Raw genomic sequence first — 72,089 nt, forward strand, 5'->3', positions numbered from 1 at the left:
TATTTGGCTACGATATAGTTTGCATAATCGGCATACCACGATGCACTATGTGACGTGCGGATGACATTTAATTGCTCATCACGAAAGCTATCATCAATAGGTAGTGGGTCATCAAGGACATTCTCTAGCCTAGACAAGTTATCTGTTACAGGGTTATCAACACCCTTTCGGTCAACGACATGCAAATCAAATTCCTGTAGCAGGAGAACCCATCTGATTAGCCTAGGCTTAGCGTCCTTCTTCTCCATAAGGTACTTAATAGCAGCATGATCAGAGTGAATAGTGACTTTAGAGTCAACTATGTAAGATCTGAACTTTTCACATGCGAACACGACTGCTAAAATTCCTTCTCCGTAGTGGCATAGTTTCTTTGGGCACTGTCTAGAGTTTTACTAGCGTAGTGAATAACATTCAACTTCTCGTCAACTCTTTGTCCTAGAACAGCACCAACAGCATAATCACTAGCGTCGCACATGATTTCAAAGGGCAAGTTCCAGTCAGGTGGTTGAACAATAGGTGCGGTTATCAAAGCCTTCTTAAGTATTTCGAAAGCTTCCTCACAATCCTCATCAAAAACAAAAGGAACATCCTTCTGCAAAAGGTTGGTAAGAGGCCTAGAAATCTTAGAGAAGTCTTTAATGAACCTTCTATAAAAACCGGCATGACCTAGGAAACTTCGTATACCTATGATATCTATGGGGCAAGGCATTTTCTCAATTGCATCAACCTTAGCCTTATCAAATTCAATGCCTCTCTCAGAAATTTTGTGTCCTAAGACGATGCCTTCATTAACCATAAAGTGGCACTTCTCCCAATTCAAGACAAGGTTGGTATCTTCGCATCTCTGTAAGAATCGATCAAGGTTGCCGAGGCAATCATCAAAGGAAGACTCGTAAACAAAGAAGTCATCCATGGAAACCTCGACAATCTTTTCACAAAAGTCACAGAATATAGCCATCATACATCTTTGAAAGGTGGCAGGTGCATTGCATAAGCCAAAAGGCATACGTCTATAGGCAAAGGTACCGAAGAGGCAGGTGAAAGTGGTTTTCTCCTGATCAGATTGTGCAACAAGTATTTGCGAGAAACCTGAATAACCGTCTAGAAAGCAGAAGTGTGCGTGTTTTGATAGCCTTTCTAGCATTTGGTCGATGAACGGCAAAGGATAATGATCTTTCCTGGTTGCCTTGTTCAGTTTCCGGAAGTCTATCACCATCCTATAGCCGGTAATAATCCTTTGTGGGATTAGTTCATCCTTATCATTAGGAACGACGGTGATACCTCCCTTCTTAGGTACGCAATGTACTGGACTTACCCAATCACTATGGGCAACAGGATAAATGATTCCTGCTTCCAGAAGCTTTAATATTTCTTTTCTAACGACCTCTTTCATCTTAGGATTTAATCTCCTTTGATGATCAACAACTGGTTTGAAGTCAGGATCAGTTTTAATCTTATGCTGACATAGAGTAGGACTAATACCCTTAAGATCATCGAGAGTATATCCAATAGAAGCATGGTGCTTCCTCAGAGTTCTTAGTAACTTCCTCTCTTCGTGCTCTGAGAGGAGGGCACTAATAATGACAGGATATATCTCCTTCTCATCAAGATAGGCATACTTAAGAGTATCATGCAACTGTTTAAGCTCGAACACAGGATCACCCTTTGGTGGGGGAGGATCCCCAAGCAGTTCAACACGCAGATTATTCTTGAGAATAGGATATTGTTCTAAGACAATTTTATCTATCTCATCTCTCTCCTCCATATGCGTATCATTTTCATGCTCAAGCAGATATTTCTCTAAAGGATCCGTAGGAGGTACAACAATAGAGGCAAGAGCAATGATTTCATCCCTACCAGACGACTCTCTTTCATGGGGTTGTCTTCCAAACTTGGAGAAGTTAAATTCATGAGACACACCCTTGAAACTAACAGCGACGGTATGCTTAGTGCAATCAATGTGAGCATTGACAGTGTTGAGAAAGGGTCTACCAAATATGATGGGACAAAAGCTATCTTGCGCAGTACCAAGGACGAGGAAATTAGTAGGATACTTCATCTTACCACACAGGACTTCTACGTCTCTCACAATTCCCAGAGGGCAGATAGTGTCTCTATTAGCTAGCGTAATAGTGACATCAATGGGTTCTAACTCACCAGGTGCAATCTCATCTTTAATTTCATCATATAGAGAACGGGGTATTGCGCTAACACTAGCTCCCATATCACATAAACCATGGTAACAGTGATCTCCTATCTTGACAGAAACAACGGGAAGGCCAACTACAGGTCCGTATTTGTCTTCCGCGTGAGGTTTAGCAATTCTAGCGGAGTCCTCACAGAATTTGATAACATGCCCATCTATGTCTTCGGCTAAGAGATCTTTGATAATAGCAACACTAGGTTCAACTCTAATCTCCTCAGGGGGTGCAAGTGGTCTAATGTAACCCCTACGTATCACAGTTGGAGCTTTAGAATAATCCTTTATCCTAGCAGGGTATGGTGGTTTCTCAGTGTAAGCACAAGGAACAACATGATCACTAAAAGCAATGACTTTCTCCTCAGCTAGATTGGTTTTGGCTATGTTGCTTTCTACAGGAGGATGATATTTAAACCACTTCTCTTCGGGAAGATCAACATGAGCAGCAAAAGATTCACATAGAGAAGCTACTATCTCAGAGTCAAGTCCATACTTAGCGCTAAAATCTCTAAAAGTGTTTGTCTCAACAAAAGATTTAACACAATCAAACTGGAAATTCATACGTGACTCCTTACCTTCCTCCAGCTCCCAATCTTCAGAGTTGCGTTTGATTCTTTCCAATAAATTCCACTTGTGATCAATATCCTTCTTCATAAAAGAACCGGTACAAGAAGTATCAAGCATAGTAGATCTTCATGAGAAAGCCGAGCATAAAAGTTTTGGGTGATGATTTATCTCGAGAGCTCATGATTGGGGCATGAATATATCATTGATTTAAGCTTCCCCCAAGCTTGAGCTATGCTTTCCCTGTCACGAGGCCAAAAGTTATAAATAAAGTTCCGATCACGATGTACTAAATGCATAGGATAGAACTTTTGATGAAATTCCAATTTCAACCGATTGTAGCCCCATGATCTAGTATCATCACATAGCCTATACCATGTCAACGCCTTATCCTTCAAACATAAAGGAAATAATTTCTTCTTTACCTCATCCTCGGGCAAACCTGCAAGCTAAAATAAACCATAAACTTCATCTACATAGATCAGATGCAAGTCTGGATGTGAAGATCCATCTCTTGTGAAAGGATTAGCCACCAGTTTCTCAAGCATACCCGAAGGAATTTCATAAAAGATATTTTCAGTAGGTACCTCAGGTTGAGGAACAACTCCCCGTGCTTCCGTTCGTGGTGAAGATACCCCGAACAAACTCCTCAAAGGGACAGTTTCCATAGTGACAAGTGACATTAAATTTCAGCACAGTATATAGATGTTTCCTTACCAATGTCCACTTACCAAAGGCGCTTCACTCCCCGGCAATGGCGCCAGAAAAGAGTCTTGATGACCCACAAGTATATGGGATCAATCGTAGTCCTTTCGATAAGTAAGAGTGTCGAACCCAACGAGGAGCAGAAGGCTCTGATAAACGGATTTCAGCAAGGTAATAACTGCAAGCACTGAAAGTAGCGGTAACAAGTGATTGTGTAGCGAGGTGAAACGTAGCAAGCAAAAAGTAACAAGTAACAAGTAGTAGCAACGGTGCAGCAAGTGTCCCAATCCCTTTTGTAACAAGGGACAAGCATGAACAAAGTCTTATAGGAGGAAAAACGCTCCCGAGGACACACGGGAATTTCTGTCATGCTAGTTTCATCATGTTCATATGATTCGCGTTCGTTACTTTGATAGATTGATATGTGGGTGGACCGACGCTTGGGTACTGCCCTTACTTGGACAAGCATCCCACTTATGATTAACCTCTCTCGCAAGCATCCGCAACTACAAAAGAAGAATTAAGACAACGTCTAACCATAACATTAAACTAGTGGATCCAAATCAGCCCCTCACGAAGCAACGCATAGACTAGGGTTTAAGCTTCTGTCACTCCAGCAACCCATCATCTACTTACTACTTCCCAATGCCTTCCTCTTGGCCCAAATATGGTGAAGTGTTATGTAGTCGACGTTCACATAACACCACTAGAGGAAAAACAACATACATCATATCAAAATACCAAACGAATATCAAATTCACATGACTATTATTAACATGACTTATCCCATGTCCTGAGGAACAAAAGTAACTACTCACAAAACATAATCATAATCATGATCAGAGGTGTAATGAATAGCATCAAGGATCTGAACATAAACTCTTCCACCAAGTAATCCAACTAGCATCAACTACAAAGAGTAATCAACACTACTAGCAACCTTACAAATACCAATCGGAGTTGCGAGACGAAGATTGGTTACAAGAGATGAACTAGGGATTGGAGAGGAGATGGCGCAGATGAAGATGTTGATGAAGATGCCTCCCCTCCGACGAGAGGAGTGTTGGTGATGACGATGGCGACGATCTCCCCCTCCAGGAGGGAAGTTTCCCCGGCAGGATCATCCTGCCGGAGCTCTAGATTGGATCTGCTCAAGTTCCGCCTCGTGGCGGCGTCGAAACCACGAAAAAGCTCCCGTATGATATTTTCTGGACCAAAACCCTTCATATAGCAAAAGAGGGGGGCTAGTGGGCCGTCAGGGAGCCCACAAGCCCCCACTCCGCCACTAGGGGGTGGTGGCGGTGGCAGGGCTTGTGGTGCCCTGGCAGCCCCCCTCCGGTACTTCTTTCGCCCAGTATTTTTTACATAATCCCAATACAAATCCACGTAACTTTTCAGGGCATTTGGAGATGTGCAGAATAGTGGACTAAGATTTGCTCCTTTTCCAGTCCAGAATTCCAGCTGCCTGAATTCTCCCTCTTCAAATAAACCTTGCAAAATAAGAGAGAAAATGCATAAATATGGTACCACAAGTAATATAACAGCCCATAAAGCAATAAACATCAACATGAAAGCATGATGCAAAATGGACGTATCACTTACCAATCTCTTGCAAAAGGATATTCCTTTTGTTTTTGACGATGATTGTGAGGAAGCCTTCGAAATACTTAAGAGGGCTTTGATAACTGCACCTATTGTTCAACCACCTGATTGAAACTTGCCATTTGAGATCATGTGTGACGCTAGTGATTATGCTGTTGGTGCTGTTCTAGGGCAAAGAGTTGATAAGAAGTTGAATGTTATTCACTATGCTAGTAAAACTCTAGACAGTGCCCAGAGAAACTATGCTACTACGGAGAAGGAATTTTTAGCTGTCGTGTTTGCATGTGAAAAGTTCAGGTCTTACATAGTTGATTCCAAAGTCACTATTCACACTGATCATGCTGCTATTAAGTACCTCATGGAGAAGAAGCACGGTAAACCTAGACTTATCAGATGGGTTCTCTTGCTACAAGAATTTGATTTGCACGTTGTCGACAGAAAGGGTGCTGATAACCCAGTAGCAGATAACTTGTCTAGGTTGGAGAACGTTCTTGATGACCCACAACCTATTGATGATAGCTTTCCCGATGAGCAACTGAATCTCATCAATGCTTCACATAGTGCACCGTGGTATGCTGATTATGCAAACTATATCGTTGCCAAATACATACCACCCAGTTTCACGTACCAGCAAAAGAAGAAGTTCTTCTTTGACTTGAGACACTACTTTTGGGATGATCCTCACCTTTATAAGGAAAGAGTAGATGGTGTTATTAGATGTTGTGTACCTGAACATGAACAGGGACAGATCCTACAGAAGTGTCACTCCGAGGCCTACGGAGGACACCATGCGGGAGATAGAACTGCACACAAGGCATTGCAATCAGGTTTCTATTGGCCCACTCTCTTCAAGGATGCCCATAAGTTTGTCTTGTCTTGTGACGAATGTCAAAGAATAGGTAATATTAGCAAACGTCAGGAAATGCCTATGAACTATTCACTTGTCATTGAACCATTTGATGTTTGGTTCTTTGATTATATGGGACCTTTTCCCAAATCCAATGGGTATACTCATATCGTAGTTGTTGTTGATTACGTCACTAAGTGGGTAGAAGCTATCCCCACTAGTAGTGCTAATCACAACGCCTCTATCAAGATGCTGAAAGAAGTTATCTTCCCAAGATTTGGAGTCCCTAGATATTTAATGACCGATGGTGGTTCACACTTCATTCATGGTGCTTTTCGTAAAACGCTTGCTAAGTACGATGTCAACCATAGAATTGCGTCTCGCTATCACCCTCAGTCCAGTGGTCAACTAGAGCTAAGTAATAGAGATATTAAACTGATTCTGCAAAAGACTGTCAACAGGTCTAGAAAGAATTGGTCTAAGAAGCTCGATGATGCACTGTGGGCTTATAGAACTGCCTATAAGAATCCCATGGGCATGTCTCCGTACAAAATGGTGTACGGTAAAGCATGTCATTTACCTCTTGAGCTAGAGCATAAAGCTTATTGGGCAATCAAGGAGCTCAACTTTGATTTCAAACTTGCCGGTGAGAAGAGGTTATTTGACATTAGCTCGCTTGATGAATGGAGAACTCAGGCATATGAGAATGCCGAGCTGTTCAAAGAGAAGGTTAAGAGGTGGCATGATAAGAGGATACAAAAGCGTGAGTTCAATGTAGGTGATTATGTCTTGCTATATAACTCTCGTTTAAGATTCTTTGCAGGCAAGATTCTCTCTAAATGGGAAGGTCCCTATGTTGTTGAGGAAGTATATCGTTCCGGTGCTATCAAAATCAACAACACGGAAGGTAATTGTCCGAGAGTGGTAAATGGGCAGAGAATCAAGCATTATATCTCAGGTACTCCCATAAATGTTGAAAGCAATATCATCAATACCATAACTCCGGAAGAATACCTAAGGGATATTTATCATCCTGTTTCAGACTCCGAAAACGAAGAGGTATGTAATTCGGTAAGAAAACAGAGTCCAAAACTTTTCCAGTAGGAAATTTTGTCCGTTTTGGAATATTTGAAAAAATACAAAAATTGGAAGTAGTCCGGAAAGTGCACGAGGAGGCGACAAGCCTGCACGGCGCAGGCCCACCCCTGGCCATGCCGTGAGGGCTTGTGGCCACCTCGTGCGCCACCCGGACTCCATTTTCGTGTAGGGTACTCCTTCTGGTCTGGAAAAAATCATTATATATACTCCCATTTGGTCTGACCTCTGCATCACGCAGATTTCCTCTGTTTTTCGTTTCGAGCCTGTTTTCTGCCGCAGATCTAGGTTAAGATGTCTTCTGAGGATTCAGAGGGGGAGAGCTATGTGGCTGGTTACCGTGCTAACCCCAAGGTCTATGGGGACTTTGATCCATATGGTTGGACCACTGATGAGGAAGAAGATTATGATCCCAAGGGGAAGGAAGAAACGAGTTCCGATGAAGAGCAGGCTCCTCTACCTCAACCTGGACGCACGCATGTGGAGTTCAAGAAGTCGAGCCTCCCTGACTCAAGGAAGAAGCCTAAGACCTTGTTTTTCCCTTCTCGTTTCTTGCAGGAGAGTAAGCAGGAATTATGCAAAAGGGTTTTGAAGCTTGAAGAGGAAAATGATGATCTGAGGGAGCAAAATTTTATGCTCAAGTGGAAATTAAATAAGCTCAAGACCTCTTCAACAACTCCACCACCATCATCACCAAAGGAAGACAACGGAGCATTGGTATGGGCAATCCCCTTGGCTTGTGCCAAGCTTGGGGGAGTTGCCCTGGTATCGTATCACCATCACATCTTTTGCCTTTACCTTTGTTTTAGTTTTCCTTTTTCAGTTTTCTCTTTTTCTAGTAGAGTAAAAGTCTTAGTGTTTTAGTTTTGAGTTTAGCTTTGTGTCACCCCTGATGTATTCTTGCTCGTGAGCCATATAATAAAGAGTTTCTTATTTGAAGGGCTTTTCCTCTTGCCATGATCGAAAGAGTGAGAATAGAACAAAAGCATGAAAGATCATGTAGTGATCTTATGGGAAGTGATGGCTTCACATATAAAAAGAATGAGGATTGAAACTTGTTGAGGGTAGGCAAACGTAGACCTTGGTCATGGTTGCAATTAATAGGAAGTGATAAAGAAGGAGAGGTTCACATATAAATATATCATCTCTGACACCATCTATGATTGTGAACACTCACTAAACTATTACATGCCTAGAAGTAGATGTTGGACAAGGAAGACAACATAATGAATTGTGTTTGCTTGGCTCTGAATAATGTTATATGATTAGAGATCCCTTAGCATGTGACGATTGCTTCCACCTCACATTAGCCAAACCTCCCGCACCAAGTAGAGATAGTACTTGTGCATCCATAAACCTTCAACCCAGGTTTGCCATGAGTGTCCACCATACCTACCTATGGATTGAATAAGATCCCTCAAGTAAGTTGTCATCAGTGCAAGCAATAAAAATTGCTCTCTAATATGTATGATCTATTAGTGTGTGGAAAATAAGATTTATACGAACCTGTGATGAGGAAGACATAAAAGCGACAGACTGCATAATAAAGTTCTTTATCACACGGGGCAATATAAAGTGACGTTCCTCCGCACTAAGAGGACACACAACCAAACCTCAAAAGCGCATGACAACCTCTGCTTCCCTCTGCGAAGGGCCTATCATGTACCTTTACTTTTTGCCCTTGAAAGAGTCATGGTGATCTTCACCAATTCCTTATTTCGCCTTTATCTTGGCTACCGTCATATGCTTGGGAAAGATCTATATTCATATGTCAACTTGGAGGTGAGCATTCATGAATTATTATTGTTGACATTACCCTTGAGGTAAGCAGTTGGGAGGCAAAACTATAAGCCCCTATCTTTCTTTGTGTCTAGCTGAAACTTTGATCTCATGAGTACCACGTGAGTTGTAGCAATTGTAGAGAATGAAAGAATGATTGAGTATGTGGATTTGCTTTACAAGCTCTTATTTGACTCTTTCTGATGTTGTGATAAATTGCAATTGCTTCAATGACTAAAGGCTATCGGTTGTTACTTCTCGGTAAGGTTCTTGATCCATGTTTTACTTTGTGAAGGAATTATCACTTTAGCATGAGAGATTATATGTTGGTATTGCTGTTCTGATCATGATCATGATGCATGCATGTTCGTATCTTGTTTTGTCGACACCTTGCTCCCTAAACATGTGGACATATTTATTGAGCTAGGCTTTCGCTTGAGGACAAGCGAGGTCTAAGCTTGGGGGAGTTGATACGTCCATTTTGCATCATGTTTTCATGTTGATATTTATCGCTTCTTGGGCTTGAGGACAATTCTTATGCCTTTTCTCTCTTATTTTGCAAGGTTTACATGAAGAGGGAGAATGCCGGCAACTGGAATTCTGGCCTGAAAGTGGAGCAAAGTTGAGATACCTATTCTGCGCAACTCCAAACGCCGTAAAAATCAACGAGGATTTTTCCCGATTTATCAAAAATACTAGGCCGAAGAAGCGCCAGAGGGGCACCAGGGGGTGCCCACAAGCCTGCACGGCGCGGCCACCCCCCAGGCCGCGCCATGAGGGCTTGTGGGCAGCCCACTGGCCCACTTGGTGCCCTCTTTTGCTATATGGAGGGTTTCGTCCAGGAAAAAAATCAGGGAGGAGCTTTTTCATGGTTTCGCTGCCGCCACGAGGCAGAACTTGAGCAGAACCAATCTAGAGCTCCGGCAGGACGATCCTGCCGGGGAAACTTCCCTCCCGGAGGGGGATATCGTCGCCATCATCATCACCAACACTCCTCTCATCGGAGGGGACTCGTCACCATCAACATCTTCATCAGCACCATCTCATCTCCAAACCCTAGTTCATCTCTTGTAACCAATCTCCGTCTCGCGACTCCGATTGGTACTTGTAAGGTTGCTAGTAGTGTTGATTACTCTTTGTAGTTGATGCTAGTTGGATTACTTGGTGGAAGAGTTTATGTTCAGATCCTTGATGCTACTCATTACCTCTCTAGTCATGAATATGATTATGATTTGTGAGTAGTTACTTTTGTTCCTGAAGACATGGGATAAGTCATGCTAATAGTAGTCATGTGAATTTGGTATTCGTTCGGTAATTTGATATGTTGTATGTTGTTTTTCCTCTAGTGGTGTTATGTGAACGTCGACTACATAACACTTCACCATTATTTGGGCCTAGAGGAAGGCATTGGGAAATAGTAAGTAGATGATGGGTTGCTAGAGTGACAGAAGCTTAAACCCTAGTTTATGCGTTACTTCGTAAGGGGCTGATTTGGATCCACTAGTTTAATGCTATGGTTAGACTTTGTCTTAATTCTTCTTTCATAGTTGCGGATGCTTGCGAGAGGGGTTAATAATAAGTGGGATGCTTGTCCAAGTAAGGGCAGTACCCAAGCGTCAGTCCACCCACATATCAAACTATCAAAGTAACGAATGCGAATCATATGAGCATGATGAAAACTAGCATGACAGAAATTCCCGTGTGTCCTCGGGAGCGTTTTTCCTCCTATAAGACTTTGTTCAGGCTTGTCCCTTGATACAAAAGGGATTGGGCCACTTTGCTGCACTGTTGCTACTTTTGTTACTTGTTGCTTGCTACGAATCATCTCACCACAGAATCACTTGTTACCAGCAATTTCAGTGCTTGCAGATATTTTCTTGCTGATAACCACTTGTCAGGTCCTTCTGCTCCTCGTTGGGTTCGACACTATTACTTATCGAAAGGACTACGATTGATCCCCTATACTTGTGGGTGATCAATGTGGTTGTTCCTTCTCCATCCCCTGTTGTTGGTATGAAAGTGACTGTTCGAGTGGTTTCTATCTGCCCCTCATCTCCAGTTTCTTCTTCGTCATCCATTTCTCACAGTCTTTTCTGTATCCTATCCAATTCTCCAAGTAGGTATTCATATTTCCTTTTCGTCTTTGATGCATTGGATGCAACGTGTACCAATTTCCTTGCAAGTACATTGTATCTCAATGTCGAGTTCTGAGCTGCCACTGCTGGTGTACGTCTTTGTCAATTCTTTTTTGTAGTCATTTTTTCTTTAGATGGATCATCACTCGTAGTATGTGTGAACATAATATCCCATCTTTTTGGAATGTACAACATATGCAAGAGTATTCTTCTTCATTTAGACATACTTGCACTAGATATTTTCTTTTCCTTAGCTCCTTTAAGGTGCAGCTCTCTGATTGGCACACGTTGTAGTACTTGTTTTTTTCATGTTCGTACACATTGAGTCTTGTAGTATCCGCCATCTTCTGTTGAAATTTCCTGAAGATGCCAAGGTTATATAGTTCATGAGCTTGCCTTTCTATGCCATATTTTGACCAAAATGCTTTCATGGCAACCTTTTTTGTCCTGAGTTGTGGTCACATTCTTCTTCCCTGTCATGAACCACATCAATTATCCTGTCGTACTCCCTTAAAAAGCTGGTAACATTGATCTTTGCTCCAACCCCGTTTTTGAATAGGGCATTAGTTCCTTCACTCCTTGCTGTTGTATGTATAAAGGGGTATAATTTGTCCTTGAAATAAACAGGAATATTTTTTTCCTGTTTTCCCACATGTCACTGAAGTATTTTGTGTGGTGGACTTGGTACTTCGCTATCATTTCTGTCCATTGTGTTTCAAATTCTTCCACAGTCGGTGAGTTGTCCAATATGTCCTGAAAATCTTCATATAATCCCTCGTTTGCTTGAAAACAGGGATCTACCTTCTCCTCTGCCTTTTTCTTTATGTGAAACAAGCAACCCCTGTGTGTGGCATTAGGGAAAACTCTTTCTATTGCTTGTTGCATAGCTTTGTCTTGATCAGTGATGATTGATATTGGATGCTTACCTCCCATGGCCATCAAGAACTGTTCAAACAACCAACTGAATGTATTTGCTGTTTCATTGATTATGAATCCACAACCAAACAAGTATGTGTTTCCATGTGGTGATATTCCAACAAATGGTGCGAAAGGTAGGTTGTATTTGTTTGTTAGGAATGTTGTGTCAAAACTTATGCAGTCACCACAAATTTCATACATGATTCTTGACCTCACATGTGTCCAGACTAAGCTTGTTACTTTATTGTCTCCATCAAGCTCCAACGAGTAGCAAAACCCAGGATTTTCTGCTTGCTTCTTGTTGAACATTTGCACTACTTCCATCATGTCAGAGTTTTTCATGTCTCTATTTATTGTTCTTGCATAATTTGTGACCTTCTTCTTCGTGTAGGGTAGGTTAGCCGTGCCTCCTCTCAAGTATGCTAGGACAACAACTATCCTTCTCATCTCTAGGTTAGTATGCTTCAAAACTCTAATCACACACTTCTCCTCATCTGACATGTATTTATGTGATCTGAAGAATCTACTGTTTGGCGTCATTTCATGGTTGTGTTCTACTTGTAGTCTTGTAACAACCCACGCGCCTTGTTTTTCAGTAATGATCATCACAACTTTGCAATCAGATTTTGCAATGGCAGTAGTCTTTCTTATATGCACTTCATTTTCCTTTTCCCCTTCTTTTGTCTTGCCATACTTGTTGCATTTCATAGTAATTCTTGTAAGTTCATTGTTCCTTTTCTTGCTCACTATTCTTGATGCTGCCACAGTTTCCACTGAGAACCCAACTATTTTTGAGTAAAAATTGAAGTACTCGTGTGCTTCTTCCTTTGCTTTGAATTGCACGCCAAGATGTGGTTTGAAATTGTTGATAGTGTTAATCAAATTTCCTTCTGATGCTGCATTCTCTTCATTTTACAGGAACAACTCAATGTCATCTTCATCAAGAAATGCATCTTCATCATCAAAGGAGGTACTGATTTCCCGTTGTTGGTGCAAGTCCTCTTGTTCCCCTCTTTCTTCTTGAATGTTTTAATTTGTGATAGTGTTGGTTGTTGTTGTATGAGCAGCATCTTCATTCATCTGTTTTTTCAGTGTCAATGTGTTAGATTTTAGTTTGTGACTTTTTTGTTTTTATGATATGTAGTTGAATCACTTGATTTTGTATCCTGTTACCTCATGTATGTTGATGTTCTCAATCAGGTCTGCCTCCCAAGGATTTTCTTCTGCTCGTGCCTCTTCGTGTGTCGACTCTTCCCATCCTCAGCTGTAGGTGGCATCTGCTTGTTTACTGGAGTGTCCCTCTTCTTGGTGATTGATGTTTGTTTGTCCTTTCCTGAGTGCACCTGCAAGTTACTTCTCCTTTTTTAGATCTTTTTCAGGTATTGTTCTCCTTGCCCTTCTGCATTGATTTGTGATTTTGTAGTTTACCTTGTATATGATGTCTAATTGTAGGAGTGTAGTAAACGAAAATGATCCATGCATTGTTTCATTATGTTTATTGTCAATATTGTCATTCAGAAATTGGTTACGACTTTTTGTATTTTTGGGCATTTGTTACTCACATTTAGTATGAGGTCTTCTTGTGACAGTGACAGTAGGTATTCTTCTGTATTCGTTGTTTCCTTTGTGTCTCCCTGCAAATAATTTTGAAATAATATCAGCTAACTAGGAAAATAATAGATAGTAATTCTGGAATTAACAGTGTGTCTCCGCTGTCATCTTTGCTCGTCATTTGACATATTTTGAGGACATACAGTGTTAGCATAAATGCGAAGTCCCTCTGTAAATAGATGGGATTTACTCTGTATTTTGCATTGTAGTTAACTAGGGGGGGGGGTATGCATTGTAATTTACGTGGGAGTTCCTGTGTAATTTTGCACTTTTTGACTGTAATTCGTGGGTGTTTGCGCTGTAATATTTTACATGGGATTTGTACCCTAATTTGCTAGGGGATATGCACTGTAATTTACATGGAATTACATTGTATTTACATGTGATTTACTATAATTTACATGGGATTTACTACGTAATTTACATGGGATTTACTGTGTATTTTTTTGGGATTTACTGTGTAATTTTGCACTGTATGAGATAAAGCAGGGAGAAGGGATGAAGCAGGGAAAAGGATTGTATGAGTTGCTGGCCCGTGATTTGTGTGGTGATTCTCCGTTGCTGACCCATGATTTGTGTGGTGATTCTCCTTGCTCTTGTCCAGGTACCATCCCCCCTCTCCCATGTCTTTGAGGTTATTGATCTGTTTTGTATTTGTTCTTTCTTCTTCTTCTTCCCCTTCTCCCATGGCTGGATCCATGTGTTTTTCTCCCATGGCTGCTTCCTTGGTTATGTGAGATCTGTTTTGGGGGAGATCTGTTCAGGGGGAGACGGGCTGGGTTATTTCTAGGGGTTTGGCTCGAACTGACAACTGTCAACAGTCATGTCGATCTAATTTGTTGATTTGTTTTTTTCCTGTCAGGTGGAACAAGGAAAGGAGGACAACTGGGAGGAATCGGGTTTGTTTGTTTGTTGGTTGACCCGTTTTCAACCCTACTCGTTTTGTACGGGAAAATGGCAGCTTAACTCTTTATTTTTAGTTTTGTTTAACAGAGAGCTGTCAACAGTCCATTGGAGGGAAAAATTGAATGACAACTAATTACAAATCAATCGATTTACAAATAGCCACTCTTTTTTTTGAAACAGAGGTATAAACTCTGGCTCATCAATTAGTTAAGAAGAGATATAGAGTTTGTTACAGACATCCAACAAAATGGCATGATGATTACTCGCATACAGTGAATGACCCTAGTTTTTTTGCCCCCGCAATGCTCCAGAGCTTTGACTTTTCTAGGACGATGTCGAGTAGAGCCGTCGGCGGATCACTCTTATTTTAGAAGACCTGGGAGTTTCGTTCGTTCCAGGTTGTCCATGGGACGAGCATTGTGAGGGAGGCCGTGGACTTTCGGTTTGGAACTGATATCCCGATCTAGTTATCCCTCCACTCCTTAACGGAGTCTTCCAAATGCCATGTTGAGGTGTTCATATAATGTAGCCCAAGCTTCTCGACGAATTTCATAACCTAATAGTAAAACAACACTCCTAGAATAGATGCCTTCCCGTACCATGGCATGGCACGTGGAATAGTTGATAGCTTGCTGTCGGAGACTGTAGTCGTTCAGCCTTTCAGGCGATGCAGATGCGATGTCGTCGGTGCAGGTAAGCTTTTGGTGTAGATGATCCTGGTGTCATGGAGCCTGCGTAAGATATATCGCTAGTACCCTAATGACGTGGACATGGCGATACAGCATGTAGTCGATGAGGTCGTGACGCGAGGCAGTGTGTAGTTGATGAAGTCATGACGCAAGTCTGGAGTAAAAGCTGCTTGTGTAGCCTGCGTGTTGTGCATGGAGCGGAGTGTCCGACTAGCCGATACGTGCCTAGTCAATGGAGTCGCGCGCCACGCTGTCGCCGGTGGAGTCGCGCGCCACGCTGTCGCCTGTATCAGGGCATGAGCACTGGGGGCAGTGGTAGGTGCCGCCCCCGATGCATCCAGCTAGACACGGGAAAATAATTTTTTCAGTCACACCATCAAAAGTTAATGTCTTCTATATTATGGGTCCCAATGTCATAATCTTGGACAACACTATGCAGCGGCGCCGCACCTGCGGCTTGCCGTGCGGCGGTCAGCTAATTACCATTCTAATAAAAAATAGAATTACTTTACTAATCAGATTACTTTCAAAAAGCATTGCATGCTTCGGTCAAATCCCTCTCTCTTCCTCATGCATGCATACATGCATGGAATGATGTTATCAAGATTCCTTTGATGTTTGAAATTTAAAAAAGTTTTATCTACAAAACTATTAATTCAATCGATGATCCGCTTTCATCATTGAATTTCTCGCGACGAGTTCTTCGAAACTAGATCCCATGTCGACATGTTCTGTTAACTATTTTTTCTGTTCATACTTGCCACATTTTTTGACCCACTTGCCATATTATTAACCACTTACTTGCCTGAGAAAAATAACTTAATTGTCACTTTATAATGTTGATTCGTACAAAAGCCTTGTAGCAATTTTCGTTATACATGATATAAAAGCATGTCATAGGTTGTGTTTTCCAATTTAAATATGCCAACTTGTCATATTTATATATAACTTTACCAGAAAACTATTTTGTGTGCTTGTTAGTTTAACTATGCCGAGTTGTCATATTTACAAACGATGATAAAAAAAGACTTTTTGTGGTCACCGGTTTTAAATATGTTGAGTTGTCATATTTTTGCGCGCAATCATCTAAAAAAAGTTGTTTGTGCTTGCCAGTTTGATTATGTCGAGATGTCATATTTATATACAATTTCAAAAAATATGACGATTAAGTTATTTTTTATCACACAAGTAAGTTCTTACTAATATGACAAGTAAGTGCAACAAATGTGGTAAGTACGAGCAAAAAAAAAGTTGTCGAAACAGGTCGACATGGGATCTAATTTTGAAGATTTCGTCGAAACAAAGTCAATGACGAAAACAGATCATCGATCGAATTAACGGTTTAAGAGATAAAAGTTTTTGAATTTCGGTCATTTAGAGAGAATCTGATGACATCATTGCATGCATGTATGATAAAGAGAGACGAGTTTGGCTTCACTGTAGCACTGTGTTGTTCCGGGATAAAAAAAATTACATCACTAATCACGCGTCAAGAAATCATGTATGGCTTTAAAAAAAAATCAAAAATGGGTGGAGAGCCGCCGCATGGGAAAGCAGTTGTGCACACGCTACTGATTAGATTTTCTCCATAATCTTTTGCTCTCACATTTTTTCATCTTATTCACTTTTTCTACCCAAGAGGCTGCCTCCTGTAAAAGACCCACTCACATGTTTGAAGCACCATCCGAACCTACCTGAACCACCCGAAGCTATGGGGCAGCATCCCTGGGGCTACCCGGTGTACATGGCCTCAAAGCCACGCGTGCTGCATACCCGAGCTTGTACATGCACGCATGCATGCTGCGGACATGACCATGTTCTTTGCAGATTTCAGAGATTTGTAACACTAAATCTTGCTTTCAATTAATCAACTTCTTCCGATCACATACATCAAAACATGCATACGACCTACGAGCAACTGCAGTAAAGTAGTGCTAGTTACAACTCCAGTATGCCGTGTTCGAGCCTTGACTAGAACCCTAAGGCCTAAGCCATGCGAAGCTGCATACTAAGCCATGTGAAGCTGCGTCCTGATCGAGATAGTTTTCTTGACCATGGAGCTGGTGCACCTCCTGATTGGCTGCATCTGAGACGCCGGCTGCATCATCTTGGGCGCCTGCACCAACTGCGTCCTGCGCCGCCGTTTCGCGTCCTCTGCTTCCTGGTAACCTTGGCGGAGCTTGCGCTTCGCGGCTTCCATCTTGTCCTCCCAGCTGAGCACAGCACGGTCACCGTCGACAAAGCCGGCGGCAGGATCGGACGCCTTCTTGGGAGGTCGCTTCGTCTCCGCGTTAGGGTTGACGGAGATGTCCTGATGCTGGCCGACGGCCGCCTTGGACTGCGGCAGCTTCTTGATGGGCATGGCTGGTGTGACCTTGGCGACGTTCTCCAGCTTGTTCATGGGCGTGGGTGGCGGGACCTCGGCGATGTCGTCCTGGACGGAGGCCTCCCATCCGCTCACGATGCCGCGCGCGAGGAGGCGGACGCGCTCCGAGTCGTGCTCCCGCAGCGCGCGCACAGCCTCGGCGAGTTCCTTGGAGATGGGCGCCTCCGGCACCAGCCTGAGCGTCTCGAGAGACTCTGCCATGACGTCGTCGAGAATCCCGCAGAGACGCTCCGCCTCGTCGTCGTCGTCGGCGCTGCAGAGCCGTCCCAACAGGTCTCCCCTCGCGCGCCGGAACACGTGGCGTGAAAACTGGCCTGGGTCGACGGCCTCGATGGCGTCGTCCACGGCGTCGAAGGCGACGTAGAATGTGTTCCACCGGCGAAGCATCTGCCCGGCCATGGCGATGGCTTTTCGGCGAGCTCCTGATCTCCTGTGAATCTGTGATCGATTTGGGAATAGATGGGGAAGTGGGGAGGATGGGATGGAGCATTGGGAAACGAAGAATTGATGAGCTTATATCTTCCGGTGACCGCACTCCAGTCGGACGCACGCGAGCATAGCACCGCTCCTGGTCGAATTCGGAAGCGCGTTTCGCTCCAGTCGGAAGGAATCCGATTTAACAGCGGCAAACGCGTATCATGCGTTGCGCGCGCATATGCACGGCCACTCCGCGCAACGGGAGCACCGACGACCACGAGCTGACGCGCGTGCTCGGGAAGGGTGGCTTCGGTGTTGTCGTCAAGGTGCGCCACCGCGCCACCGGCGTGGACGTCGCCCTGAAATGCCTCACCCGCTCTTCCGACGACGGCAGCGGCAAGAGGAGGCGCCGCGCCCACGTGCTCCACCGCGACCTGCCGCGTGAGGCGTGCTACCTCGCGGCCACCCCTTCGTTGTCGGCTTGCAGGGCAGTGCAGCCTCGTCCTGGGTGGCCTGCGTGGTCGCGTCCCCCCGAGCCTTGGTCGCGTCCTGCGTGGTCGCCGCCAGCCATTCGTTGAGGAGGAGACGCGCCGCGTCATGCGGCAGCTCCTGAGCGGGAACATCATCCAGCGAGACATCAAGCCCGGGAACATCCTTGTCGACGGCAAGGGCGTGGTGAAGATAAGAGACCTCGGGCTGGCCATTTCCACGGCGAGCGCGACGGCGTCGTGACTGCGGCCTGGCCGGCACGCTCTCGTACATGGCCCCCGAGATGCTCCTGGGGAAGCCGGACTACGATGAGCTCGTGGATGCCCGGTCGCTCGGTTGCGTCATGGCGGAGCTGCTCGCCGGCGAGCGACTGCTCCCTGACCACCGCGCGACCCACCAGTTACTCAGAATCTCCCGCGTGCTCGGGGTCCATGCCGCTCGCCGCCGTCGGACAGATGCCGTCGACCCGCCGAGAAGTCAGCCGACTGCGCGAGCTGTTCCGGGAGGAGCGCCTGTCGCACGACGGGTTCGAGGTCTTAGTGTTTTATACGCGTCCCCGGCGAGCGTCTGCCGGCGGCCATGGCGCTCCAATGCCCCTGGTTCGCTCGCACCACCAACGTTCTGGTTTCTGCTGCGTAGGATACGTGCTCTACCACATTAGGAAGACTAGTCGTCAACCCGTGCAACCTGTACGGGCTAGTGATTCTGCCTAAACACATAATATATTGTAATAATGATATGTCAATGCAATTTTGTATAGCTTTATCTTAATTAAAAGAACTTTAGGTTTGAAAATCCCCTTGTTTGGGCATCGGTATCAATTTCTTTCGAGTGGATTGGTGATGGTTGTATATTCCATGTTTATAGAATGTTCACGGTTCTGATTTCATTAACTTAGGTACCCAAGAAAAACGACAACAACAAATCATTAAGATGGTTATAAAAGATATTGTATTTCATGTTGACCTGGTTATTTTTAGATTCTCTCTTCTGACATGTATTGAAAATAAGTGAGATCCAGCTTTTAATTTATTGAAAGGAAAGTGTATGGCAACTAATGGATTAGTCCCCCTTGCAGATCACAAAGGGCCAGCGATGGTGAGTAGTGGCTTATAAGACCCATCATATATGCCAAAGGACAATCAATCCATTAGTTTCATGACGTTTTAGCTCATATTTTTTTAATATTAGAGAAATTAAACAGTTTAGTACCCTATATATGTTCTCCGAGCTAAGCATGTATGTAAAAAGAAAATTAATTCATCAGCTTGATGACGTTTCAGCTCATATGGTTTTTTTATATAACAGACATTATGCAGTTTAATAGAACACGACATGAATAACTATGAATTTCCTATCTTTAGGACTATATGTTTTGATTTTACAGCACATGAGGGAGCATTTATTCTCTTGTACAAAAACTCCGTGCCCGAAATAAATAATTTATATTGCCTCCATTGGATAACTTCTGACTATTCTGATTTTGATGTTATACCAACTCATTTAAAAAAAAATACGCGTTGAACTGGTTGGTAAAAGATCGTTATACATAGCACCTAGTGGAGTTTGCTTGTAAGTTCAGACACATGCAAGAATCGTGTTTATACTTTCCAAGATTTCATGATCAATCTTGATTCCACCTGACACTGAAGTATATAAAACGTCAAATTCAGCAAGGTACAATTAGTAATATGTTAGATTACTGCCATGTATTTATATAATTTATATTCTTAATGCAATCAAAATAAAATACCCATTATATGTATACCTTTTGAGTTGAAGCCTCGTATCATTGTCCTAATAAGTTAGGAGTATATGCTAATTTAGCATGAGCACAAAATTAATTTTCAGTTTACACACGTGATGCTTATGCCTGTCAGTGCATGTGCTCAAGCAGCAAAACCAACATCTTCAACCTAGTGTTAAAACATCTAGTGCAATCACGTGAAGGGTCAAATACAGTATGCCGCATTCAGTATTTGTAAATAAGTCACATGCACATGGAAATTGGGTTTGCTTCATGTCACTACATAGCTGTACTCCCTCCGGTCCTTTTTAGTTTGCATATTAGCTTTGTCCGAAGTCAAAGTATCTCTACTTTGACCAAATTTATAGAAACATGTATCAACATTCACAATGTCAAATTAATATTGTTAGATTCATTACGAAAGCTAGTTTCATGATATGTATATTTGGTATTGTAGATGTTGATATTTTTCAATATATATTTGGTCAAACTTTGTAAAGTTTGACTTGATCCAAATCTAATATGCGAAGTAAAAACGATCGGAGGGAGTACATTACATCAATATAGTGGCCAACGTACCAACTTAATACGGTATGTTTCTGCAAATGATTTGATAGACTAAAACCTATTTAAACGAAAACGACTGAACGTACGTTGTTATGGTCATGGTTGCCTCGATCAACCTCCTAGAAAAGTTGGAAAATTGAGCAGAAAAATGTTAGGTATAAGCCACGCCACCACGATGACCGACATGTACGTGTTGATCGAGCCAGCCGCCGGTCCGTGGCCGCGTCCATGGTCGTGATTAGTGTATGTGTGCGTCATGCACGTAGGCTAGTATACATCACGTTGTTAGATGCATGCAGCGAGTTGGTTGCTCCGACGCATGTTGTTGACCCTGGAGATATTTCAGGGGATGGAGATATTAGTACGTGGGCATGCATGTAGGAATCAGTTGTAGTTAGCTAGTTAGTGGCTGACGTGCGTGCGTGGTGGCCGTGACGTAGGAGCTAGCTATGTATGTGCGCTCCGGGTATAAAGATCCAACCCTGTGTATTGATGTAAAGAGCGCTGGTATGTGCGGAGCCAGAGTTCGAGCTCGAAGAAAAGAAACGCCGTTCGTGCGTCGCAAGCGTGTGTTGCCGGAAATTCTTGTGTCCAATGTGTCCCTCTCCTTCTTGCACCTACATGTATCGCGTTTCTATGCGTGAGAGAGGTTCATCCGACGTTCATGTCGCCGGAGGCTACTCGGCGTTCATCACCGGACCGGGTTTGACCCAACAAAGAATCAGTAATGAGAGACATTGGCTGGCTAAATAAATCGCATATTCAAAAATAACCATGAGGTCTTCTCTGCTTGTCTATAATACATGATCCCCATATTCATCTATGAAGAACTATAGATACAATTATAAAAATTAAGAAGATATAATAGTAAATCTATGAGGGTGTTGAGAACTTACCTTTGTTGACTATTGTAGTTTCTACTATTTCCACCAAGAGGGCAGAAGTACCAGGATTAATCTCCTCGTCTCTGAAAGCCAGATGTGCTTAACGCCTTCTACTTCATTGCAACGCCTTCTACTTCATTGCAAGGATATTACACTGAATTCGTGCTGACGCAATGGATCTGCAAGATAGAAAAGAAGGAATAAGTGGAGATGGAGGCGAACTTGGATCTGCAAGAGAAATAATGAACATGAATCTGCAAGAGAGAAAAGAAAGAATTAGTGGTCGCATTATCCTGTAGCAGCGGCCGTTATTTGATGGGGCAGCATGGGAGGTTAATGCAAGTTTGAGGGATGGAGATGGAGAGAACAAATGCACATCGGTTGGGGACATTTTCTATGAGAACTTGAGTTGAACATGAGAGCTTGGGAGAGATACGTGCTAGATTTTTCTGGGGTTACGTGAGAGATTAACAGAGTTGGTTCTTGGGAGAGAGAGATACGTAAGAAGTTTTAGGTGGGTGAGTTTCTTAGCTATACGTGACATTGGATAACGGGAGAGAGATATTTTACCCAGAGATAGGTCAGTTTTTTTATACGTGAGTGATTGGATTATGGGAGAGAGATAAGTCACATTTTTTACAATTTTATTCTCATTGGTCCATCATAAGTTTTTTCCCTCAGGGTCAATCTAGACCGTAATAATTTGTTCCCACCAGATTGACGACTCGTAAAATCTAATTAACGTGGGAATTTGTAGGGAGTCTCTAATTAGTATAAATATAGAAGTATAGATTATTTGTTTGCAATGTAATTTACTGTCAGCGAACACCTTGTAAGCATGCTTCAAATGCAGACAGAACTTGCTGGTGTAATGCCTGATCTCCCTTTGCAACTAAATGAGCTGACATCAATTTTAAGAATGACCCCTTAAACTATGGCGGCTGCTAGAAATCATCCACCTAGCCAGCCCCATGATCGGATGGACCACGTCAGGATCACACCGTCGTTCATTCCGTCCTAACATGTTCAGTCTTCTAGCAATTACAACTGCCACCAATGCTTATGCAGCAGCAGCGTCGCTGATCAGTTCACAGTAAAACGTTCACAGGCTCGCCACACAATGGCCATGGCTGCAGCGTTGCGACCATCCCTGTTAAACATTGTATTATTACGGTGATGTATAAACCGTAGTTTCTTGTGTAACACGTTAGGCTTAGAGATAAGATCCCAGTTAAACTAGTTTCTTTGGAGATCAATCCTAAGCCTAACTAACTCTTATAACCTCTTGTAAATCCTGTCGTTGGTGCCTTATATAACATGGACGCGTCCCTGCGGTATGCATACGCTTGACCTATCGCTTTTCACATGGTATACAGAGCTAGTCTCTTCCATCACATCTAGCCGCCATGTCCACCTCCTCCTCTGCGATCGCCATGGCCTCTCCCTCCATCGCTTCTCTCGGCCATACCACCACAGAGAAGCTAACAAGGGAGAACTTCTATGTATGGAGAGCCCAAGTCCTGCCGCACATCCGTGCCGCCGGTATGATGGGGTTCCGTGATGGCTCAAACAAGGAACCCAACGCCGAGCTTCTCCTGGAGAAAGAAGCCGCCGGCAAGAAGGAGATCGTCGAAATGCCCCTAGCTGTCTAAGAGTAAGTGGTTTGGTAAAACCATCAGCAACTTGATCACCTGTAGGTATAAACCTGATATTCAACAGCTTGTCTGCAACACGTTCCCGAACAAAATGATAGTCAATCTCAATATGCTTAGTCCTGACATGAAAAATTGGATTAGCAGCTAAATATGTAGCACCAAGATTATCACACCAAAGGGAAGCTGCCTTTGGATGTTGTATCCCAAGTTCAGTCAACATGTTCTGAACCCAAATAATTTCAGAAGTGGCATTGGCTAGGGCCTTATACTCTGCTTCGGTGCTTGATCTAGATACCGTGGGTTGTTTACGAGCACTCCATGATACTAGATTACCTCCAGGAAATACTGCAAAGCCTCCTGTAGACCTTCTGTCATCTGGACACCCTGCCCAATCTGCATCTGAAAAAGCACTTACAAGCATTGAATCTGACTTGCTAATCTTGAGTCCATGACTCCTTGTCCCTTGCAGATACCTAAGTATCCTCTTTACTGAAGTCCAATGTGTAGTAGTAGGAGCATGCAAGAACTGACATACCTTATTTACTGAATAAAAAATATCTGGTCTAGTTAATGTCAAATGCCGCAATGCTCCTAGAATACTCCTATATCCGGTGGAGTCTTCTGCTCCAAGTACTTCCCCATCATGGACAGATAATTTCTTAGATGTAGATAAGGGTGTAGAAGAGGGTTTGCATCCTTTCATACCTATTCTCTGGAGTATTTCTTGCAGATATTTTTCTTGTGACAACATGATCCCACTGGGTACCTTTTTAACTTCAATACCAAGAATGAAGTGAAGGTTACCTAGATCTTTAAGAGCAAAATCTTTTCTCAAATCCTTAAGAAGAGCTTCAACTGCTTGGGGTGATGAGCTAGTGACAACTATATCATCAACATAGATAAGCATAAAAATAGTTACCCCATGCTTATGATAAAAGAAGAGTGATGTATCCCCCTTGGATGGAACAAACCCTAGAGATTGTAATTTGAAGGACAAATGAGAATACCAAGCTCTAGGTGCATGTTTCAGTCCATACAATGCTTTATCAAGTTTGCAAACATAACATGGTGAGCGGGGATGCTCATACCCTCGAGGTTGCCTCATAAATACTTCCTCTTCCAGAATGCCATGCAAGAACACATTCTTCACATCTAGCTGTCGCATGCACCAGTTACGAGACACAACCACTGAGAGAATTAACCTGATAGTGGCAGTCTTGACAACATGAATAAACGTGTCCTCATAATCCAATCCATAGCGCTGCTTAAAACCCTTAGCAACCAGACGTGCCTTATACCTATCAATAGTGCCATCAGATTTTCTTTTAACTTTATAGACCCACTTACAGTCAATAATATTTCTGCCTGCGGCAGGAGGAACAAGACACCACGTCTTATTCTTGATAAGGGCAGCATATTCCTCGTCCATGGCAGCTTTCCACCGAGTGTCACCAAGAGCTTCAGCAAGGTTTTGTGGTTCACCTGTGGAACAGAACGAACCCCAGCGTACACAACCATCAGTACATACTTTGGGTTTGATAATACCTCCCTTGTGTACGTGTGTGAGCTCGAGCAGGCGGAGGGGAAGCAGGGCGATCAAGCTGTTGTTGGAGACGAGGTGCTGTAGCAGAAACAGGAGATGCATTGGGCGAGTCTTGTAGCGGACGTAGATCACCGTGATCTACATGGCCGTCGGCTGCATGCACACCCGACGGCCCGCCAGCCGTGTTGGTTTGTGCGGCAGGCAACGACCAATCCAGACGAGCGCATGCAGAAGGCGCCGAAGTGCTGGCCCGCGTCGCAGGAGGTGACACGAGAGGCGAGGCGGGAACCGCCGAGCCACGCGCCGCAGAGTCTGGCCCGAAAGACGACACAGGAACCGTCGAGCCACGCGCCGCGTTCGGCCGACCAGGCACCTCGGGTGCCGTCCCCCGACCACGGCTGGACCCGCCTGGCCCCGGCGAAGATACGCTGTCAGCGTCCGCGCTAGGAGTTGCGGACCCCGAGACTGCAGCGGATCCCAGCGCGATCTGACCCGGATCTGGAGCTGATTCCGAGGCCGGATCTTGTGTGGAAGCACCTAAATCTGCTGCTGACATAAAATCATGCACTGTTTCGCTATTTTCTACAAAATTTTCCTGCACACTAGCGGCTGATGGATCATCAGGGTTAGTGTTATGAGACATTGTCATACAGTCATCAGCAGTATCTACCCCCCTAGCCAGGAATTGTGGGGATGGGAGAAGGTGGAATGGTAGTAAGACAAGCTCTTTGCGAAGTTGTGCACAAGCATTAGGGTGAAGTGTAGCAAATGGAAAGACTTGCTCATCAAACACTACGTCCCGGGATATGTAGACACGACCAGAAGCAATGTCGAGACACGTATACCCTTTGTGCATAGTGCTATACCCTAGGAAGACACATTGTTTAGAGCGAAACTCAAGCTTGTGTTTATTGAAGGGGCGTAAGTTGGGCCAAACAACACACCCAAAAATACGTAGGAAGGTGTAGTTGGGTTTGGTGTGAAAGAGACGCTCAAGAGGGGACTGGTTGTTGATGACTCTACTAGGAGTACAGTTAATGAGGTAGACGGCAGTAAGAAACGCTTCATCCCAAAATATTAGTGGCATAAAAGCATGAGCAAGGAGAGATAACCCAACTTCTACAATGTGTCGGTGTTTCCTCTCAGCAGATCCGTTTTGTTGGTGAGCATGGGGGCAGGAGACATGGTGCGTGATGCCAATACGTTCAAAAAATACATTGAGTTTTTGATATTCACCACCCCAATCCGTTTGCATGGCAAGAATTTTCTGATCAAAGAGACGCTCATTGTGTTGTTGGAAAAGATGAAACTTGGCAAACACATCAGATTTATGCTTGAGTAAATAAATCCAACTAAACTTGCTGAAATCATCAATGAAGCTAACATAGTATTTTTGCTTGCCTACATAAAGGGGTCCAGGCCCCCGCACATTGGAAAAAACGAGCTCTAAAGGAGCTTTAGACTCACTAGTGGAACGAGAATAAGGGAGTTGATGGCTCTTGGCCATTTGACATGAATCACAAACTAACAAGTGATCCTTTTTCTTGGACACGAGAAGACAAAAATCTCTAATAATTTTCTGGACAACCGGTAAAGCCGGATGACCTAGACGCTTATGCCATCTTGAAGTAGAAGGTTTGATCACACCAAGTGCTTGTCGATGAGGAGGATTGATACCTCTCCAACGTATCTATAATTTTTGATGGTTTCATGCTATTATCTTGTCAAACTTTGGATGTTTTGCATGCCCTATATATATATTTTTGGGACTAACTTATTGACTTAGTGCCAAGTGCCAGTTGCTGTTTTTTCCATGTTTTTGACCCCTTTCAGAGGAGATTTTGAAACGGAGTCCAAACGGAAGAAAATCCCCGAATAGATTTTTTCCGTGCCGGAAGAAGATCGGGAGACTTGAGAGCCAAGGCAGGGGAGCCTCAGGGGCCCCACAAGCCCCCCACCCCACGGCCCACAGGCTTGTGGGCCCCCTGGGCGCCCTTTGCCCTAGGGGTTGCGCCTATATATTCCCTAAAAATCCCAAAAAAATCAGGAGATCATCGAAATCACTTTTCCGCCGCCGCAAGCTTCTGTCTCCGCAAGATCCCATCTGGGCACGTTCTGGTGCCCTGTCGGAGGGGGATTCGAACACGGAGGGCTTCTTCATCAACACCATGACCTCTCCGATGATGCGTGAGTAGTTCACCATAGACCTACGGGTCCGTAGCTAGTAACTAGATGGCTTCTTCTCTCTCTTGGATCTTCAATACAAAGTTCTCCATGATCTTCATGGAGATCTATCCGATGTAATCTTCTTTTGCGGTGTGTTTATCGAGATCCGATGAATTGTGGATTTATGATCAGATTATCTATGAATCTTATTTGAGTTTCTTCTGATCTCTCTTATGCATGATTTCATATCCTTGTAATTCTCTTCGAGTTGTGGGTTTTGTCTGGCCAACTAGATCTATGATTCTTGCAATGGGAGAAGTGTTTGGTTTTGGGTTCATACCGTGTGGTGACCTCACCCAGTGACAAAAGGGGTAGCGAGGCACGCATCATGTTGTTGCCACCAAGGGTAAAAAGATGGGGTTTTCATCATTGGTTTGAGATTATCCCTCTACATCATGTCATCTTGCTTAAGGCGTTACTCTGTTCGTCATGAACTCAATACACTAGATGCATGTTGGATAGCGGTCGATGTGTGGAGTAATAGTAGTAGATGCAGAAAGTATCGGTCTACTTGTCTCGGACGTGATGCCTATATGTATGATCATTGCCTTAGATATCGTCATGACTTTGCACGGTTCTATCAATTGCTCGACAGTAATTTGTTCACCCACCGTGATATTAGCTATTTTGAGAGAAGCCTCTAGTGAACACTATGGCCCCCAGGGTCTACTCCACACCATATTTTCAGCCTTACACTTTTTACTTCGTTACACTTTCCACCTTCAGATCTCACTTTGCAAACAATCTTGAAGGGATTGACAACCCCTTTGAAGCGTTGGGTGCAAGCTTGTTTGTGTTTGCACAGGTACTCTGGACTTCACGAGACCCTCCTTCTGGATCGATACCTTGGTTCTCAAACTGAGGGAAATACTTACTGCTCCTGTGGTGCATCACCCTTTCCTCTTCAAGGGAAAAACCAACGCAAGCCCAGTCTTCGCCAACGTGTCAATTTCTGGCACTGTTGTTTGAGAAGTAGCAGAAGAATTTCTGGCGCTGTTGCCGGGGAGGAAGATCAAGTCAAGAACTCATCCAAGTAGGTGTCGCAAACTCATCTCTTGCATTTACTTTGTTTGCCAGTTGCCTCTCATTTTCCTCTCCCCCACTTCACCAATTTGCCTTTTTAGTTTTCCTTTTTCGTTCGCCTTTTCGTTCGCCCTTTTTCTCGCCTGCTCTTTGTTTGCTTGTGTGCCTGCTCGCTTGCTGAAGTCACCATGAATGAAAACACCAAACTTTGTGACTTATGAATACTAATAATAATGATTTTATTAGTACTGCGGTTGCTCCCGGCACTAGTGCGGAGTCATACGAAATCAATGCCGCTTTGCTGAATCTTGTTATGAAAGAGCAATTCTTTGGCCTTCCTAGTGAAGATGCCGCATCCCATCTCAATACCTTCATTGAGCTTTGCGATATGCAAAAGAAGAAATATGTGGATAATGATGTGATTAAATTGAAGCTTTTTCCTTTCTCATTGCGAGATCGCACGAAAACTTGGTTTTCTTCTTTCCCCAAATATAGTATCGATTCTTGGGATAAGTGCAAAGATGCTTATATATCCAAGTACTTTCCGCCGACTAAGATCATCTCTCTCCGTAATGATATCATGAATTTCAAGCAACTTGATCATGAACATGTTGCGCAAGCTTGGGAGAGAATGAAATTAATGGTTAGAAATTGTCCCACTTAGGGGTGGGCATATAAACCGAGAACCGATATACCGAACCGAAAGAACCGGGACCAAGACCGAATGGACCAAAACCGAAAATTTTGGTTCCTATTTCGGTTATCAAATCTGTAAACCCGAAATTTATTTGGTAATTTTGGTTTTATCACATGTTAAACCGAAAAAACCGAATAACCCAAAACTACAGTACAAGCCTCGCTTCCCCTCTAATTCTTGTCAACGCACTAGAACAGGTGGGCCAGCTGGCCCATCTAGAGAGATGCAGGAACGCAGCAACCTCTAAGTCTCTCTCCCATCAACGTACAAATGTACTTGTTTGGGATGGCCCAAGTATTGTGTAGTAATCGGGCCATACATAATATGTCAGCTGCACTATAACAGTTTGTAGATTAGTACCACCTCGGACAACCATTGAGAATGGGCGCGTTGGGAAGACTATAAAATGGTAGTAGCAGGTGGCTACTCACATCGTTTGCTTGTACCGAAACATGCGACGAAGCAGGCTAAGAAAGATAATGTATTCTTGGGGGTGTACGTTGGGTTTGTTCGGTCAAAACCGAAGACATAACCGATTTTTCGGTTCTGAAAATAATCGGTTACCAAAATGTGCAGGATCCGGTCGGTCTGCACTTTTTAAGGAACCGAAAATGTTTGTGACCTGCAAAACCGAACCGATCGGTCCGGTTAGACCGAATGCCCACGCCTAGTCCCGCTCATGGCTCGAGTCTTTGGATGATTATACAAATCTTTTACGCTGGCTTGAATTTCGCTTCTAGAAATATCTTGGACTCCGCCTTAGGTGGAACGTTCATGGAAATCACGTTAGGAGAAGCCACAAATCTCTTAGACAACATCATGACGAACTACTCTCAGTGGCACACTGAAAGGTCACCTACTAGTAAGAGGTATACGCTATAGAGGAAATTAACCCGTTGAGTGCTAAGATGGACGAGTTAATGAATTTGGTTGCTAGTAGAAGTGCTCCTTTGGATCCTAATAATATGCCTTTGTCTTCTTTGATTGAGAGTAGCAACGCTAGCTTGGACCTTAATTTTGTTGGTAGGAATAACTTTGGCAACAACAATGCTTTTAGAGGAAACTATGTTCCTAGGCCTTTTCCTGGTAACTCCTCTAATAACTTTGGCAACTCCTACAACAATACCCATGGAAATTACAATAGATTACCCTCTGATCTAGAGAGTAATATAAAAGAGTTCATCAACTCTCAAAAGATTTTAAATGCGTCCATAGAGGAAAAGCTACTCAAAATTGACGATTTGGCTAAGAGCGTTGATAGAATGTCTAGTGATATTGATGCTTTGAAAGATAGATGTGCTCCTCCCAAAATCAACATGGAGGAAACTTTGAAAGCTATGCGTGTTTCCATGATTGAGAGCCAAGAAAGAACCGCCAAAATTCGTGCTAGACATAAATGGCTTAAAAAGGCGTGTTCTCGTGATGAGAATCACGAAGATCTTAAAGTGCTTGGTGTGACTCCCATTGAATCTTTGTTTTCTTGTGTCAAACCTAATGATTATGGGGCTGGATGTGAATCCACTTTGGTTGAAAAGTGCCACAATGATTCAAAGTCCATCTATCTTGATGCTAAAAGCATTGAAAGTGGAGTAGAAGATGCTAAAACCTTGAGCAGTAATGAAATTACTACCGTGGATTTCAAGGAATTTAATTATGACAGTTTCTCCTTTATTGAATGCATTTCTTTGATGCAATCCATGTTAAACTCTCCACACGCTTATAGCCAAAACAAGGCCTTTACCGATCATATCATCGAAGCTATGATAAAATCTCTTGAAGAGAAACTTGAATTGGAAGTCTCTATCCCTAGAAAGCTTCATGATGAGTGGGAACCTGCCATCAAAATCAAAATCAAAAATTATGAATGCAATGCTTTATGTGATTTGGGTGCTAGTATTTCTGCGATTTCGAAGTCTTTATGTGATGTTCTGTGTTTTAATGAGATTGAAGAGTGTTCTCTTAATTTGCATCTTGCTGATTCTAGTGTGAAGAAACCCATGGGAAGGATCAATGATGTTCTTATTATTGTAAATAGGAACTATGTACCCATGGATTTCATTGTGCTTGAAATTGATTGCAATCCTACATGCCCTATTATTCTTGGTAGACCTTTCCTAAGGACTATCGGTGCTATCATCGATATGAAGGAAGGGAATATTAGATTTCAATTTCCTTTCAGGACGGGCATGGAACACTTTCCTAGAAAGAAAATAAGATTGCCTTATGAATCCATGATGAGGGCCACTTATGGTTTGAGCACCAAAGACGACGATACGTGATTTTATCACTTTTATGCCTAGCTAAGGGCGTTAAACAGTAGCGCTTGTTGGGAGGCAACCCAATGAATTTATCTTTTTCTTTCTGTTTTGTTGCGTCCACACCATCACAATTCTGTTGTGATTGTGTTTTTTGTGTTTCCTTTTGTGTTTGAGCCAAGCAAAACCTTTATGACTAGTCTTGGTAATGGTTGTTTGATCCTGCTGGAAAAAGAAAAAAACTTTGCGCTCACGAGATGATTTTTCATTTTTATTCAGAAAATGCTTTCTTTTTTGCTTCTGGTTGATATACTTTTTTCCCAGGCCTTCGAAATGTTTCAGATTTTTTGAGGTACCAGAAGTATACGAAGTATACAGATTGCTACACACTGGTCTGTTTTTGACAGATTTTGTTTTTGTTGAGTTGGTTGCTTGTTTTGATGAAACTATGGTTAGTATCGGGGGGGGGGGGGGTACTAGCCATGGAAAAGTGAGAATACAGTAGACCAACACCAATGTAGATGGAATTAAAGTTAGCTACAGTACCAAAAGAAGTGGTAGTTTGTTTTCTTGTGCTAATGTTATCACGAGTTTCTGTTTAAGTTTTGTGTTGTGAAGTTTTCAAGTTTTGGGTGATGTTCTTATGGACAAAGAGATAAGGAGTGGAAGGAGCTCAATCTTGGGGATGCCCAAGGCATCCCAAGCCAAATTCAAGGACACCAAAAACCCTAAGCTTGGGGATGCCCCGGGAAGGCATCCCCTCTTTCGTCTTCAATCCATCGGTAACATTACTTGGAGCTATATTTTTATTCACCACATTATATGTGTTTTGCTTGAAGCGTCTTGTATCGTTGGTGTATTTTCTTTTTGTTGTGTCACAATCATCCTTGCTGCACACCTTTTTGAGAGAGAGAGACATGCACTCATCATGATTTTGCTAGAATGCTCATAGTGCTTCACTTATATCTTTTAGAGGACGACGGTGCGTGACTTGATAGTTGGCTTATACTATGAAAGTAGTCCCAACTGTGATAGGTACCCAAAGAGGATGCAAAAACCTCCATCTTCATGTGCATTGAGTAGAAAGAGAAGTTTTGATTCCTCTCAATTAGTTTTGAGACGTGGATTCAGTAATATTGAGAGCTATGTTAGTAGGGTATTGTGAATCTAGAGATACTTGTGTTAAAGTTAGTGATTCCCGTAGCATGCACGTATGGTGAACCGCTATGTTAGGAAGTCGGAGCATAATTGATCTATTGATTGTCATCCTTTGTGTTGAGGTCGGGATCGCGCGATGGTTTACACCTACCAACCCTTCCCCTAGGAGTATGCGTTTAGCACTTTGTTTCGATTACTAATAAAAACTTTCGCAATAAGTATGTGAGTTCTTCATGACTAATGCGAGTCCATCGTATAAATGCACTTTCACCTTCCACCATTGCTAGCCTCTCTAGTTCCGCGCAGTTCTCGCCGGTACACAAACCCACCATATGCCTTCCTCAAAACAACCACCATACCTACCTACTATGGCATTTTCAAAGCCATTCCGAGATATATTGCCATGCAACTCCCACCGTTCCGTCTCATGACTTGTGCCGTCACTCTCATATTGCCGTTGAATGATCGTAAGATATCTAGCGCGATGTTTTCAATGTCATACACCATGCTAGATCGTTGCACATCACGGTACACTACCGGAGGCATTTCCTATAGAGTCATCATCATTTTGAGCTATGAGTAAATAAAAGTGTGATGATCATCATTATTAGAGCATTGTCCCATGTGAGGAAATAAAAAAGAGAGTCCAAAGAGCACAAAAAAAGAGAAAAAAAGAAAGAAAAAAAGAGGCCTAAGAGCCCAATGAAAAAAAAGAGAGACAAAGAGAGAAGGGAATCTTCATTATATAACTTGGCTTGTATATTCCAATGATGGGCTTCCACAAAATTGCCCTAGGTCTTCGTGAGCAAGCAAGTTGGATGCACACCCACTAGTTTTCCTTTTGAGCTTTCACATACTTATAACTCTAGTGCATCCCTTGTATGGCAATCCCTACTCATTCACATTGATATCTATTAATGGGCATCTCCATAGACCTTTGATACGCCGAGTCAATGTGACCATCTCCTCCTTTTTCTCTCACAACCACCACCACACTCTATTCCACCTATAGTGCTATATCCATGGCTCACGCTCATGTATTGCGTGATAGTTATAAAAAGTTTGAGAAAGTAATAGTGCGAAAACAATTACTTGGCCAATAGCGGGGTTGTGCATGATTTACATTAGTTGTGTGAGGATTATGTAGCATAGCGAGACTATATGATTTTGTAGGGATAACTTTCCTTGGCCTTGTTATTTTGAAAGTTCATGATTACCTTGCTAGCTTGCTTGGAGTATTATTGTTTTCATGTCAATAGCAAACTATTGTTTTGAATCTTACGGATCTGAACATTCATGTCACGTGAAAAAAGTTGCAAAGGACAACTATGCTAGGTAGAATTCCACATCAAAAAATCATTCTTTATCACTTCCCTACTCGAGGACGAGCAGGAGTTAAGCTTGGGGACGCTTGATACGTCTCCAACGTATCTATAATTTTTTATGGTTTCATGCTATTATCTTATCAAACTTTGTATGTTTGGCATGCCTTTTATATATTTTTTGGGACTAACTTATTGAATTAGTGCCAAGTGCCAGTTCCAGTTTTTCCATGTTTTTGACCCCTTTCAGAGGAGATTTTGAAACGGAGTCCAAACCCCTGTCAAGAAGATCCGGAATCTTGAGAGCCAAGCCTCAAGGGCCCCACAAGCCCCCACCCCGCTGTCAGGGGGTAGGCCGCGGCCCAAAGGCTTGTGGGCCCCCTGGGCACCCTCTATCCTAGGGGTTGCGCCTATATATTCCCTAAAAATCCCAAAAAATCAGGAGATCATGGAAATCACTTTTCCGCCGCCGCAAGCTTCTGTCTCCGCAAGATCCCATCTTGGGCACATTCTGGTGCCCTGCAGGAGGGGGGATTCGGACACGGAGGGCTTCTTCATCAACACCATGACCTCTCCGATGATGCGTGAGTAGTTCACCATAGACCTACGGGTCCAGAGCTAGTAACTAGATGGCTTCTTCTCTCTCTTGGATCTTCAATACAAAGTTCTCCATGATCTTCATGAAGATCTACCCCATGTAATCTTCTTTTGCGGTGTGTTTGTCGAGATCCGATGAATTGTGGATTTATGATCAGATTATCTATGAATCTTATTTGAGTTTCTTCTGATCTCTCTTATGCATGATTTCATATCCTTGTAAATTCTCTTCGAGTTGTGGGTTTTGTCTGGCCAACTAGATCTATGATTCTTGCAATGGGAGAAGTGCTTGGTTTTGGGTTCATACCGTGCGGTGACCTCACCCAGTGATAGAAGGGGTAGCGAGGCACGCATCGTGTTGTTGCCATCAAGGGTAAAAAGATGGTGTTTTCATCATTTGTTTGAGATTATCCCTCTACATCATGTCATCTTGCTTAAGGCGTTACTCTGTTCGTCATGAACTCAATACACTAGATGCATGCTGGATAGCGGTCGATGTGTGGAGTAATAGTAGTAGATGCAGAAAGTATCAGTCTAATTGTCTCGGACGTGATGCCTATATGTATGATCATTTCCTTAGATATCGTCATGACTTTGCGCGTTCTATCAATTGCTCGACAGTAATTTGTTCACCCACCGTGATATTTGCTATTTTGAGAGAAGCCTCTAGTGAACACTATGGCCCCCAGGGTCTACTCCACACCATATTTTCAACCATACACTTTTTACTTCGTTCACTTTCCGCCTTCAGATCTCACTTTGCAAACAATCTTGAAGGGATTGACAACCCCTTTGAAGCGTTGGGTGCAAGCTTGTTTGTGTTTGCGCAGGTACTCTGGACTTCACGAGACCCTCCTTCTGGATCGATACCTTGGTCTCAAACTGAGGGAAATACTTATTGCTCCTGTGCTGCATCACCCTTTCCTCTTCAAGGTAAAAACCAACGCAAGCCCAGTCTCCATCAACGTGTCAATTTCTGGCACTCTTGTTTGAGAAGTAGCAAGGATCATCGCGACCAGAGACTGGAAATAGATCTGCCAACGCTGCCCAGTCTTATGGCGTGGATACCAACTAGTATCTTGACACCGACGCGATAGACCATGTCACCGGTGAGCTTGAGAAATAGCTGTTCGAGATCGCTACACCGGAACGGATCAAATCCACACTTCAAGTGGTCAAGGTATGAACATTGCTCATATTGGTCACTCCGTTTTATCTACTCCCCGTGGTTCTCTAGATCTAAACAATATTCTCCATGCTCCTCAAGCTGACAAAAGTCTAGACATCTAGAGGCATTTCGATGCAATCTCAACTTGGATAGTTGTGATTGAGGGGGAGTGTTAAACATTGTATTATTACGGTGATGTATAAACCGTAGTTTCTTGTGTAACACGTTAGGCTTAGAGATAAGATCCCAGTTAAACTAGTTTCCTTGGAGATCAATCCTAAGCCTAACTAACTCTTGTAACCTCTTGTAAATCCTGTCGTTGGTGCCTCATATAACACGGGCGCGTCCCTGCGATATGCATACGCTTGACCTATTGCTTTTCACAATCCCATGAAGCATCGATGATGCTACGGTGACCAGGCAACGCTCCAGCACAACACCGGCAACTCTTCGGGATGCTCCATTACAGCATCAATGATGCTCCGACGGCCCGAGAATGCTCCATAGCAACACCGAGACGATGCTCTATAGCAACACCAGCGATGCATTGAAGCTCCGTCGCCGCGCGTGCACCACCATGCGCGCCCGCTCCATTGCAGCACCAGTGACCCGATGGCAGCAGCATCGTCGCCCGTTCCATCACAATGCCGCCGACAGCAACACTGTCGCTCTCGGCTTGTCGCGCCGACGACGACAACACCCGCACCATTGCAGCACCGTGGACGCACCATCGAAAGCAGCGCCCTCTCCATTGCAGCACCGCCGTACTTGGCGTGTCACCTGCAACAATGTCCCACTCCATTGCAGCGTCGACGAGTAGTTGTGGGCGCTCCCCATTGTAGAGCTAGCCGTGCGAACCTGTTGCAGCGCTCCTACAATAAAAAAAAGCGACGAGCAGTGTCTGTTTTCATTGCTCTCTGCGGCAGCGGGCAGGAGCAACAGCGAAGGGTGGCAGAGCTTGCGGCAGCGGTGTCCGGTGCTGGCCTCGATCTAGAGGAACGGGAAGACGATGATGTGGCAAGGAAAATGTGTGGCTGTTGGTTCCTGCTTGGGGGATAAGGCCCTCCACTATGTGCTCGATGCCACATTTCTGCAAAGCAAGCTACGTACGCAGATATTGCAGTCGAACTTTATTTAGCAACGATCACACAACATACTCCCTCCGTTCCTAAATATAAGTCTTCTAGAGATTCCACTAGTAAACTACATACGTATGTATATAGACATATTTTAGAATGTAGATTCACTCATTTTACTCCGTATGTAGACTCCTAGCGAAATCTCTTAAAAGAATTATATTTAGGAACGGAGGGAGTAGTCGATTTGGCATCGTCCAGCTCGGACCCACGAGCATATAAACTAGTAATATGCGAACCCAACTTATCCAAGGACCAGCGTCTTGGGCTGTTGCTTCGCATGACAAAGGACAGTGACTCACTTAGTTTATTGGCTTCAGAAATATGGCATCGGAGCAAGTAGATGCATCGATGCCCAGAGTTTTTTGTTTGACACCGGCTGAACAACGTAGGACACCGATGCCAAATGTCTAACATGCAAATTTGGCACCGTTTTTGGTCTACATAGTGAAGGGCCTAAGGCAGATGCTATGCGATGTGTGGGACCAGCCAAAGATGTGGTGTGCGGGTTGTACAGTTGACCAAGCAATAACATAACATGTGTGGATGCGTGGCACGCACATGACGCGGATGATTTTCTACCGAAATCAAACGGATGAATTTAAGAATTTTCCTTAAACTATTTATTGACTAAGTTTACCCTAAGAATCACTAAGAGCAACTCCAACGGGCCGATCCAAACAGACAGCGGTTCCGTCCGCTTTTTGTCCGTTTGGGTCGGACGCCCAACCGGCGTCTCTCTTGTTTTAGATATGGGTCGACAGCGTGTCCAACGCGCCCACCCATATGTGCCGGCAACGGCAGCGGCAAGAGGAGGCGTCGCGCCCTCGTGCTCCACCGCGACCTGCTGCATGAGGCGTTCTACCTCGCGGCGTGCAGCGGCCACCCCCTCCGTCGTCGGCTTGCACGAGCGCGGCATGGTCCATCGGGACATCAAGCCCGAAAATATTCTCGTTGGCAGCGAGCGGGGGCGTTGTGAAGATATGTGACCTCGGGCTCGCCGTCTCCATGGCGGGCGCGTCGCCGCCGCGCGGGCAGGCCGGCACGATATGTCGTGCGACGGGTTTGGTGTTTTAGAGAGGCTCCTCACGTCACGTGCCACCCCGGCAATGCCCGTGATTCGCTGGCACCGACGTCCCTGCCTCTCCTGTGTTGCATGTGTGCTCTACAACCATCACTTCGGAGTGCATTTTTAGTCCTTGAGGGTACACGATGGTTTGTTTTATAATGTACTAACTAATATAAGAGTGTTTAGATTACTAAAATAGTGTTCTAAATGCTCTTATATTAGTTTACGGAGGGAGTATATGATTGACATGTGCACAAAGTTTTTTTATTAGGGTACATGTGTACAAAGTCTCACTTGTAATAGAATTCTAAGTAGTTTTTTTTGCGAGGGAATTGTAAGTAGGATGTTCTGCATAATAGGATCTCATCACCCCTCTGCAACTACTAGTACACATATGTGTTCTATAAACGGTCTTATATTTCTTTACAAAGAGTGTATCAACTCGAGGAGAATTGTAGTATGAGAGACGAACTTGAAGAAGAAGCGTCATATGTCTAAACGCTACTCTTGCGAGGACTAAAAGAACCAATAAACCGAGTGGAGGCACGGGAATTCCACTTCCCCTCACCAACTGACAGAGGGACAAACAGAGAGATGGCGAATCCACAGGCTCGTCGGTGAAGCCTGGAGGGGAGAGTTTGTCCAAGGAGCCAACAGTTAGGGGAGGAAACAAGGAAAAGAGGTTGGACCATGACGTTTGTAGAAAACTGTAGGATAGTTGAATATCTGTTGTTGTGTCGTTGTATTGAACTGACCCAAGTGTCGTTGCAAGACTGAAGGTAGGCCACCGAGCACACAACGATTTTGCGATGACCGTGCGCGTGGTTATAGTGGCTTTTCAAGAAACTGGCGCCAGTGTGTCGTTGCAGTCGTAGCCGTCGAATGCAGTTAATACCTTTGTCGGTGTTGTACGCGTCTTGCAGTATTACTGTCAGAGAAAGCTTGTTCATCCATGTGGACGAATTTGTAGAGGCGGTGATAATGTGTTGATGAGGTTGTTGATGGTGACCATACTCAGAGGCGGATTTAGGCTCCATGCAGTCCGAGCGGTTGTCGTTTTCATCGTTTGTTGTAGCTACAGTGTTCGAAGGTGACCTGAAACGGCCTGGGACGTGCCATATTTCCTAGGTTCGCCACTGATCATACTCATCTAGACCTTGGCGGTGATGTGTCAACGAAGACGTTGCAGCGGCGTGCAACGATGATTCGTACCCTCAAGACGAACCATGCCACGTCGAAGTGTTGATGGCTTGCTGTCGGAGTCTCTAGTCGTTCAGACGATGTAGAGGAGATGTCATCGGTGCATGTTAGCTTTTGGTGTAGATGATCCTGGTGTCGTGGAGCCTGCGTGAGATATATTGCTAGTACCCTAATGACGTGGACGTGGCGAGGCAGCGTGTAGTCGATGAAGTCGTGACGCGGGGCAGTGTGTAGTCGATGAAGTCATGACGCAAGTCCGGAGTAGACGCTGCTTGTGTAGCCTGCGTGTTGATGGCTTGCTGTCGGAGACTGTAGACTGTAGTCGTTGAGGCGATGCATAGGAGATGTCATCCACTGGTGGAAAAAAGGCCTTTGGTCGCGGTTCGCAACTGCCATTAGTCGCGGTTGCGCAACCGCGACCAAACAAGCGCGACTAAAGCCCCCCACCTTTAGTCGCGGCTGCTTAAGAACCGCGACTAAAGGCCCGTCCACGTGGGCGCCAGCCGACCGTCGGGGCGGAGGACCTTTAGTCGCGGTTCGTCTGGCCAACCGCGACAAAAGGCCCGTCCACGTGGGCGCCAGCCGACCGTCGGGGCGGAGGACCTTTAGTCGCGGTTCGTCTGGCCAACCGCGACAAAAGGCCTCCGCAGATTTTCTGTTTATCCCAGTTATTTTTTTTTTATTTTCTGTTTTTTATTTCAATCTTTTTCATTTTGTCCGAATTATTCAATTCTACACCACCTTAATTAGAGACTAGCACGCTGGTACTAAGCACGCTTAATTTGGCAACCCGGTCGGTCACCCATCCTAGATTGCTCCAACCCCAGCACGCTTAACTTCTTAGTTCCATTCGACTGCAGTTCCGAGTAGCTCGCGATAACTTACTGATATATGTATCATATCAATCCTAATAAGCCCTTGAGCATGATGTCACACATTTCATCATTTGAGTTTGAAACTATTATTTAAAAAACAATAATTATTTACTAACAATAATCTTTATTAAATAAATAGTTTGTTTAACTGTTTGACCACAGTTTGACCATAGTTTGACCACTATTTGACCAAAAATTCAAAAAAAAATCAAAAACAATTAAAAACTAAAAAAAAATTAAAAAACTTCAGAAATGTCAAAATTACAATGAGGGCAAAATAAAAAAAATTAAAATTTAAAAATTTAAAATTTGAAATTTAAAAAAATTTGAAATTTAAAAACTTAATTTGAGGATAACTTTTTTTCCTTTTGGCAGTTTAGGATTCTAAAAGTTGTCAATACGGCCTTCGGCCGTTGAAATCGGAACCGTCTTCTCGTTCTGAAAATTTTGATATATTATACGTTTTTTTTCGACATCGTATGCAAAAGTTCTACCCGTTTTACTTTTTCATGACAATTTTTTACAAAACATGTCAAAATTTATGTTTTTCAATTTTTCCAACTAGTAAATATAGTAACATAACTACATCTCGAAGGATTTTATTTTTTGAAGTTTTTATCATTTTCTACTATTTTTTCTAAAACTGAAAAGGCGATCCACGGGGGGGGGGGGGGTAGAGGTTGAAAATTTCAGAAAAAACCTTTAGTCCCGGTTGGAGGCTAAAACCGGGACTAAAGGGGGGGGCCTTTAGTCCCGGTTGGAGGCTAAAACCGGGACTAAAGGGCTGAGGATCTTTAGTCGCGGTTGGCCAGGCCAACCGCGACTAAAACCCCTCCCATCTAGCAGCTGGCCCTGGGCCCAGGTCTTTAGTCGCGGTTCGCCTCATGAACCGCGACTAAAGACCCCTTTAGTCACGGTTCCTTTACTTCCGCGACTAATGGTGGTGGACGGAAGGCTCTTTTTCTACTAGTGATCGGTGCAGGCTAGCTTTCGGTGTAGATGATCCTGGTGTCGTGGAGCCTGCGTAAGATATATCACTAGTACCCTAATGACGTGGACATGGCGAGGCAGCGTGTATTCGATGAGGTCGAGACGTGAGGCAGTGTGTAGTCGATGAAGTCATGACGCAAGTCGAGAGTAGACGCTGTTTGTGTAGCCCGCGTGTTGTGCGTGGAGCGGAGAGGCCGACTAGCCGATGCGTGCCTAGTCAATGGAGTCGCGGGCCATGCTGTCGCCGGTGGAGTCGCGCGCCACGCTGTCGCCTGGATCGAAGCCAGTCGCGCGCGTGCTCTATTGCATGCCCGAGCTTGTACATGCACACATGCATGTTGGAACGTGACCATGTCTTTTTGACTGCACGCGAACTTGTCCTAGTTCGCCATGCACGATCAGATCGATCGGCATGTCGAGAACTCCGAAAGCATGTCATGCATGGAACGTCGATGGGTGCAGGTTCGTCGATGATATGGGTGCAAAGATCCACGGAAGGCGTGGTACATGTGGCTGAAACATACATGCTTCTGTAGTTTCCCATGAAGGAGGAAGCGTAAGGGGAGGATCCCCCTCTCTTCGATGATGTCGGAGTGCCGTCAGGGAATTCATCATCGTAGTGATCTTCTTCATCAACATAATCATTTCCATCGTCAGGGGATGCAAGTAGACACATCAACTCAGCAATTCAGATTCTAGACATTTTTGTCCACAAACTTGTCAAACCGATTGAGTGAAAGCCCATCCCAGTAACTGTTTGGTCCTTTTGTAGCATTCAGTCACTCAACATTATGGTGAGACAGTGCATTTCTAGAGTTTGAAGTTCATGTATTATGGACCATTTGGAACTATAGGAAAAAACTTATAAGCCGAGTGCCCGAAACACTCGGCTTACGACGGATTACACTCGGCTTACATATAAGCCGGGTGTTTTCCCCGGCTTATAACACACGCCTTACTAAGGACCGGCTTATCCAATGTAAGCCGAGAGCAACAGTTAAAATACTCGGCTTACATATAAGCCGAGTGCACCCACGTAACCCGAGTGCCAACGGACACACGATTTACACATAACGGAACGTGGTTCTAACGGCAAGCCCCGTGACGGTTCATATAAGCCGAGGGCCTACCGTCACATGGTTTATATATAAGTCGAGGGCCTACCGTCACACGGTTTATATATAAGCCGAGGGCCTGCAGTCACACGGTTTATATATAAGCCGAGGGTCGAGACTGGGCGCACGGGTTATATATAAACCGAGGGCCAGTGTGACACGCACGGTTTACATATAAAGCGAGGGCCAAATCTGACACACGGGTTATATATAGGCCGGGTGGTAGTGTCTGGGGCACACGGCTTACAGCCCCCAGCGCCTGGGACAAACGGCCTATAAGCCGGGTGCTATTATCTGGGACACACGGCTTATAGCCCCCAGCGCCTGGGACAAACAGCCTATAAGCCGGGTGCAAATGATCGATAAGGCACAAGAGTCAATAAACATGAACATATAAGTTTCAACTTGAAGATAAGGCACAAGAGTCAATAAACATGAACATATAAGTTTCAACTTGAAGATAAGGCACAAGAGTCAATAAACATGAACATATAAGTTTCAACTTGAAGATAAGGCACAAGAGTCAATAAACATGAACATATAAGTTTCAACTTGAAGATAAGGCACAAGAGTTAATAAACATGAACATATAAGTTTCAACTTGAAGCTAAGAAGTATGAATAATACAAGGATCAACACTTGTGGGCTCTACTAGCAGCAATGCAAAGTTCTGAGTTGAGAGGCACAACCAACGACAAGACACAAGCATGAATAATGTACAAGCATAGACAAGTACCTCGAGTGATCATTGTGGCATGGAGGACAAAGCATCTTCAGCCGCAGTGCGTGTCATTGGGCTTGCTTGCGTAGGTGTAGATCCAGCAACCACAAAGTCATTGAAGTGTTCTCCTGACTATGGATAGTTCAAGCATGATAGTAAGATGGTAAGAGGATTTAAGAATGATGGTAAGATGCATGGTTGAAAAGTTGAAGACTTACAAGGCTGAATGTAGGAAGAGGCGGAACAGAAGGAAGATCCGGCAAAGTTGAACACTGCATGTTATTACTGAACCGAGCAAACGTCTCCTGCAGGGCTGCCTGTTGTTTAGCCATGAATTCCTGCTGCTGAATTAGGGTTTGTTGCATTTTCATGGCTTGCTCTTGTTGAAGTAGGGCATTGGCCTGAGGTTCCTGTCGTAGCCTGCTTTCTTCCTCTAGGCGGACCTACAATATGCCAGCACAACAAGTTCACCATCGTTGCAATGCAAAGATAAAATCAGAAGGAAGATCAGTGAAGTAAAACATACATGGAACTGATGCAGCATGTCCATTCCAGGTTGTGGGCGACGCTCAATAGCAGGACCTGAGCTCGATGTGGTAGCACAAAGGTGGGCGAGTTTTGGAATGTTCTTCTTACGAATGGAACCGTCACCAACATATAACCGGCCACGCTTCTTGCCTTCTCCCGACTTGAGGGAAACCATAACGTCAATGTCTTGTGAGGCCGGATCAGAGTCGGGCCCGTTGCACTCCTTGAACTTCCCACTATATGCATTAATCCTAAAGCCAGCCCCTGGGTTGACCCACCCCCCTTCCGGTTTCTTTGACTTACGTGAGAGACATAATCCCGTGAAGGTATTGAGAACCTCTTCACCCTCACCTCTCTCCCTATTCTGCAATAGAAGCAATAATATCCATAAGGGCACAAGTTGAGAAGTTCATAAACCAAATGATATTATTACCTTCTTCTGCACGTAAGCATGGAGGTTGACGTTGCCTTGAAGGTGTACCGGACCACCCATCAAGGCACGCCGCTCCGAAGCCGCTGTGTGTGTGGCCCTCCACTCCGGGTTTATCCACCTAGATATGATTTGCTGGTAGCAAGGAATCTTGTTGTTGCACCACGGAGGAACCGCCTGAAACATGTCAAATATATCCAACTTAGGAATGAAACTAAGTTGTTTTAATCCAGGCAATCACAGCTAAATGAAAACTACCTTCATGTACATGGAACGGGTGAGATGCACTCTACGGGCTAGCGCCTTTGGGAGAAGCATCTTGCGTTCATAGGCGAAATACTTCAATGTCAAATTATTCTTTGAGGCAAATTATTCTTACCCTCGAAGTGTGCTCGGCAATGGTTGTCCCTCCAGCAAAAAGCCTTGCCACGACCCTTCCAATGTCAAATTGATGTGTGTCCTACAATAAAGTGAAAACTAGAATCAAACATAATTCACATGCACAAACCAAAACACAACATATTCTACAGTTCCTTAATAAGTCGTTCTTCGTTTATTTGCCACCCGACATGTTTGATAATTATCCATGTTCCTCGTGTTATATCATCCATAGTTACTATTACTTCAAAATTAAACTAACCCAAGAAATTATTAGCAAGACCAAATTCCAAATGGCTTTCTTTGATGTAATTCTCAAACAAATCAGATTTTCTGTTGTTTTCTGTTGCACCACCTTTCAAACACCTTTCTCAAACTATAATGTAAGAATCTACAACCTTTCAAACATTTCAGGTTGTTTTCTGTTGCACCACCAACAAACAAATGAATCTCTGATTTTAAATCACCTAAAACTTGACACCACTTCATAGCATATCTGCATATCCACCTTAGCTACATAGATACATGCACCACCTAAAATGAACCTTCGACCTCAAATAATGCTAGGAGGAGCACCTTGCTGCTGGAGGAAAATCTTCTAGCACCCTGCTGCTGGAGGAGCCTAGTCTGTGAGCACCTTGCTGCTGGAGGAGCCTAGTCTATCTGCAAAAACAGAAACACCCAGTCAGAGAGATAAGAGAGAGAGATATAGGGAGGGAGAGAGACTTACCAGTGCAGGGGCCGGTGGAGGGGGCTGGAGGGGGCTGGTGGAGGGGCCGGTGGAGGGGGCTGGTGGAGGGGCCGGTGGAGGGGCTGGAGGGGGCCGGTGGAGGGGGCTGGTGGAGGGGGCGGTGGAGGGGGGCGTGGAGGCGGCCGGTGGAGGGGGCGGTGGATGGGGCCGGTGAAGGGGCGGTGGAGGGCTGGTGGAGGGGGCCGGCGCGGGGGCGGTGGAGGGCCGGCGCAGGGCGATGGAGGGCCGGTGGTGGAGGGCTGGTGGAGGGGGCGGTGGAGGGCCGGCGCAGGGGCGGTGGAGGGCCGGCGGTGGAGGGGGCCGGCGCAGGGGCGGTGAAGGGGGCTGGTGCGGTGGAGGTAGTTGGGGTGGGGAGCAGTGGTGGGATCTGCTGCGCGAGGTGGAGGGGAGAGGTGAGTGAGCGCAGGATTTGGAAAAAAAACAAAAAGCACGGTCTATTTTGGATAAAGCGTGCGTGATATTTGGCTAACTCCCGCGTTTTCTGTATATGGAGTAAGCCGGGTGCAAAAATGTAAGCCGAGTGCCCTATGACAAGTACACACGGCTTACACATGAAAATATGTTCATGTGTGTGCAAATTCGTGTTTAACTTTTATTTTGAATATCCGTGTTTAACTTCCATGACATTCATCTGGTAAGGTATTTAATTACTTCAAATTCACATCATAGTTTTTTTATTGACATGACGAAGAAATACCTAGAGCAATACTGTAAGGTTTTTAGATTACAATTGAGGCATTACGTATAGTGCCAAATTTTATTTCTTTTACATACTTCGAGAAAATAAAAATGTTGGTTGCACTAAATCTAATCTTGAAACTTTGGCAGGAATAAAATCGGTTTCTTTATGGCTCTAAACCATATGATGTCCTATGTGATGTATTTGTGACATGGGTATGCCTTGTGCAGTTGTGGGAGGGGCAGCCCCAGTCCTCACGATCAGGCACGACGTCATCACATGCCCCTTGTAGGGTGTCGTAAAAGTTTGGACGCGGTCTGGGTGGGGCTTACCCGAGGCCGTTTGTAAACTGCACCATCTTCAAGGTAGTCTCTTGGTATCGAGAGGGAACGTGTCACGTTTGTGAAGGAAATGTCGGTCATGTTGCTCCCTTGGCATCGAAACTCCTCGTGCTCTCAGAGGAGGCCATCGAATGACACGTGTCAGGCCCGTGCATTTTTCTGACCCGACTACAATATTTGAGACATTTATTGCAATTCTAGAGTTGCAGTGTCGGAAATTGCAGATCTGCAAGGCGACACATGAAATCATGCCCAGAAGAAGCATGGAAAATCCTATGTGATGTATTTGTGACATGGGCATGCCTTGTGCAGGCGTGGGAGGGGCAGCCCCGAGCCATCGGGGGTACGAAATCACTTGGGTGACATGCCTCATCAAACCGTTTGAAGCCTCGGAAAAGGGTAGGATGCCAGACATCATCACATGCCCCTTGTACGGTGTCTTAAAAGTTTGGACGCGGTCTGGGTGGGCCTTACCCGAGGCCGCTTGTAAACTGCACCATCTTCGAGGTATTCTCTTGGTATCGAGAGGGAACGTGTCACGCTTGTGAAGGAAGTGTTGGTCATGTTGCTCCGTTGGCATCGAAACTCCTCGTGCTCTCAGAGGAGGCCATCGAATGACACGTGTCAGGCCCGTGCATTTTTCTGACCCGACTACAATATTTGAGACATTTATTGCAATTCTAGGGTTTTAGTGTCGGAAATTGCAGATCTGCAAGGCGACACATGAAATCATGCCCAGAAGAAGCATGGAAAATCCTATGTGATGTATTTCTGACATGGGCATGCCTTGTGCAGGCGTGAGAGGGGCAGCCCCAGCCATCGGGGGTACGAAATCACTTGGGTGACATGCCTCATCAAACCGTTTGAAGCCTCGGAAAAGGGTAGGATGCCAGACATCATCACATGCCCCTTGTACGGTGTCGTAAAAGTTTGGACGCGGTCTGGGTGGGGCTTACCCGAGGCCGCTTGTAAACTGCACCATCTTCGAGGTATTCTCTTGGTATCGAGAGGGAACGTGTCACGTTTGTGAAGGAAGTGTTGGTCATGTTGCTCCGTTCGCATCGAAACTCCTCGTGCTCTCAGAGGAGGCCATCGAATGACACGTGTCAGGCCCGTGCGTTTTTCTGACCCGACTACAATATTTGAGACATTTATTGCAATTCTAGGGTTTTAGTGTCGGAAATTGCAGATCTGCAAGGCGACACATGAAATCATGCCCAGAAGAAGCATGGAAAATCCTATGTGATGTATTTGTGAATGGGTATGCCTTGTGCAGGCGTGGGAGGGGCAGCCCTAGCCAATAGGGGTACGAAATCACTTTGGTGACATGCCTCATCAAACCGTTTGAAGCCTCGGAAAATGGTACGATGCCAGACATCATCACATGCCCCTTGTAGGGTGTCGTAAAAGTTTGGACGCGGTCTGGGTGGGGCTTACCCGAGGCCGCTTGTAAACTTCACCATCTTCGAGGTATTCTCTTGGTATCGAGAGGGAACGTGTCACGTTTGTGAAGGAAGTGTTGGTCATGTTGCTCCGTTGGCATCGAAACTCCTCGTGCTCTCAGAGGAGGCCATCGAATGACACGTGTCAGGCTCGTGCATTTTTCTGACCCGACTACAATATTTGAGACATTTATTGCAATTCTAGGGTTTCAGTGTCGGAAAATGCAGATCTGCAAGGCGACACATGAAATCATGCCCAGAAGAAGCATGGAAAATCCTATGTGATGTATTTGTGACATGGGCATGCCTTGTGCAGGCGTGGGAGGTGCAGCCCCAGCCATCGGGGGTACGAAATCACTTGGGTGACATGCCTCATCAAACCTTTTGAAGCCTCGGAAAAGGGTAGGATGCCAGACATCATCACATGCCCCTTGTACGGTGTCGTAAAAGTTTGGACGCGGTCTGGATGGGGCTTACCGGAGGCCGCTTGTAAACTGCACCATCTTCGAGGTATTCTCTTGGTATCGAGAGGGAACGTGTCACGTTTGTGAAGGAAGTGTTGGTCATGTTGCTCCGTTGGCATCGAAACTCCTCGTGCTCTCAGAGGAGGCCATCGAATGACACGTGTCAGGCCCGTGCATTTTTCTGACCCGACTACAATATTTGAGACATTTATTGCAATTCTAGGGTTTTAGTGTCGGAAATTGCAGATCTGCAAGGCGACACATGAAATCATGCCCAGAAGAAGCATGGAAAATCCTATGTGATGTATTTGTGACATGGGCATGCCTTGTGCAGGCGTGGGAGGGGCAGCCCCAACCATCGGGGGTACGAAATCACTTGGGTGACATGCCTCATCAAACCGTTTGAAGCCTCGGAAAAGGGTAGGATGCCAGACATCATCACATGCCCCTTGTACGGTGTCGTAAAAGTTTGTACGCGGTCTGCGTGGGGCTTACCCGAGGCCGCTTGTAAACTGCACCATCTTCGAGGTATTCTCTTGGTATCGAGAGGGAACGTGTCACGTTTGTGAAGGAAGTGTTGGTCATGTTGCTCCGTTGGCATCGAAACTCCTCGTGCTCTCAGAGGAGGCCATCGAATGACACGTGTCAGGCCCGTGCATTTTTCTGACCCGACTACAATATTTGAGACATTTAGTACAATTCTAGGGTTTTAGTGTCGGAAATTGCTGATCTGCAAGGCGACACATGAAATCATGCCCAGAAGAAGCATGGAAAATCCTATGTGATGTATTTGTGAATGGGTATGCCTTCTGCAGGCGTGGGAGGGGCAGCCCCAGCCATCAGGGGTACGAAATCACTTTGGTGACATGCCTCATCAAACCGTTTGAAGCCTCGGAAAATGGTACGATGCCAGACATCATCACATGCCCGTTGTAGGGTGTCGTAAAAGTTTGGACGCGGTCTGGGTGGGGCTTACCCGAGGCCGCTTGTAAACTTCACCATCTTTGACGTATTCTCTAGGTATCGAGAGGGAACGTGTCACGTTTGTGAAGGAAGTGTGGGTCATGTTGCTCCGTTGGCATCGAAACTCCTCGTGCTCTCAGAGGAGGCCATCGAATGACACGTGTCAGGCTCGTGCATTTTTCTGACCCGACTACAATATTTGAGACATTTATTGCAGTTCTAGGGTTTCAGTGTCGGAAATTGCAGATCTGCAAGGCGACACATGAAATAATGCCCAGAAGAAGCATGGAAAATCCTATGTGATGTATTTGTGACATGGGCATGCCTTGTGCAGGCGTGGGAGGGGCAGCCCGAGCCATCAGGGGTACGAAATCACTTGGGTGACATGCCTCATCAAACCTTTTGAAGCCTCGGAAAAGGGTAGGATGCCAGACATCATCACATGCCCCTTGTACGGTGTCGTAAAAGTTTGGACGCGGTCTGGGTGGGGCTTACCCGAGGCCGCTTGTAAACTGCACCATCTTCGAGGTATTCTCTTGGTATCGAGAGGGAACGTGTCACGTTTGTGAAGGAAGTGTTGGTCATGTTGCTCCGTTGGCATCGAAACTCCTCGTGCTCTCAGAGGAGGCCATCGAATGACACGTGTCAGGCCCGTGCATTTTTCTGACCCGACTACAATATTTGAGACATTTATTACAATTCTAGGGTTTTAGTGTCGGAAATTGCAGATCTGCAATGGCGACACAAGAAATCATGCCCAGAAGAAGCATGTAAAATCCTATGTGATGTATTTGTGAATGGGTATGCCTTGTGCAGGCGTGGGAGGGGCAGCCCCAGCCATCAGGGGTACGAAATCACTTTGGTGACATGCCTCATCAAACCGTTTGAAGCCTCGGAAAATGGTACGATGCCAGACATCATCACATGCCCCTTGTAGGGTGTCGTAAAAGTTTGGACGCGGTCTGGGTGGGGATTACCCGAGGCCGCTTGTAAACTTCACCATCTTCGAGGTATTCCCTTGGTATCGAGAGGGAACGTGTCACGTTTGTGAAGGAAGTGTGGGTCATGTTGCTCCGTTGGCATCGAAACTCCTCGTGCTCTCAGAGGAGGCCATCGAATGACACGTGTCAGGCTCGTGTATTTTTCTGACCCGACTACAATATTTGAGACATTTATTGCAATTCTAGGGTTTTAGTGTCGGAAATTGCAGATCTGCAAGGCGACACATGAAATAATGCCCAGAAGAAGCATGGAAAATCCTATGTGATGTATTTGTGACATGGGCATGCCTTGTGCAGGCGTGGGAGGGGCAGCCCCAGCCATCGGGGGTACGAAATCACTTGGGTGACATGCCTCATCAAACCTTTTGAAGCCTCGGAAAAGGGTAGGATGCCAGACATCATCACATGCCCCTTGTACGGTGTCTTAAAAGTTTGGACGCGGTCTGGGTGGGGCTTACCCGAGGCCGCTTGTAAACGGAACCATCTTCGAGGTATTCTCTTGGTATCGAGAGGGAACGTGTCACGTTTGTGAAGGAAGTGTTGGTCATGTTGCTCCATTGGCATCGAAACTCCTCGTGCTCTCAGAGGAGGCCATCGAATGACACGTGTCAGGCCCGTGCATTTTTCTGACCCGACTACAATATTTGAGACATTTATTGCAATTCTAGGGTTTCAGTGTCGGAAATTGCAGATCTGCAAGGCGACACATGAAATCATGCCCAGAAGAAGCATGGAAAATCCTATGTGATGTATTTGTGACATGGGCATGCCTTGTGCAGGCGTGGGAGGGGCAGCCCCAGCCATCGGGGGTACGAAATCACTTGGGTGACATGCCTCATCAAACCGTTTGAAGCCTCGGAAAAGGGTAGGATGCCAGACATCATCACATGCCCCTTGTACGGTGTCTTAAAAGTTTGGACGCGGTCTGGGTGGGGCTTACCCGAGGCCGCTTGTAAACTGCACCATCTTCGAGGTATTCTCTTGGTATCGAGAGGGAACGTGTCACGTTTGTGAAGGAAGTGTTGGTCATGTTGCTCCGTTGGCATCGAAACTCCTCGTGCTCTCAGAGGAGGCCATCGAATGACACGTGTTAGGCCCGTGCATTTTTCTGACCCGACTACAATATTTGAGACATTTATTGCAATTCTAGGGTTTCAGTGCCGGAAATTGCAGATCTGCAAGGCGACACATGAAATCATGCCCAGAAGAAGCATGGAAAATCCTATGTGATGTATTTCTGACATGGGCATGCCTTGTGCAGGCGTGAGAGGGGCAGCCCCAGCCATCGGGGGTACGAAATCACTTGGGTGACATGCCTCATCAAACCGTTTGAAGCCTCGGAAAAGGGTAGGATGCCAGACATCATCACATGCCCCTTGTACGGTGTCGTAAAAGTTTGGACGCGGTCTGGGTGGGGCTTACCCGAGGCCGCTTGTAAACTGCACCATCTTCGAGGTATTCTCTTGGTATCGAGAGGGAACGTGTCACGTTTGTGAAGGAAGTGTTGGTCATGTTGCTCCGTTGGCATCGAAACTCCTCGTGCTCTCAAAGGAGGCCATCGAATGACACGTGTCAGGCCCGTGCATTTATATGACCCAACTACAATATTTGAGACATTTATTGCAATTCTAGGGTTTTAGTGTCGGAAATTGCAGATCTACAAGGTGACACATGAAATCATGCCGAGAAGAAGCATGGAAAATCCTATGTGATGTATTTGTCAATGGGTATGCCTTGTGCAGGCGTGGGAGGGGCAGCCCCAGCCATCGGGGGTACGAAATCACTTAAGTGACATGCCTCATCGAACCGTTTGAAGCCTCGAAAAATTGTACGATGCCAGACATCTTTAGGATCAGGCACGACATCATCACATGCCCCTTGTACGGTGTCGTAAAAGTTTGGACGCGGTCTGGGTGGGGCTTACCCGAGGCCGCTTGTAGACTGCACCATCTTCGAGGTATTCTCTTGGTATCGAGAGGGAACGTGTCACGTTTGTGAAGGAAGTGTTGGTCATGTTGCTCCGTTGGCATCGAAACTCCTCGTGCTCTCAGAGGAGGCCATCGAATGACACGTGTTAGGCCCGTGCATTTTTCTGACCCGACTACAATATTTGAGACATTTATTGCAATTCTAGGGTTTCAGTGCCGGAAATTGCAGATCTGCAAGGCGACACATGAAATCATGCCCAGAAGAAGCATGGAAAATCCTATGTGATGTATTTCTGACATGGGCATGCCTTGTGCAGGCGTGAGAGGGGCAGCCCCAGCCATCGGGGGTACGAAATCACTTGGGTGACATGCCTCATCAAACCGTTTGAAGCCTCGGAAAAGGGTAGGATGCCAGACATCATCACATGCCCCTTGTACGGTGTCGTAAAAGTTTGGACGCGGTCTGGGTGGGGCTTACCCGAGGCCGCTTGTAAACTGCACCATCTTCGAGGTATTCTCTTGGTATCGAGAGGGAACGTGTCACGTTTGTGAAGGAAGTGTTGGTCATGTTGCTCCGTTGGCATCGAAACTCCTCGTGCTCTCAGAGGAGGCCATCGAATGACACGTGTCAGGCCCGTGCATTTTTCTGACCCGACTACAATATTTGAGACATTTATTACAATTCTAGGGTTTTAGTGTCGGAAATTGCAGATCTGCAAGGCGACACATGAAATCATGCCCAGAAGAAGCATGGAAAATCCTATGTGATGTATTTGTGAATGGGTATGCCTTGTGCAGGCGTGGGAGGGGCAGCCCCAGCCAATAGGGGTACGAAATCACTTTGGTGACATGCCTCATCAAACCGTTTGAAGCCTCGGAAAATGGTACGATGCCAGACATCATCACATGCCCCTTGTAGGGTGTCGTAAAAGTTTGGACGCGGTCTGGGTGGGGCTTACCCGAGGCCGCTTGTAAACTTCACCATCTTCGAGGTATTCTCTTGGTATCGAGAGGGAACGTGTCACGTTTGTGAAGGAAGTGTTGGTCATGTTGCTCCGTTGGCATCGAAACTCCTCGTGCTCTCAGAGGAGGCCATCGAATGATACGTGTCAGGCTCGTGCATTTTTCTGACCCGACTACAATATTTGAGACATTTATTGCAATTCTAGGGTTTCAGTGTCGGAAATTGCAGATCTGCAAGGCGACACATGAAATCATGCCCAGAAGAAGCATGGAAAATCCTATGTGATGTATTTGTGACATGGGCATGCCTTGTGCAGGCGTGGGAGGGGCAGCCCCAGCCATCGGGGGTACGAAATCACTTGGGTGACATGCCTCATCAAACCTTTTGAAGCCTCGGAAAAGGGTAGGATGCCAGACATCATCACATGCCCCTTGTACGGTGTCGTAAAAGTTTGGACGCGGTCTGGATGGGGCTTACCCGAGGCCGCTTGTAAACTGCACCATCTTCGAGGTATTCTCTTGGTATCGAGAGGGAACGTGTCACGTTTGTGAAGGAAGTGTTGGTCATGTTGCTCCGTTGGCATCGAAACTCCTCGTGCTCTCAGAGGAGGCCATCGAATGACACGTGTCAGGCCCGTGCATTTTTCTGACCCGACTACAATATTTGAGACATTTATTGCAATTCTAGGGTTTTAGTGTCGGAAATTGCAGATCTGCAAGGCGACACATGAAATCATGCCCAGAAGAAGCATGGAAAATCCTATGTGATGTATTTGTGACATGGGCATGCCTTGTGCAGGCGTGGGAGGGGCAGCCCCAACCATCGGGGGTACGAAATCACTTGGGTGACATGCCTCATCAAACCGTTTGAAGCCTCGGAAAAGGGTAGGATGCCAGACATCATCACATGCCCCTTGTACGGTGTCTTAAAAGTTTGGACGCGGTCTGGGTGGGGCTTACCCGAGGCCGCTTGTAAACTTCACCATCTTTGACGTATTCGCTAGGTATCGAGAGGGAACGTGTCACGTTTGTGAAGGAAGTGTGGGTCATGTTGCTCCGTTGGCATCGAAACTCCTCGTGCTCTCAGAGGAGGCCATCGAATGATACGTGTCAGGCTCGTGCATTTTTCTGACCCGACTACAATATTTGAGACATTTATTGCAATTCTAGGGTTTCAGTGTCGGAAATTGCAGATCTGCAAGGCGACACATGAAATAATGCCCAGAAGAAGCATGGAAAATCCTATGTGATGTATTTGTGACATGGGCATGCCTTGTGCAGGCGTGGGAGGGGCAGCCCCAGCCATCGGGGGTACGAAATCACTTGGGTGACATGCCTCATCAAACCTTTTGAAGCCTCGGAAAAGGGTAGGATGCCAGACATCATCACATGCCCCTTGTACGGTGTCATAAAAGTTTGGACGCGGTCTGGGTGGGGCTTACCCGAGGCCGCTTGTAAACTGCACCATCTTCGAGGTATTCTCTTGGTATCGAGAGGGAACATGTCACGTTTGTGAAGGAAGTGTTGGTCATGTTGCTCCGTTGGCATCGAAACTCCTCGTGCTCTCAGAGGAGGCCATCGAATGACACGTGTCAGGCCCGTGCATTTTTCTGACCCGACTACAATATTTGAGACATTTATTACAATTCTAGGGTTTTAGTGTTGGAAATTGCAGATCTGCAATGGTGACACAAGAAATCATGCCCAGAAGAAGCATGTAAAATCCTATGTGATGTATTTGTGAATGGGTATGCCTTGTGCAGGCGTGGGAGGGGCAGCCCCAGCCATCAGGGGTACGAAATCACTTTGGTGACATGCCTCATCAAACCGTTTGAAGCCTCGGAAAATGGTACGATGCCAGACATCATCACATGCCCCTTGTAGGGTGTCGTAAAAGTTTGGACGCGGTCTGGGTGGGGCTTACCCGAGGCCGCTTGTAAACTTCACCATCTTCGAGGTATTCTCTTGGTATCGAGAGGGAACGTGTCACGTTTGTGAAGGAAGTGTGGGTCATGTTGCTCCGTTGGCATCGAAACTCCTCGTGCTCTCAGAGGAGGCCATCGAATGACACGTGTGAGGCTCGTGCATTTTTCTGACCCGACTACAATATTCGAGACATTTATTGCAATTCTAGGGTTTTAGTGTCGGAAATTGCAGATCTGCAAGGCGACACATGAAATAATGCCCAGAAGAAGCATGGAAAATCCTATGTGATGTATTTGTGACATGGGCATGCCTTGTGCAGGCGTGGGAGGGGCAGCCCCAGCCATCGGGGGTACGAAATCACTTGGGTGACATGCCTCATCAAACCTTTTGAAGCCTCGGAAAAGGGTAGGATGCCAGACATCATCACATGCCCCTTGTACGGTGTCGTAAAAGTTTGGACGCGGTCTGGGTGGGGCTTACCCGAGGCCGCTTGTAAACGGCACCATCTTCGAGGTATTCTCTTGGTATCGAGAGGGAACGTGTCACGTTTGTGAAGGAAGTGTTGGTCATGTTGCTCCATTGGCATCGAAACTCCTCGTGCTCTCAGAGGAGGCCATCGAATGACACGTGTCAGGCCCGTGCATTTTTCTGACCCGACTACAATATTTGAGACATTTATTGCAATTCTAGGGTTTCAGTGTCGGAAATTGCAGATCTGCAAGGCGACACATGAAATCATGCCCAGAAGAAGCATGGAAAATCCTATGTGATGTATTTGTGACATGGGCATGCCTTGTGCAGGCGTGGGAGGGGCAGCCCCAGCCATCAGGGGTACGAAATCACTTGGGTGACATGCCTCATCAAACCGTTTGAAGCCTCGGAAAAGGGTAGGATGCCAGACATCATCACATGCCCCTTGTACGGTGTCTTAAAAGTTTGGACGCGGTCTGGGTGGGGCTTACCCGAGGCCGCTTGTAAACTGCACCATCTTCGAGGTATTCTCTTGGTATCGAGAGGGAACGTGTCACGTTTGTGAAGGAAGTGTTGGTCATGTTGCTCCGTTGGCATCGAAACTCCTCGTGCTCTCAGAGGAGGCCATCGAATGACACGTGTCAGGCCCGTGCATTTATATGACCCAACTACAATATTTGAGACATTTATTGCAATTCTAGGGTTTTAGTGTCGGAAATTGCAGATCTACAAGGTGACACATGAAATCATGCCGAGAAGAAGCATGGAAAATCCTATGTGATGTATTTGTCAATGGGTATGCCTTGTGCAGGCGTGGGAGGGGCAGCCCCAGCCATCGGGGGTAAGAAATCACTTCAGTGACATGCCTCATCAAACCGTTTGAAGCCTCGAAAAATTGTACGATGCCAGACATCTTTAGGATCAGGCACGACATCATCACATGCCCCTTGTACGGTGTCGTAAAAGTTTGGACGCGGTCTGGGTGGGGCTTACCCGAGGCCGCTTGTAGACTGCACCATCTTCGAGGTATTCTCTTGGTATCGAGAGGGAACGTGTCACGTTTGTGAAGGAAGTGTTGGGCATGTTGCTCCGTTGGCATCGAAACTCCTCGTGCTCTCAGAGGAGGCCATCGAATGACACGTGTTAGGCCCGTGCATTTTTCTGACCCGACTACAATATTTGAGACATTTATTGCAATTCTAGGGTTTCAGTGCCGAAAATTGCAGATCTGCAAGGCGACACATGAAATCATGCCCAGAAGAAGCATGGAAAATCCTATGTGATGTATTTCTGACATGGGCATGCCTTGTGCAGGCGTGAGAGGGGCAGCCCCAGCCATCGGGGGTACAAAATCACTTGGGTGACATGCCTCATCAAACCGTTTGAAGCCTCGGAAAAGGGTAGGATGCCAGACATCATCACATGCCCCTTGTACTGTGTCGTAAAAGTTTGGACGCGGTCTGGGTGGGGCTTACCCGAGGCCGCTTGTAAACTGCACCATCTTCGAGGTATTCTCTTGGTATCGAGAGGGAACGTGTCACGTTTGTGAAGGAAGTGTTGGTCATGTTGCTCCGTTGACATCGAAACTCCTCGTGCTCTCAGAGGAGGCCATCGAATGACACGTGTCAGGCCCGTGCATTTTTCTGACCCGACTACAATATTTGAGACATTTATTGCAATTCTAGAGTTTTAGTGTCGGAAATTGCAGATCTGCAAGGCGACACATGAAATCATGCCCAGAAGAAGCATGGAAAATCCTGTGTGATGTATTTGTGAATGGGTATGCCTTGTGCAGGCGTGGGAGGGGCAGCCCCAGCCATCGGGGGTACGAAATCACTTTGGTGACATGCCTCATCAAACCGTTTGAAGCCTCGGAAAATAGTACGATGCCAGACATCTTTAGGATCAGGCACGACATCATCACATGCCCCTTGTACGGTGTCGTAAAAGTTTGGACGCGGTCTGGGTGGGGCTTACCCGAGGCCGCTTGTAGACTGCACCATCTTCGAGGTAGTCTCTTGGTATCGAGAGGGAACGTGTCACGTTTGTGAAGGAAGTGTCGGTCATGTTGCTCCATTGGCATCGAAACTCCCCGTGCTCTCAGAGGAGGCCATCGAATGACACGTGTCAGGCCCGTGCATTATTCTGACCCGACTACAATATTTGAGACATTTATTGCAATTCTAGGGTTTCAGTGTCAGAAATTGCAGATCTGCAAGGCGACACATGAAATCATGCCCAGAAGAAGCATGGAAAACCCTTGTGATGTATTTGTGACATGGGCATGCCTTGTGCAGGCGTGGGAGGGGCAGCCCCAGCTATCAGGGGTACGAAATCACTTGGGTGACATGCCTCATCAAACCTTTTGAAGCCTCGGAAAAGGGTAGGATGCCAGACATCATCACATGCCCCTTGTACGATGTCGTAAAAGTTTGGACGCGGTCTGGGTGGGGCTTACCCGAGGCCGCTTGTAAACTGCACCATCTTCGAGGTATTCTCTTGGTATCGAGAGGGAACGTGTCACGTTTGTGAAGGAAGTGTTGGTCATGTTGCTCCGTTGGCATCGAAACTCCTCGTGCTCTCAGAGGAGGCCATCGAATGACACGTGTCAGACCCGTGCATTTTTATGACCCGACTACAATATTTGAGACATTTATTGCAATTCTAGGGTTTTAGTGTCGGAAATTGCAGATCTGCAACGCGACACTTGAAATCATGCCCAGAAGAAGCATGGAAAATCCTATGTGATGTATTTGTGAATGGGTATGCCTTGTGCAGGCGTGGGAGGGGCAGCCCCAGCCATCGGGGGGTACGAAATCACTTTTGTGACATGCCTCATCAAACCGTTTGAAGCCTCGAAAAATGGTACGATGCCATACATCTTTAGGATCAGGCACGACATCATCACATGCCCCTTGTACGGTGTCGTAAAAGTTTGGACGCGGTCTGGGTGGGGCTTACCCGAGGCCGCTTGTAGACTGCACCATCTTCGAGGTAGTCTCTTGGTATCGAGAGGGAACGTGTCACGTTTGTGAAGGAAGTGTTGGTCATGTTGCTCCGTTGGCATCGAAACTCCTCGTGCTCTCAGAGGAGGCCATCCAATGACACGTGTTAGGCCCGTGCATTTTTCTGACCCGACTACAATATTTGAGACATTTATTGCAATTCTAGGGTTTCAGTGTCGGAAATTGCAGATCTGCAAGGCGACACATGAAATCATGCCCAGAAGAAGCATGGAAAATCCTATGTGATGTATTTGTGACATGGGCATGCCTTGTGCAGGCGTGGAAGGGGCAGCCCCAGCCATTGGGGGTACGAAATCACTTGGGTGACATTCCTCATCAAACCGTTTGAATCCTCGGAAAAGGGTAGGATGCCAGAAATCCTTAGGATCAGGCACGACGTCATCACATGCCCCTTGTAGGGTGTCGTAAAATTTTGGACGCGGTCTGGGTGGGGCTTACCCGAGGCCGTTTGTAACTGCACCATCTTCGAGGTAGTCTCTTGGTATCGAGAGGGAACGTGTCACGTTTGTGAAGGAAGTGTCGGTCATGTTTCTCCGTTGGCATCGAAACTCCTCGTGCACTCAGAGAAGGCCATCAAATGACACGTGTTAGGCCCCCGCATTTTTCTGACCCGCCTACAATATTTGAGACATTTCTTGCAATTCTAGGGTTTCAGTGTCGGAAATTGCAGATCTGCAAGGCGACACATGAAATCATGCCCAGAAGAAGCATGGAAAATCCTATGTGATGTATTTGTGACATGGGTATGCCTTGTGCAGGCGTGGGAGGGGCAGCCCCAACCATCGGGGGTACGAAATCACTTGGGTGACATGCCTCATGAAACTGTTTGAAGCCTCGGAAAATGATACGATGCCAGAAATCCTCAGGATCAGGCACGACGTCATCACATGCCCCTTGCAGGGTGTCGTAAAAGTTTGGGCACGTTCCGGGTGGGCCCACAACTATTTGAGACATTTATTGCATTTCTAGGGTTTTGGTGATCTTCCTACCCCCCTCACACGGTCTACAGCCGACATGAGAGACATTTTTGTGGTAAAATGAATAAATAAATAACATTCAGGGATTAAAGATAAATGCAAGGGAAATCACTTTAGAACTTTTTTAAATTTGAAAATCTATAAAATATAAACCGAGTGCTTTTGGAGAACACACGGCATATAGTATGTAAGCCGTGTCCACTTACCAAGCACACGGCGTATACTATGTGTAAACCGTGTGTTCTTGTCAAGCACACGGCTTATAGTGTGTCTAAGCCGTGTGTACTTGTCAAGCACACGGCTTATAGTTCAAGCCGTGACGGCGTCGTCAAACACCGCTGTTGTAGACACGTGGCACGTACCTTTACCGGGTGACATGCTATAAACCGAGTGCTTTCTTCATATATACCGTGTGAAAACTATAAGCCGAGAGCTTTTTCTGGACACTCGGCTTATATGATAGCATAAGCCGAGTGCATTGTTTTTACCGGGTGTTTTTGCTTGTGTACACGGCTTATATTCAAATAAGCCGAGTACCCGAAAAAAAGAACACGACTTATAGCTTGCCACACGGTAAAACGTGATTTTCCTCACCCGCCTACAATATTTGAGACATTTCTTGCAATTCTAGGGTTTCAGTGTCGGAAATTGCAGATCTGCAAGGCGACACATGAAATCATGCCCAGAAGAAGGATGGAAAATCCTATGTGATGTATTTGTGACATGGGTATGCCTTGTGCAGGCGTGGGAGGGGCAGCCCCAGCCATCGGGGGTATGAAATCACTTGGGTGGCATGCCTCATCAAACCTTTTGAAGCCTCGGAAAAGGGTAGGATGCCGGACAACATCACATGCCCCTTGTACGGTGTCTTAAAAGTTTGGACGAGGTCTGGGTGGGGCTTACCCGAGGCCGCTTGTAAACTGCACCATCTTCGAGGTATTCTCTTGGTATCGAGAGGGAACGTGTCACGTTTGTGAAGGAAGTGTTGGTCATGTTGCTCCGTTGGCATCGAAACTCCTCGTGCTCTCAGAGGAGGCCATCGAATGACACGTGTCAGGCCCGTGCATTTTTATGACCCGACTACAATATTTGAGACATTTATTGCAATTCTAGGGTTTTAGTGTCGGAAATTGCAGATCTGCAAGGCGACACATGAAATCATGCCCAGAAGAAGCATGGAAAATCCTATGTGATGTATTTGTGAATGGGTATGCCTTGTGCAGGCGTGGGAGGGGCAGCCCCAGCCATCGGGGGTACGAAATCACTTTTGTGACATGCCTCATCAAACCGTTTGAAGCCTCGAAGAACGGTATGATGCCAGACATCTTTAGGATCAGGCACGACATCATCACATGCCCCTTGTACGGTGTCGTAAAAGTTTGGACGCGGTCTGGGTGGGGCTTACCCGAGGCCGCTTGTAGACTGCACCATCTTCGAGGTATTCTCTTGGTATCGAGAGGGAACGTGTCACGTTTGTGAAGGAAGTGTTGGTCATGTTGCTCCGTTGGCATCGAAACTCCTCGTGCTCTCAGAGGAGGCCATCGAATGACACGTGTCAGGCACGTGCATTTTTCTGACCCGACTACAATATTTGAGACATTTATTGCAATTCTAGGGTTTCAGTGTCGGAAATTGCACATCTGCAAGGCGACACATGAAATCATGCCCAGAAGAAGCATGGAAAATCCTATGTGATGTATTTCTGACATGGGCATGCCTTGTGCAGGCGTCGGAGGGGCAGCCCCAGCCATCGGGGATACGAAATCACTTGGGTGACATGCCTCATCAAACCGTTTGAAGCCTTGGAAAAGGGTAGGATGCCAGACATCATCACATGCCCCTTGTACGGTGTCGTAAAAGTTTGGACGCGGTCTGGGTGGGGCTTACCCGAGGCCGCTTGTAAACTGCACCATCTTCGAGGTATTCTCTTGGTATCGAGAGGGAACGTGTCACGTTTGTGAAGGAAGTGTTGGTCATGTTGCTCCGTTGACATCGAAACTCCTCGTGCTCTCAGAGGAGGCCATCGAATGACACGTGTCAGGCCCGTGCATTTTTCTGACCCGACTACAATATTTGAGACATTTATTGCAATTCTAGAGTTTTAGTGTCGGAAATTGCAGATCTGCAAGGCGACACATGAAATCATGCCCAGAAGAAGCATGGAAAATCCTGTGTGATGTATTTGTGAATGGGTATGCCTTGTGCAGGCGTGGGAGGGGCAGCCCCAGCCATCGGGGGTACGAAATCACTTTGGTGACATGCCTCATCAAACCGTTTGAAGCCTCGGAAAATGGTACGATGCCAGACATCTTTAGGATCAGGCACGACATCATCACATGCCCCTTGTACGGTGTCGTAAAAGTTTGGACGCGGTCTGGGTGGGGCTTACCCGAGGCAGCTTGTAGACTGCACCATCTTCGAGGTAGTCTCTTGGTATCGAGACGGAACGTGTCACGTTTGTGAAGGAAGTGTCGGTCATGTTGCTCCATTGGCATCGAAACTCCTCGTGCTCTCAGAGGAGGCCATCGAATGACACGTGTCAGGCCCGTGCATTTTTCTGACCCGACTACAATATTTGAGACATTTATTGCAATTCTAGGGTTTCAGTGTCGGAAATTGCAGATCTGCAAGGCGACACATGAAATCATGCCCAGAAGAAGCATGGAAAATCCTATGTGATGTATTTGTGACATGGGCATGCCTTGTGCAGGCGTGGGAGGGGCAGCCCTAGCCATCGGGGGTACGAAATCACTTGGGTGACATGCCTCATGAAACCTTTTGAAGCCTCGGAAAAGGGTAGGATGCCAGACATCATCACATGCCCCTTGTACGGTGTAGTAAAAGTTTGGACGCGGTCTGGGTGGGGCTTACCCGAGGCCGCTTGTAAACTGCACCATCTTCGAGGTATTCTCTTGGTATCGAGAGGGAACGTGTCACGTTTGTGAAGGAAGTGTTGGTCATGTTGCTCCGTTGGCATCGAAACTCCTCGTGCTCTCAGAGGAGGCCATCGAATGACACGTGTCAGGCCTGTGCATTTTTATGACCCGACTACAATATTTGAGACATTTATTGCAATTCTAGGGTTTTAGTGTCGGAAATTGCAGATCTGCAAGGCGACACATGAAATCATGCCCAGAAGAAGCATGGAAAATCCTATGTGATGTATTTGTGAATGGGTATGCCTTGTGCAGGCGTGGGAGGGGCAGCCCCAGCCATCGGGGGTACGAAATCACTTTTGTGACATGCCTCAGCAAACCGTTTGAAGCCTCGAAAAATGGTACGATGCCAGACATCTTTAGGATCAGGCACGACATCATCACATGCCCGTTGTACGGTGTCGTAAAAGTTTGGACGCGGTCTGGGTGGGGCTTACCCGAGGCCGCTTGTAGACTGCACCATCTTCGAGGTAGTCTCTTGGTATCGAGAGGGAACGTGTCACGTTTGTGAAGGAAGTGTTGGTCATGTTGCTCCGTTGGCATCGAAACTCCTCGTGCTCTCAGAGGAGGCCATCGAATGACACGTGTCAGGCCCGTGCATTTTTCTGACCCGACTACAATATTTGAGACATTTATTGCAATTCTAGGGTTTCAGTGTCGGAAATTGCAGATCTGCAAGGCGACACATGAAATCATGCCCAGAAGAAGCATGGAAAATCCTATGTGATGTATTTGTGACATGGGCATGCCTTGTGCAGGCGTGGGAGGGGCAGCCCCAGCCATTGGGGGTACGAAATCACTTGGGTGACATGCCTCATCAAACCGTTTGAATCCTCGGAAAAGGGTAGGATGCCAGAAATCCTTAGGATCAGGCACGACGTCATCACATGCCTCTTGTAGGGTGTCGTAAAAGTTTGGACGCGGTCTGGGTGGGGCTTACCCGAGGCCGTTTGTAACTGCACCATCTTCGAGGTAGTCTCTTGGTATCGAGAGGGAACGTGTCACGTTTGTGAAGGAAGTGTCGGTCATGTTTCTCCGTTGGCATCGAAACTCCTCGTGCACTCAGAGAAGGCCATCAAATGACACGTGTCAGGCCCCCGCATTTTTCTGACCCGCCTACAATATTTGAGACATTTCTTGCAATTCTAGGGTTTCAGTGTCGGAAATTGCAGATCTGCAAGGTGACACATGAAATCATGCCAGAAGAAGCATGGAAAATCCTATGTGATGTATTTGTGACATGGGTATGCCTTGTGCAGGCGTGGGAGGGGCAGCCCCAGCCATCGGGGGTACGAAATCACTTGGGTGACATGCCTCATTAAACCGTTTGAAGCCTCGGAAAATGATACGATGCCAGAAATCCTCAGGATCAGGCACGACGTCATCACATGCCCCTTGTAGGGTGTCGTAAAAGTTTGGGCACGTTCCGGGTGGGCCCACAACTATTTGAGACATTTATTGCATTTCTAGGGTTTTGGTGATCTTCCTACCCCCCTCACACGGTCTATAGCCGACATGAGAGACATTTCTGTGGTAAAATGAATAAATAAATAACATTCAGGGATTAAAGATAAATGCAAGGGAAATCACTTTAGAACTTTTTTAAATTTGAAAATCTATAAAATATAAACCGAGTGCTTTTGCAGAACACACGGCATATAGTGTGTAAGCCGTGTCCACTTACCAAGCACACGGCGTATACTATGTGTAAACCGTGTGTTCTTGTCAAGCACACGGCTTATAGTGTGTCTAAGCCGTGTGTACTTGTCAAGCACACGGCTTATAGTTCAAGCCGTGACGGCGCCGTCAAACACCGCTGTTGTAGATACGTGGCACGTACCTTTACCGGGTGACACGCTATAAACCGAGTGCTTTCTTCATATATACCGTGTGAAAACTATAAGCCGAGAGCTTTTTCTAGACACTCGGCTTATATGGTAGCATAAGCCGAGTGCATTGTTTTTACCGGGTGTTTTTGCTTGTGTACACGTCTTATATTCAAATAAGCCGAGTATCCGAAAAAAAGAACACGACTTATAGCTTGCCACACGGTAAAACGTGATTTTCCTGTAGTGTGGTGATAGAAAGGATAGACCATGCAGTGTGATGATCGGTTCTCCAGGTCCAAGGATATGAACCTAATCAGGTTTTTAAAGGAAACGGGAATCCTGTACACTCGTAAATAGTACTTCTAGACGAAAGACACCACGATCTCGCATTTTGTTGTTTGTAATATAGCCTTTTCTTCTTTGAAATACCTCTCTGTTTAACAACCGAAGGCAAAAGCTAATATACACCAGTTCACTTCAAACCATGACATTCTTGTGATTTTACTCAGTACATTCCAGCTTTTTGTCTTTTTTGGCGGGTGAGTAAAATCCAGCTTGCAAACCCAAGATAAGATTTATCATTTGTCGAACATATATGTAGTTTTGTATCCAGAAACAGCAAGAGGAGAATTCTGTCAATTTTGATCAATACTGTCAAGTCTGAATGTGGACAGGAGAACTCATCAAAACTGTAAAAGCAGTGCTATGTTGTTTGCTTAGGTGTGTGCAGAATTATAAATCGACACAAACTCATCTTCCCCAACATGACGAGCAATTCCTTTCCAAATTCTCTGCAGATTTTTAACACTACAAATCTCGCTATCAATTTATCAACTTCTTCTGATCACATACTGAACATGCATACGAGCTACGAGCAACTGCATTGCAGTGGTGTGCTAGTTACAACTGCAGTATGGCATGTTTCGATCAGAAAGATTACATATCAAAAGTGACCAGGACATGCACTAGCTATAGATCAACTGTTTTCTTGACTAGAGCCCTAAGCCATGTGAAGCTGCGTCCTGACCGCGAAGGTCTTCTTGACCATGGAGCTGGTGCGCCTCCTGATTGGCTGCATCTGAGACGCGGCTGCATCATCTTGGGCGCCTGCACCAACTGCGTCCTGCGCCGCCGTTTCGCGTCCTCTGCTTCCTGGTAACCTTGGCGGAGCTTGCGCTTCGCGGCTTCCATCTTGTCCTCCCAGCTGAGCACAGCACGGTCACCATCGACGAAGCCGGAGGCAGGATCGGACGCTGGCTTTTTGATGATTTTCACCGTCTTCTTGGCCAACGGCTCGCCCATGATCTTGGGAGGTCGCTTCGTCTCCGCGTTAGGGTTGGCGGAGACATTCTGATGCTGGCCGATGGCCGCCTTGGACTGCGGCAGCTTCTTGATGGGCATGGCTGGTGTGACCTTGGCGACGTTCTCCAGCTTGTTCATGGGCGTGGCTGGCGTGACCTCGGCGACGTCGTCCTGGACGGAGGCCTCCCACCCGCTCACGATGCCGCGCGCGAGGAGGCGGACGCGCTCCGAGTCGTGCTCCCGCAGCGCGCGCACAGCCTCGGCGAGTTCCTTGGAGATGGGCGCCTCCGGCACCAGCCTGAGCGTCTCGAGAGACTCTGCCATGACGTCGTCGAGAATCCCGCAGAGACGCTCCGCCTCGTCGTCGTCGGCGGCACTGCAGAGCTGTCCTACCAGGTCTCCCCTCGCGCGCCGGAACACGTGGCGTGAAAACTGGCCTGGGTCGGCGGCCTCGATGGCGTCGTCCACGGCGTCGAAGGCGACGTAGAAGGTGTTCCACCGGCGGAGCATCTGCCCAGCCATGGCGGCGGCTTTTCCGCGAGCTCCTGTGAATCTGTGATCGATTTGGGGGATTGGATGGGGAAGTGGGGAGGAGGAGGATGGGATGGAGCACTGGGAACGAAGAATTGGTGAGCTTATATCTCCCGGCGAGGTGGTGACCGGCTGACCGGACTCCAGTCGAATTCGGAACCGCGTTTCGCTCCAGTCAGAAGGAATCCGATTCAACAGCGGCAAACTCGTATCCAGCGGAACATCCTTGTCGACGGCGAGGGCGTGGTGAAGATAAGAGTCCTCGGGCTGGCCATTTCCATGGTGAGCGCGACGGCACCGTGCGGCACGCTCTCGTACATGGCCTTATGGCCCCCGAGATGCTCCTGGGGAAGCCGGACTACGATGAGCTCGTGGATGCCTGGTTGCTCGGTTGCGTCATGGCGGAGCTGCTCGCCGGCGAGCCACTGCTCACTGGCCAGCCGCTCGCCGTAGGACAGATGCCGCCGACCCGCCAAGAAGTCAGCCGACTGTCGCATGACGGGTTCGAGGTTTTAGTGTTTTATACACGGGCTCCAATGCCCGTGGTTCGTTCGCACCACCAACCGGAAGATGATTTGTATACCGTTAAGAGAGGAAGAGCAAATGATGAAACAGTTATCTCATTGATTGAAGTTTTGGGTATATATATACCCGGTACAAAGGCGGTTTACAAGAAGCAGTTATCAATCTAAGCAACCGACATAAGCAGGGATTATCTCCTAATTAATTTAATTAATTTATTCCTAACACTCCCCCTAATCAATGCTTGTCTTTATAATATATATCATGTTGATAAAGACTCCTCCTTGTATGTGATTGCCTTCGAGAATGTTCATCATCTTCATTTTAAGAAATCGTTGTATAATCTTTAAAGTCTCCTCCAAAAACCCTGTGGGAAAAATATGAGGAGAATAGTGTAGATATGTTGCTAAAACTCTTTTAAACCCCTTGAGAAAAATAAGGAAAAAATGATACAACATATAATGATTATTGTCTCGTGATAACTCATTTGAGAAACCTTTGTAGAAGGAGAAAACTCATCTTTGAGTTTAGAGAACAATAATTATGTCTTGAGTACTCCCTTTAAAAACCCTGATAGGGAAAATAGAAAGTATAACATATGATCTTTGAGAAGATATTGCCTCATTAAAAACCATTATGAGAAACTTTTGAGAGAAAAACTCATAAGGAAAAAGAGTGCATTTGACATGCCATTGAAAACTCCTTTAAAACCCGGTGGAAAAATATAAGGAGAAAATGATATGGCATATACAAACACTTGTGTTTATATTGTCTCGTTAAAAACCTTTTATGAGAAACCATTAGGGGAAAACTCATCAAGGGAAAAAGAGTACAATATATGCAATCTGATGATTGTTAATAGGTTATAGTTTGGGAGATTACCCCCCCCCCCCCCCCCCCCGAACTTTGCAAATATGGAGGATGTCTCATACCAATTTCATTGACATGAACATAAGATTGTGTATAATCTGTTGGATTTTCACATGATTTTGTTTGCAAATTATTTCCTCACTTTTCTATAATCCATGAGGATAAGTAGTTTCCGAGCAATGTGATTTATGATATTGCTCTTCATATAACATGTAGGTATTGAGTAACACAAATGGAAGTATCTTGATAAATCAAGTTATGTGATTCTGATAAATCTCAACCACATGATTTTAAGTGTGGTTAATCATTCTTCCAAGCCATGCATATTTCGCAATGCTTTTAGATAAAGCAATTATGTCAGAATGATAAGTGGGAATAACCATTAAAGTCCATTTCGATGACTTCCATATGGAGGCTATTCCAACAAATTCAGTCATTGATATGGCGTCATTGGGATCAAATAAAGAGCCAATATCATCATATCCCATCATGGTCATATCTTGTATTTCCTGATGGAATTGTCCAATATTTATTGTAAGCTTAAGATATAAGATGATATTCCATATATCAAGCATGTTACTTTTGTTGGGGGTTGCACTCTGAACAAACATAGTAAATATGGTGTCAGGCCTGACATAGTTTGCAATCATATGAGTGCTTTGACATTAGTGAGATATAGAACTTCAGGTCTTTATGCCACTTCATTATCAACCCTAGGTATGTACCTTATCAAAGGTAGTATGACCATACATGTCTTATGTTGTTATGATATATCCACACTGAACTTCTTGTATATGTTTTGGATATATGTAGACTGATATGTATTCTTGAGAGAATGCTCAAGTTGTAAGCTTAAGCTAAATTTGGTTGAATCCAAAATTTCCGTCTTGAGATGATTTTGTGTATGTTTATGTCTTGCAGAGACACTGATGATGAAATCATCAATATACACTGAGGTGATGTAAGGGAATCAAATTTTTGGATTCCTTTATTAACACATGAACAATCATCATCCTTTGAGTAATCCTCTGAAGAAGGAACTCGTCTATTCGGTAGTACCATATGATTCACGACTATTTCTAGTCATAGAGTGACTTATGAAGTTTTACACAATACATGTTGCGATTTGTTTTTGGATTCGGAAATGAAGCCCTTCAGGGACTTTAATATAGATTTCCGAAATGAGTGACTCATATGAGTATGTAGTCACTACATCCATTAACTGCATGGATAATATTATTTGTACTGCCAACGGTATTTATTATCGAAACATAGTTCCACTCATACCAAGAAGGTATGTTACATCGTAGTCGATGTTGGGTCTCTGCGTGAACCCTTTTGCTACAAGCCTCGCTTTTTCACCACCTCATTGACTTTGTCTATTAATGAGAAGTTTTTAGTATTCCATATGGAAGATACTTATGAGGAGTAGGTATTACTGTAGTAAATACCACTCTTTGATTGGCGAGTGCTATTCTTCATTACTTACTCCCTTTTATGTGAACCAATATGAGTACAAGAGGCACTCTACCATGGATTTTGGTTCAGGGCCCAAAAGGTTTTAGCAATCTTTAGAAGAAATATATGTCGACATATGTAGACTTATGTTATATGATTCTAGAGGAATCAATGAAATTTGTGGAAATGTATTTATTCCTTTTAACTCCTTGTGATTTCCTACAACAATGGAGTCAAGGTGTTTCGATGTCCCCACACCAAAACATTTGTGCACATTTATGTCGGCTTTGGATGATGGCCATCCACTGAGGTGTCTTTCAACTTGATGTTGAATTACATTTACTGGTTGAGGATTTGATTTCCTCTGTTTCCGCGGAAGCATATGCGAGATTATATCTCATGTGGTCAGATTTCTCCCCCTCTTGCTCTCATTTGGGGAGAAGAGTGGTTTATCAGGTACCTCCACTCTTTCTGACACTTTACTGCAGGAATATAAATTTGAGTGACACCTTTGTCATCAGTAAATGTATGTGGCAGATTTGCAATGAGTTGCAAATATATGATTCTAAACTTCTTGTTCAGATTCTTTGAGTACGTGGATATAAGGACTGAATGTCAATAACATGTCTAATTTATTTCTCGGCATTCTTTTTGGTACTAATCTCCCCCTAATGCTGGAAATATCCTTATTGTTGATGCAATCACATACGGGCTGTGAATAATTTTGATTGACGGATAAATTGTTATTCCTCACATAGTTCCCTAAATTTCTGGGAGAGCCCATTGATGTATGCTGGAGTAGTGATATCGGTATGTAACCGAATTATCGCAGATAGGAAATACTTTGTTGATTTTCACGTAATTACTACAAGGGGAAAGTAGTATTCTATGCAGTTGGTATGATTTAGATCATACTTACGGTGTGTAATGCCGTATTTGTCTAGCATGAGGCTAGTAAATTACGATTCTATAAGTTTGGTCATATTATTAATTTCACTATCTTTGATAAGATATTGAACTAAACCATTATCTGTATATACATAAAGTATTAGGTATAATCAGACATTGCTTGTGAAATGAGTTCAACGAAGTTGTCCATTCAAATGGATATATCCCTTGTTTAGGATAACTAGCTTGCTCTTACTTTGAGAATTTGACCAATTAATTTAGTTATATCATTCATGGTTTGTGTGACAAGAGACACACTGGAAATCGTTTTATAAATGTTTCCATGAGTACCATGAAGTATCTATATAATACCACATAATGGTTGAGTAATGCACATATCTTCTCAATGTGTTCAAGGAAGAATGAGTTGACTCATTTAGAATTGTAAGGTGAGAGTTCCTTAAATTAATTTCCCCTATGGTACATGTGGTGCACATAAAATCTGATGATTTGAGAAATTTTGCAACTGTTAAGTTGTGACCAATAGAATTGTCAATAATTTTCTAATCATCCCCAAACTAGGATGGCTAAGGCTATTAAGCTTAATATTTAATTTATTAATACTTAGAAAATCATTATGTACGCAACAATATTGAGTATGGATTGATTCATACATTCAAAATTTATCAAATATAATGTCCAATAAATATGATATTGGAGATTACACTACATGTAGTAGCACAAGTATAGGCTAATGTTATTTTGGAAATAATTAGGATATTCCATGAGGTCACCCATATTACTGAAAAAATTAATTATGCAAACATATCATAGGCACAAAGGAATTGATCATTCTTTTATTACACTATATTTTTGGTTCTCCTTCTGATGAAGATTTGGAAACAATCATTTACGAGGATATTTCCTGATTGTATGTTTGCAAATTTTCAACTATCCCAATGAACTTATTTGCTTTCTTAATAAATTTATGGTATGGTTTGACCATATGTTTGACGGTTTGGTAATCATATGTATTATATTTATGTAACCACACATTTGACAAATTTAAGAGTTGTCTTTGTGATCATTTGAAAATGATCAATTACTAATTAAAAGGTAATTATGTCATTGGTTGTATTTAGCCTCCACTTTACTTTGAATTCCTCATGGTTCTATTTTGTAACCACTGACTTTCATAGTATTCTCAATGCTAGCAAATATTTGAAGCAATCGTTGGGTGAATATGATGATTTTAAGAAATAATATGTTTCTTTAACATGAAAATGGTAATACCATCATAAGAAGATGTAAAGTGTATTGAGGGATTTTCAACTGGATCTTCGGATGAAAATATTTGATCATGAGATCTCAACTTAAAGTTGATTGAGTGACAAAAATGTGAGCTGCGATAGACTTGAGGTCTTGAGAAACGAATGGGTGATTATTCGCAATGTGCTCATGGCAACATGTTTCTCTTAAGGGAAATATTCAAGATGAATAAATATTCGTCCATTATGTACTTAGTTTGAGAACTAAGTGAAGTTGGTGATAGACGAAATACATATAAACATACTTAACTATTAAGAGAATAGCCATGACATATATTTCGAAGGTGGAGTTATAGTGGCCACAAGTGCCGCATGTGGATATAATGACTGATGTCATCAATCATCTTACAATAAATACTCGCACCAAATCATGCATTTACTGTATTTGAAAATGTCAATCATGCATTACTTAAAAATGCTAATGCATTTATTTAATTTACTTCTAGGAGTAAAATAAAATATATGGATGAAATGATCTTGTTGAGCACAATCCGCCAATGTGATGCTTGGTGAACATGCGGTGTAAACCTTCAATATAGTGCATGCGATAAAATCATTGCTAATGTTTTGGGCTTCATTCGTAAGAAAAGTGTGACTTTAGAGTCACAGCCAAAACATAGACTTTGCAATTTTAACATTGCTTAGTCACTATGAAAATAACAGCCACGATGTGATGTGGATCTTGCAATAGTGTTTGAGACACTCGCTATAAATTATGGCATCCATCTTGATGGATGGATGACACTATAATTAAAAATAGTGACGCAGGCTCCATTGCCATGCATTTTACGAATGTAGTAGGAGGTAATCATACGTATATGCAAATATTTACGTAGTTTGCTATTACATATTCAAGCAAAGTGTGCAAGAACAATATTTACTATGAGAGTAAAATATTTTAGTGAACAACAACAATAAATGCTTTGGAGGAGCAAATTCTTGTTTGGTTGATGCCTTGTATGTGTAGACCTCAATTGATATAGAATAACACTTTGAAGATAATCACCAATATGCTGTAGATCTCGCAATAATAGAAAACATAGTCTGACTTATGTCAGTAGATGTTCATAATTCTATTACCTTATGTTATGCTATATTTAAGAAAATCACTTTAAAGATAATCATATGTCAGAATGACATGATGTAGACCTTGTAGTAATAATGGATAGTCTGCAAAATTTTGCAGTAGATGCCAATACCTTATGATTTCTTGAGGTAGTCACGCCAAATATTAATATTTGGAAGAGCACTTTGAAGGTAATCATCTTGTAAATTTGACAAGATGTAGACCTCACAGTAATGATGGATAATCTGCAAATGGTGCAGTAGATGCCACCAATACCTTGTGATTCACAAATAAAATTTGGGCTAGTCATATTAAGTATGGCACTTCATAATTCTTGTTAGAACTTTATTAAGATTTGCAAAAAAAATTATTTCTATTGCAAAATCGTAGTTGTTGTCACAAATTGCATGTAATGCTAGGGAGTAGAGAGAGAAGATGTCTTAAATTCCGAAGGAATATGATCTGGAATGTAAGCAAAACATTCTTTTCAACAACATTACCGGGGTAATATATGTATATCTGGAAAAGTTAATTTACATACTTACACAAACATATGAAGACATAAGGTCTTCAAATGACAATTTTTACCCATTTCAAAATGGTGTATACTTGTGTGGTATGTAATTAGAATGAACTAAGGGTCTGATGTGCACATATTTACTGCTGAAAATATGTATTGCACATGATGTGCATATCGTGAAGGTTAGAACACAAATTTAAAGGATCTAATTGTGTATGTCAGATAACTTTATAACCTATAAGGGCTATGGTGCAGATGTCAAAGTCCAGTACTTAATTCC

The 72,089-nt window shown here is 44.9% G+C and overlaps 1 pseudogene; it reads left to right on the top strand.

The window, feature by feature from the left end:
- Positions 1-18,075: 18,075 nt before the first annotated feature.
- On the top strand, positions 18,076-19,056 carry LOC123409352 (annotated as a pseudogene).
- The last annotated feature ends 53,033 nt before the right edge of the window (positions 19,057-72,089 follow it).

This window comes from Hordeum vulgare, chromosome 7H, assembly GCF_904849725.1.
Source record: "Hordeum vulgare subsp. vulgare chromosome 7H, MorexV3_pseudomolecules_assembly, whole genome shotgun sequence".
NCBI lineage: Eukaryota > Viridiplantae > Streptophyta > Magnoliopsida > Poales > Poaceae > Hordeum > Hordeum vulgare.